The 71,294-nt window shown below is 48.5% G+C and overlaps 3 long non-coding RNA genes across 4 annotated transcripts in view; all 3 read left to right on the forward strand.

Moving 5' to 3' along the window:
- The window catches only part of LOC135285579 (uncharacterized), a 6,995-nt gene extending 494 nt beyond the window's left edge, over positions 1-6,501 (forward strand). Inside the window, exons 1-3 of one of the 2 annotated variants that reach the window (XR_010350384.1) lie at positions 3,475-3,533; positions 5,229-5,309; positions 5,933-6,501. This is a non-coding gene — a long non-coding RNA (uncharacterized LOC135285579). Of the gene's footprint in view, positions 1-3,474; positions 3,534-5,228; positions 5,310-5,932 lie in introns of those variants that run through there. The other variant, XR_010350383.1, reaches the window with a different exon arrangement.
- A 20,199-nt stretch (positions 6,502-26,700) lies between these two features.
- LOC135285517 (uncharacterized) lies at positions 26,701-28,643 on the forward strand. Its single transcript, XR_010350342.1, has 2 exons — positions 26,701-26,926; positions 27,003-28,643. It is a non-coding gene; the product is annotated as an uncharacterized LOC135285517 (long non-coding RNA).
- A 13,717-nt stretch (positions 28,644-42,360) lies between these two features.
- Positions 42,361-44,009, forward strand: LOC135285542 (uncharacterized). The gene is made up of 2 exons (XR_010350359.1): positions 42,361-42,587; positions 43,401-44,009. It is a non-coding gene; the product is annotated as an uncharacterized LOC135285542 (long non-coding RNA).
- Positions 44,010-71,294: the final 27,285 nt, after the last annotated feature.

Raw genomic sequence — 71,294 nt, forward strand, 5'->3', positions numbered from 1 at the left:
AAAGTGGGCTTTTGCAGCTGCAGGTATGGTGGGGTCCTCTTCTAGGAAGTCAGAAATCATGGAATATCCTGAGCTGGAAGTGATCAACAGGGATCTCCTGCCCCTGCACAGACCCCCCAACAACCCCACCCTGGGCATCCCTGGCAGCGCTGTCCAAAAGCTCCTGGAGCTCTGGCAGCCTCAGGGCCGTGCCCATTCCCTGGGGAGCCTGGGCAGTGCCAGCACCCTCTGGGGGAAAAACTTTCCCAGTATCCAACCTAAACCTGCCCTGGCACAGCTCTAGCTATTCTCTCAGGTCCTGTCACTGTCACAGGGAACAGAGATCAGACCTGCCCCTCCAATTCCTCCAGGAGGAAGTTGTAGATATCAAAGAGGTTGGACTTCAAAGGACCATCTGAGATAGAAAGTCATCCTCACCTTCATTTTTACCTGGAAAATGGCAGCCAGGAGACCCCTGCTCTCCCACCCCTGCTCCATCCCCATTACATTTCCATCTTCGTTGAACATGTAATTACATCAGTCAATCCAGGGAATGTAAATCCATGTGATGAATCTCAGCCTGTTCACAAAACCCATCAGGCTACCCAAAATTCCACATCCCCTCCAAAAGAAGACGGTTTGATAGTGAAATAAATCCCTGGGGGCAAGTTGACTGCTCCAAAGTTTGCTGGGGAAATCCTGGGATGATGTGATTTGTCTGTCAAACGAGAGCAAAAAGGAATAAATATCCTGGGAGCGGAAACATTTATCCTTTCAACAAGTGACACTGAAGAAGTGATTTATCCATGCGTGGGTGCAGCTGGGATGGAGGTGACATAATCCTGAGAAATACCTTTAAAAGAAAAAAAAAATCCTAATAAAGCATCCCATATTCCCTTGTGAGCTCCATAATCACAGCATGCTGGGAATCTTCCATGATAAAGTTTGCAGCTCCCTATCAGGAAATATTGATAAATAAAGAGAAAAGAAGGTGAATTATCCCAAAATATCCCCCAGGCTGCTTCCTCGTGGTGTGAGGGATTGTTCTCCTGGAGCTGTTGGTCGATCCAACTGGGGCAATTCTTTGGGAAAGTTTGGAAGCCACAGAAAATCAAAGGAAAATGTTCTTTCATTATGCATTTCAACCCTAAGCACAATAGGGAAGTTTCCCTTCTTCCCTTCAACTCCAGGGATTTCCAGGGGTCTGATGGACATCAGTGATCCTGGAACCCCCTTGCCTCAGTTTCGCTCTTGGAAAATGCAGATTTTAGGGCGTTTTAAAGAAACTTTTAAAAAATCGCTCATTTTTAGGACAGGTGAATAGGGGCATGGCAGGGTGCGGCAGGGGCTCAGGCCTGGCCAGGGCAGAGCCCCTCACTCTCCTTCCCTGGGATTTGGATTCTCCATGTGTTTAATTATGCATCATTCCCTGTTCTCATTACACCTTCAAAGAGCCTCGAAAATCTCCTCGTTCAGGGCTTATTTTGTCCTCGTTAAATTTTAATCTCAGCTAAAGGAGGAAGAGAATGGCAGGAAACCCTACAGAGGAACACAGGGATGGAAGGGTGGGAGGAAAGATGGATGGATGGATGGATGGATGGATGGATGGATGGATGGATGGATGGATGGATGGATGGAAGGATGGAAAGATGGGAGGAAGGATGGGATGATGTGATTTGTGCAGGATGATTCCAGGAGAATGAGATGATTCCAGGATGGATGGGAAGAAGGATGGACAGATCTCCAGAGCTGCTGTCCATCAACCCCTGGGCTGTGAAGATCCCCTCCTTTGTTTTGTGGCAAAACCATCATATTTTTAACCCATTTGGGTAGCCAAGATCCATGAAAACAGCATTTCCAAGCCATAGGCCAGCACCTCTGGGAATAAAACTCTGGATTTTGAAGGAGAAAGGGATTTTTTATATTATTTAAATTTTTTATTATCCCTGTCACAATTTGAGCCTCATCCTCCTGATGAATGTTCATTTTTCCTTGTAATTTCTACAGTTTGGGGCTTGGCTGAAACAATCAGAGCTGTTTGGAGACTCTTTGCTCTTGAGTTGCTCTTCCCCTCTCTCCCTAAATCCTCTCCCCAGTGAGAGGCAAGGCAAGGGGAGCCACAGTTTGTGATTGATTGCCCTAAAAAGCAAGGGCAAACACAAAAAATGCCATTTCAGGATGGATTTCAACCCCAAACACATCAAGAATTTTTCCCTCCATCCTTGCCCAGCTCAGTGCCTTCTCCTTGCACTCCTCTTCACCTTTTCTCCTTAAACAGAAGATTGAGGCTCCCTATCACTAAATTCATAACTGTTTGCCTGGAATTTCTCCCCAGGGAATGTTATTAACAGCAACTTAGTGGCTGATGGATGGTGCCGTTGCCGGGGCTCTGTTTTGCATCCAGGCAGCTGAAGATCCATCACCCAAATTCACGTGGGCAGGCGTGGATTAAATAAACACCTCGAGAAATATTTATTGCAGAGGGGAAATTGGACTGGAGCCTTGTACAGATGTGTATTTATAGTGATTTAATAATCAATTATCGCACCAGCACTCAATACCCGCCTGATTAAATCTACGCAGGGAGGCGTCTCGAGAACTTTCGCTTAAAAAGGTGATTTCAATTCTATTCTCTAATTGTTTTTAGGCTCTTTGCTGGCTGCCCAGGAGCTGTAGGTACAGGAATGGACTGTGCTGAGGAACTTTGCGGTTGGGTGTTAATGGAGCCATGAATTGATTTTATTTTCTGCTCTTTATTCCCCTCTCTCCCTGTTTCCCCAAACTTACACATTTTTATTCCCTGATAAGAGATAATTCATTCCATGATTGCAAGTAGATCACAGTAAACTCGATGTAATGGAGCAGTAATTACCTAAAAAGTGATGGATCTGGGGGGATTTTGGAGGCTAAGCGATACGAGAGGTACTGTACAAAGCAGGAGCAACTATCCGGATGCTGATCAATGAAATGCGAATTTTTCACTGATTTCTCTTAGACCAGCTGCCAGTTTAACCTTTCAGAGGCACTCGAAGCTCCCCAGGTTCCGTCACAGTGTATTCTGTGTATTTTATTAACACTTCACGAGCTGTGAGAGTAACTCAGCAAATACTGGGTTGATATTCCAGAGGATGTGCGAGCCCAGCATTCCCAGGACATCCTGTAAGCTGTTATTTAAGGGCAGGCCCCTCTTTCCCTGGGAGATCTCAGCAAGACAGGGGTCAGGTCTTGTCCTGCTAGGTTTGGGCACCTCTTGGGTTGTAAAGTGTCACAAAAGGGCCTTTCTGGGGAGCAGCTTGCAAAGTTAGGATGTGGTGAAATGGGATTCCTGCTCTGTGCAGCATTCCTGTGCACCCCAGAGCGGAGAAAACCAGGCCAGTGGTCCCCCAAATTCCAGGATGCAAAATTCCAGGTATCCGGCAGGCGAGAGCGTTTGGAAGGAGCCACTAGTGGGAGCCGTGATCCCGCGGAACCCCACAGGCCCCGGGCAGGAGCGGCCCGGCCCGCCTGGGCTCGCTCCTCCCTTACTGCTCTGGGAACCAGGGAATACCAGAAAGGTTGGGGTTCTTAAAAAGGGGATCTTAAAATTCATCCAGCCCCACGCCCTGCCATGGCAGGGACACCTTCCACTGTCCCAGGCTGCTCCAAGCCCTGTCCAGCCTGGCCTTGGGCACTGCCAGGGATCCAGGGGCAGCCACAGCTGCTCTGGGCACCTGTGCCAGGGCCTGCCCACCCTCACAGGGAACAATTCCTAATTCCCAATATCCCATCCAGCCCTGCCCTCTGGCAGTGGGAGTCATTCCCTGTGTCCTGTCCCTCCACCCCTTGTCCCCAGTCCCTCTGCAGCTCTCCTGGAGCTCCTTTAGGCCCTGGAGGGGCTCTGAGCTCTCCCTGGAACCTTCTCCTCTCCAGCAACCCCAGCTCTCCCAGCCTGGCTCCATGGGAAAGGGGCCCAGCCTTTGCAGGATCTTCATCTTTCCCATTACTCCTGGCTGGCCTCTGCCTGCATCCAAAGTTTGGCCTCCTGGGAGGAGAAAGGGAGGAGTAGGAAGATGCTGGGGAGATAGAAAGGTCCCCTCTGCCCTCCCCACCCTGATGGAGACCCCATGGCACCCATGGGAGCACATTCCCATCTGTCTCTGGAGTCAGGACAAAGTTTGCTGTTCCTGCTGGGTTGTTTGCGAGACAGAGGAGGATGCAGGACACAGCCAAGCCTGGGAATTTTATTCACCTCTGGGATGGAGGGAGCTTCCAGGAGCATCTCTGGAAGACTTCATCCACTCATCTCCTTTATGGCCTTGCTGAGCTTCCCCATTCTTCTCCTCTCCTCCTCCAGCCCAAATGCCTTTTCCTATTGCTGCTCCTCTTGCCTGGCCAAGCTGTTTCCATGGTGTATTTTGGGGGTTCCTGGCGCAGTGGCTGCCCAAACACTCAGCAGCTGTCCCATCCCAGGGCTGCAGCACAACAAACCTGCAGGAAAATCCGGGATGCCTCCACTTCCAGCCCAGTGCATCCAAAGCACGGCTGAGGAAGCAGCTCCACGTTGTTTGTTCAGACTTTACCGAGTGGCCTTGAGGAGGAAATGAGATCTTATTAGGGACTCTAATAATGCTCCAGATCATCCTCCGTACGGAGCAGATCTGAAGGATTAGCAAAACAAATGAAGTAATGACTTTTCTGTGAAATTAAAATTTTGTAAGATAATCCAAAGAGGAAATAGAAAATTTATTTCAATTATGCATTAAACTTTCTCAGCTCATTTTGGGTCAGGGTTTGAACACCAGGGAAAACTTACAGCAACACTGGGCCAGAAGGAGCTGAAATCCTTAAGCCTGCTCCAGGGTGGAGCCGTCATGGCTTTGGACTCCTGAGCACCCTGGCGTGCTCCCAGACATGCCCAACAGCCCCAAACCTGGCTTTTCCCAATTAAAATCCAGGCTGTGGAGCACGGACACGCAGCACGGCTGAGCTGGTTTGTCCTCAGCAAGAGCTGCAGGAATAATTGAAATTCCTGGCGTTGCTCTGAGCTCAGGACTCCCGGACAGAGAAGCTCCTAACAGATGGACCATCCCATTCCTCACTGATCACACACCACAGCACTGTCAGGAGGGTCTGGGGCTTAAATTGGGACCGAGCATCATTTCTGACTTGACTTTAAAGGCTGAGCCCATGGCAGTGATTCCAGCCCTGGGGACAAAACCACCTGGGCAGGTGCAGCTTGTGTTTTACACAAGATGTTTTTATTAAAACAGAATTCAATCAACAGCTTGGATTGTCCCCAGATGGAGGACAAGGATGTGTCACTCCACGGTGGCTCTGAGCAGCTGGGCCAGGTAAGTCTCCATCACCAAATCCACAATAAATTACACCCCAGAGCTCCATCCCGGTGGGATGCTGCTCTACAGTGGCGGGTGTTGGTTTTCCCAACAGCCTTTCTCTGTCAGGTTTTAAGAATTCTTTACAAATCCATTTCTGACAGAGGGGAGGCGAGGTGTGGGAGGAGACACTTGTGACAAGTTGCACTTGCTGTCACCAAACCGTGCCATGAAAGCCCTGCACTCACATCATCCCACATCCTCACGGCTCCCAGGGCCTGCTCGTGGCCAGGAAGGAAAACTGGGTAAATAAATCAGTAAATACAGCTGGTAATTCATTAGGAGCCACAATCCAGGGAATGTTACAGATGGTGACACCACAGCTCAGATCAGGAGCCTCCAAAGCGAGGAAATGAGAGGTTAAAGGCATTTCCTTGGTTTTGTGAGCTGCCTCAGACAGGGCTCTTATCTTAATTGCTACAGCCCCAGCCTTTCTCCGCACGCCTCCGACAACAAGCACAGCTCTTTGTCCTCTCCAGTTATTAAAGACTCGGCTCTGGATCACAGGGATAACGGACAGGCTCACTGAGGATGTACCTCTCGAGGCAAAGCCCAAAAATCTCCTTTTTCCATCTTCTCAGGGCACAGGAGACATTCCAGAATCACAGAATATACTGAGTTGGGACCCACCAGGATTGAGTCCGGCTCCCAGCCCTGCACAGGACACCCCAGCAGTCATCACGTGCCCAGGAACGTTGTCCAGATCTCTGGAATTCTGTCATGCTGGGGGCTGTGACCACTTCACAGAATCACAGAATCACGCAAGGTTGGAAGAGACCTTCAAGATCATCGAGTCCATCTTGTTTCCTGACACCTCAACTAAAACCTGGCACTGAGTGCCACGTCCAGGCTTTTCTCTGGGATTAAATCCTTCTGTCAGTATTTGAACAATTTGGTTTTGCCCTCTGGAGCACCCTATTCCCAGTCTGTGTGATGAGGAAGAAATCCAAAAGTCAGTCAGTTTCCCATCCCAGATGGGAACGTGTCCCAGCCATCTGGAAGCAGGTGGCTGTGAGCAGGGAGCATATGAAGCTCACTAAAGATTTGTGTGAAATATCTTGATTTCAGGTTTGTTTTTTTGCTGTTGGGGTTTTTTTTGTTTTGGTTTGGGTTTTTTTTGTGTTTTTTGTTTGGTTGGTTTTCTTGGTTTTTTGTGGGGTTTTGGTTTTGGTTTTTTTTTTTTGGGTTTTTTTTTGTTTGTTTGTTTTTTTTTTTTTTTGTTTGTTTGTTTTTTTTTTTTTTTTTGTTTTTTTTTTGTTTTTTTGTGGGGTTTTTTTTTTGGGGGGGTTTGTTGTTTTTTTTTTTTTTTCTCCCTGGGGAGATAAAAGCTCCAAAACGCCAGGGTCCTACTAAGAGATATCCAGGAGCTGGAGGCAGCCCTGGAGAGAGGATGGAGGAGGGATGGTGACAGCCCTGGAAGAGAATGGAGGAGGGATGGTGACAGTCCTGGAGAGGGGATGGAGGAGGGATGGTGACAGCCCTGGAGACAGGATGGACAAGGGATGGTGACAGCCCTGGAGAGGGGATGGAGGAAGGATGGTGCTCTCCATCAGGATGTGATGGTGAGGGATCAGCCTTTCCATCAGGGCTGGGTATGGGTGTTACTCACCTTAATTTAATGCTCATTTGTTGGGAAGGATGAAAGTTTGACAAGAAAATCTCACAGATATGTATGCTTAGCAGAAAGATTTTTGAATGTAGAAGCTGAGGAAGGAATAGAGATGGAAGCAAGTTTTGATATAGAAGAAAAGAATTGCTGAGCCAGTCTTACTGGATAACCAAGGAGGCAAAGGGTATGTTAGTTAGAAGGGGTTTTTATGACTTAGAACAAAGGGTAAACCCACCTCAAACAAGAAGATGTTTTTACCAAGCAGAAAGATAGCACAGGCAAACAAGTCAGCAAATGTTGCAAGTAGAAAAAAGGTCTCAGAATTTTCCACTGCAAGAAAACTGAAGAACAACTTCTAGCTTAAACAGTAATGTACTAACGTTTAGCGATTGGAGAATACTAACATGAATATGGTAATTTTAGTAGTTATGATAGGCTATAGAGAAAAGTTAAGGTATAGATTGGTTCTACTGTATTAAGATGCTCGGCAAAGAAAAGTATATAATGCATTTGTAACCTAAACTAAGGGTCTCCAGGCCTGCCTGCAGCTGCAGCTGACAGCTGTAGGCTCAGGCTCTGTCGCCCATGACCCTGGACTGCTCTAACATCTTGCATGTAATAAACTGCGTTTTGGAAGAGCCACCTGGAGTCCCGCATCTCTCATTACGGCTCTTACACTCATTCCCAAACTGCCTTGTAGTGTGTCCCTCTCCTCCTGGAGGCACAGACAAGTCCCCCTGTGCAGATCATTCCCCACCCAATTATTGAATTTCCAGCACTTTATCCACCAGCATAATTTTTTTCCCAAAGCTTTCCGTGCCTCCAAGAATAAAATAAATCCCTTCTTTATTTATATTTATTCTTTATATATTTCCAGGGGATGTTGACAATTTGGGACCCCAAATCTGCTGATGAAGGTGATGTTTCCCCATCAAAGGTCATTTTTCAGCAGCTTTGGGAGGACAAGGGTATCCCTGTATATGGGACAATGGAAAAGGAATTTCTTCCCAATGTTTGGTGACACCCAGGAGCTGCTGTGGCTCAAACAGCACAAGATGAAGATGCTGAGTCAGGGAGGAGGATGGTGGGGCTTTGCTTCTGCAGCATCCAGTTCCCACAGGATCCCTCAAAAGCAGCCAGTGGGCCCAGAGAGATCACGACATACACAGGGATAATAAAAAAAACATGTGGGACTAAAATAAAATAAAATAAAGTAATAAAATTTTAAAAATTAAAATAAAATAAAATAAAATAAAATAAAATAAAATAAAATAAAATAAAATAAAATAAATAGGATTTCCATTAGCCAAGATCTAAGCATGGGATATCCAGTGGAGAAATCTGTCTGAGATATGGAATGGGGAATGGCATTGGCAGCATTTACCGGAATTACATCCCAAAATATTCCCATTACTCCCCAGTGTGCCACGTCAGCACCATGGAAAACAGTCCCTGTTGATTCCTTCAGACTCCAGCAGATCCACAATGGGAAACAAATTGTGTGTGACTTCCAGGATGGATGATGGCAATGGGCAATTGTGATCCTGGCCTCGGTCAGGAATTCCGTAAATAAATTCCATAAATAAATTCCATAAATAAATTCTATAAATAAATTCCATAAATTCCATAAATAAATTCTATAAATAAATTCCATAAATTCCATACATTCCATAAATCCCATAAATACTGGACAGTCAATGCTCGGGGAGTGTTCCTTCCCTTCAGAGCTGGCCGAGACTGACAGCTGTCAGTGGAGCTGACATCCCTGGGATGAGGATGGAGAGAGGCAGCCCATGGATGTTTCATGTCTGAGGGAGGAAAAATCACCGTAAGGAGCGGGCAGCCCTGGAGCAGCCTGGGAAAGGAAGCAATTCCCTATGGATATTCATATTCTTGGAGGTCTGCAAGTCTTCTCAGTTCTGCCAGAAGGAGAAAAAAACCACTAAACTTAAGAACCCGCTACAAATGGGGCATGTCAGAGTTATTCCAAGAGCAGTCTGGCTCTTCCCTACACATTTCTATTTTTGGTGACACAAACAGTGGCTCAGGTTGTCTGGGAGGTGTCAGGAGTGATCCATGGTTTTAAGAAGTCCTTACATATCTCCAGCTCCTTTGGTGGGTGGTTTTCATTCCCCACCTCCTCCCTGACTCCTTTGCAGCTCCTCTTTCCTGCCAAAGCCACTAACTCTGCTTTTCAATAAAAACCAGGACTCCTGAGTGACTCCTGGATTTAAGGGATTTAGGGCAAACCCCAACAATTTTCACATTTCTTTGACCCTGAGCATCAGCAGTGCCTCAGCTCGGGGCTTGTCCCACCTGAAGTTGATTACAGAGAAAACTGGAGAGCTGGAAATGAGCCCTGAGAAAGGCTGGGCTGAATTTTTCACGGAGAAAAAAGGAAAATGGCCATGGATTATTATTATGCACATCCTGGAGTCCCAGAAAGTGCTGCTGAGTGGAGCTGTGCATGCACAGGGAGTCACCCAGGAACCCATTCCTGCATCCAGAGAGGAATATATGGACTGTGATATGTTCCCAGCTAGAAAAGCACTACTTTAGCTTTATTTCCAGCAATCCCTGGCATTGTTGCAGGTTTTGGGGTGTCTCCTTCAATCCTCTCCCTTCCATGGGATGACATTCACTGCTCCTGCCTCCTTGAACATCCCTTTTCAGAGAAACAGGGATTTAGGATCATCCTGCTCTTAATGTTTATACACCAACATTTGCAACTTCATCTCTCTCCAGAAAATATCCATAGCATCAAATTCAGATTTCCTCCTCCTACCCATAAGTGCTGTGGTTCTGGGCAGGTTTCAGCCTCGCATTTTCTTCTGGAGAGGAAGATTTTTTTGGCAGTTTCTGGATGTTGTGAACATGATTATGCCTCATTTTGGATAAAACCCCTTTTTGGGCCATGGCAGCCCCTCTCCCTTCAGAGCAATGGGAATATTTGGCAACGTTTGCACTGATCACAGTGCAACCATTTGAATTCATGTGGAGGCTGAGGTTTTCCAGAGGAGAAGTTTAATTTCAATTAGTGGCCAAGATTGCTCTTTCTCATCTGCTGCCTCTGTAATCCTCCCCTTCAATTAAAATGGAGTTTCTGCAATGGGAAATTAGAAAAATTACCAACAATTCCATGGAATGGCAGCCTGAGCTTGAACTTAAGTTGCTGCACATTCCTTTGGGAAGAAAACTGGGATGGGGATGGGTTCCCTGATCCCCTTTTCCTTTCACATCCCCACACCTTTGGTTCCAAACACACAATGCCTAATTGAGTTATCCCAATCTTCTCCCCTTTCTAGTGTGCTGGGTCTCTCCTGAGGTTTTGAACCAGAACAAATTTCCTCTTTTCCAAGCACGCCATCCCCAGGGTGAAGCTCTGCAGCAAATTAGGAATTAACATCTGTAGCGCCGCGTTATCCACCACGCCAATCACGGCTCCAGAACTGCCCACCATGGCTCCCCTGAAGGATCCCTGTTGTGTGCTTAATAAAACAGTCAAACTGGGCCTCAAATTTCCTTGCTCCTATGAAAAATTCATTGCTGCAGTTGCTGGGAAGTGTTGAACCATTGAGGGAAAAGCCTGAGCCCATGGAGATGCCGGCAGCTCCGTGGTTTTGAGGGGCTCCTGTCCCAGCACATCTCTAAAAATGGACATCAGGCATGCAAGGGGGAAACTAAGGCAGGGAAGTTGATGCAGACAGAGAATTTGGGGTGAAAAACTCAGGCAAAGGAGTTTCCCTCTTTGCAGCTTCACATTGGTGCACATTGAGTTTAAATATTTCCAATTCCAGCGGCAGCAGCCCCAACTCTCCCAAACTCCTGGAAATTGCCAACAGGCAATTTCCAGCTTAGCTGCTCAAATATGCACCCGAAAATGCAGCCTCAATTGTGTATTTTATTGTAAAAATTGCAGCTCGTGCTGTGCTGCTTGGTGACATAAATCAGCCAGTGCTGGGGCAGAATCCCAACGCTCCCCTCCAACACAGAGCAGCCAAGGGAAGGATTTATCTCCAGACCCGACGTTGTTCCCAGGACAGCAGCGCGAGCAATTCTGCATAACAAACATTCCTGGGCTATGGGATACAGAGGGAAACATCTCCCTGCTCCTTCCTAGAAACTCTCTGGGTCGGGTTGGTGAGGAGCAAGATTTCCACCTGAGTTTGTGGTGCTGATGGAGAAGCCAAAGTGCTCAGGTCCATAGGCTGGTGTGGCACCAGGACCACCAGGAATCTGAAATGAAGGGAAGATCCATAGGAAAGTTTTGTTTCAATTTGTTTTTCTTGTGGTGCTTTATTGCCCAGGTGGGGCTCGCGGGTTCTGTATCATGATATCCAAATTTTGGTGGGGGAAACTGAGGCATGGGAAGGTAACATTCCATTGCAAGTTCAGGATGAAATATCCTGAGCTGGACCCACCAGAATAATCCAGTCCAACTCCTGTCCCTGCACAGACACCCCCAAATCCCACCCTGTGCCTGAGAGTGGTGTCCAAAGGCTCCTGGAGCTCTGGCAGCCTTGGGGCTGTGCCCATTCCCTGGGAACCTAGTCCAGCACCCTCTGGGGGAAGAATCTTTTCCTAAATCCAGCCTAAGCCTCCCCTGGATGTGGATGAGCCTCCAAGAGGTGCTGCACAGAGCTTATCCCCCTTGGTTTGGGGGTTTTATCATCCCTTTTATCTCTTTAAATCACCTCCTATGGCAGCACCTGCCTTTGGATGAGCTGGAGCCACCCTGAGCCCCATCCCAGAAGCTGGAAGCTCCCAAAGGATACAGAAATCCCTGGATGCTTTACAAAAAGACATTGGACTCTTTGAAATCCCTCTATCCTGTCTGAAATGAAGGGGAATCAGAATTGAAGGGAAATCTGAAATGAAGGAGAAGATTCACAGGAAAGCTTTTCTCTTCCATTTGTTCCAATTAAGGAGTTTTATTTCAGGGTTGGGTTTGCAGGTGGAACAACAAGCTTCACTTTTTGCAGGAAAACTGAGGCACAGGAAGGGAATGGCCCACAGCAAACTCAGGGTGTCTGGATGTGGATTGATGTCTTGTGAAGGCTGAGCTAGAAGAGAGACTGGACAGAGCTAAAGAATAAAGCAGGGATTTATTAAAAGGATCTCCTTGGGCAGCACAAGACCCCAGCCAGGGCTGCACCCAAGATGAACCAAAATGGTCCCAAAATGCACGACCACTCACGGGGTCTCTCACTTTGATAAGTTCTGCTCCATTTGCATATTGGGGTTAATTGTCCAATTACTGCTTTAGGTTATGAACTCTCATCCTTTTTGTTTTTCTCTCTTCAGTCCATGTTGTTTGTGCTCTTGGGCTGAGATTTGGATCATTTGTCCTTGGTGCCCAGCTAGAGCAGGAATTGTTTTGTCTCCCTGCTCTGTGCAGAGCTCACCATCCCCTAATGTGAAGCCCAGACCCACTCACTAAAGCAACACCAAATCTGAAAAATATAAAAGTTAAACCTGAGGCATCAGGATGAGCATCCAGGAGGTGATTCCAGGAGCTGTGTCCCTTCCCTTTTGCCCACCTGGTAATTGTCCATCTGGCCTCATTATCTCTTTCAGCTCTTTAAAAATCTTCTCATCCCCCTCTTTAAAGCACTTTATCCCTGGATGGGATGAAGCCACCCTGAGATCCATCCTGGTGTCTGGCAGCTCCCAAAGGATACAAAAATCCCTGGGTGCCCCACAAAAAACCACTGGGCTCTTTGAAATCCCCCTCTGCCATCCTGGGATTCAAGCAGCCAGCTGGCAAGTTGGGAAGAGAGCTGTGGTTAATAGTAATTAGAGATGTTAATAATTGAACAGATGATGAACCAGGGCGTGGGGAGATTAAAGCAGAGATTTGCCGAGGGGGTTTAGATGCATGAGTCCAATTAAAAAGAACAAGAGGAATTAGACAAAATTGAGGCTGAGTTCCCAAATCCCTTAAGCCTTGGCAGGAGATAGGGATGGAATGAGCTTTGTCTGTTCTCTGCTCCATCCCAGTGCTGGATTGGGCCCCTGGCAGCTCCATTGTGGCCATCGTGGTGCTGAGCCAAGGGCCAGCAGGAGGGGCAGAACTCAGCAGAACCACAGACCAGTGGGATGGGCCATGATTCCCAACATTCCCATGGATTTGGGGATGTTCCCAGCACCAGGGGTGTCCATTATCTCAGTGGAAGGGGCGGAGTTCAGCATTACCACAGACCAGCGGGATGGGCCATGATTCCCAATGTTCCCATGGATCTGGGGATGTTCCCAGCTCCAGGGGCGTTCATTCTCTCAGCATGTGCAGCCAGCAGAGTCACCTGCTGCTCCTGCCAAGAGCAGCTCTGTAAAACCACCCTGGCTCAGCATTTCCACAGCCCCTTCTTCCCAACCAGCCCTTATCTTCCCAGAGCTGCTTCCTCAGGCGTTGCAAATACCACGATCCCTTTCTTCCTAAACACTCCGCAGGGGAAACTGGGCATTTAATTTCCAAACAAACCCCTCGGATGTTTTTTTCTTTTTTCCCCTGCTGCTCCCCGAGTGGTTGTAACAATAATAATAATTAATCATAAGCAGAGCTGACTCCTCTGAATGGGACAATAGTGACACTGGTTGGCAGCTCTATCGTCCTTCCCAGACAGCAACTCATTAATCCTGGATGATTATCCAGCAAGAGTTGTTTTTAACACCCCGGTTGTCATGAACAGGGCAACATCCTTGGGATCAATCCTGTCCTTCTGACCCCAAAAATAGTGATGGTCTGGGTTTGGGGGTGGTGGGAGATGCTTGAAGCACCCCATGGGACTAGCATGGTTTGGATTTACTTAAATTAAACACAACCACCAGGTTGGAAAAGAGAGGGGAGCAGGAGGCTTGGAGCACAAGACCCCAAATTTTTAAGGAGGCCCTTCCCACCATGGAGCTGCTCCTTTAAAAATTAATAGTTTATTCCACTTTTTCCCCCTTCCCTCTAATTGAATGGTTCAGGGTTTATTTTTCCTCTCTCAAGTAGAACAATGGGAGGGTTTTGAAGCTGGCAGTGCAATAATGCCAGAATCTTCACTTTCCCCATTATGATTCCTCATTAGAAAGTTATTTCCCCACGATTTGAAATATAAATGATGCCTTTGATGTCTGCCTCTTTAAAACGGCTCTTTCTAATTTCCTTATTTTAATTTTTTTTGCCCAAAAAGATGCTTCCCCCCCCCCTTTTCCCCTCCCCAACCCCCAGCACCACTTAACTCACCCCCAGTGCTCCGATGCGCCGCTGTAAACACGGCTTGGGCAGAATAAATAAACTGCCTCGAATTGCAAGATTTTGCTTTGAACAAATGGGATAATTGGGGCAGCTGGAAAAAAAAAAAAAGGGAAAAAAGAAAAAAGAAACAGCCTTGGATGCGATTTCTTTTATTATATTTTTTAAAGGAGGGGGAAATAAAGGCTGAGCCTTCCTGCTTGGGAGCGTGGAGCAGAGTGCTGTGAGCCCAGCTGGGCGGGCGCTGCTGCCACCAGTTGTGCCCCCAGCAGCATCTCCAGCTCCCTCTGCCCTTCCCTTTCCCACTTTTCCTGCTGGGGCAGGACAGGGGCTGCAATGTGCTGGTGGAGGCTCCAGATAAGGCCCTGCCAATTTTGCTGGGAGTTAATTAAAGCCGGTGCTCCTCACGCTGGGGCAGTGCCAGCTCCTGCTGTCACTCCCTGGGCTGCAGATATTCCCTTTCCTTGAGCACTGTCCGAAGGTCAGCAGGGACAGGGGGAAGGAGGGGTGTGGATATGCAGGGAAAGCCTTTCCCATCATCATCCCAGGGTGGCTGAGCATCCCACAGCCCAGAAAGATTTCCTTGGCAAAGCCAGAGTCTGCCCACGAGTGCCAGGCTCTGCCTGCCTGATGCCGGTGATAAACCCCTGATGTTAGAATTTAATTAAAAACGATTGTTTCCTTGGCATGGCAGGGTCCCACCCTCTGCTTCCAGATGGATCCAGGGCAGCGGGCTCAGTGGGCTGTGGGATATCTGGAGCTCATGGAGGGTGGGACACAGGGGGGAAACTGTGGGAGCACATCAGGGAGAGGGGAGAGGAGAAGTGATGCCAGCCCAGGCTGGCAGCATCCCCTGGGATTCTGGGAGATGGGACATGCTTCCTGAGCAGCAGGAACGGGCTGGTGCCAAGGCAGAGAAGTCAAGGGAAAAGCCGCTGTATTATTTGTCATTTCCTTGGTTTAACCTTTCCCTTCCCAGATCTGGCTGGATTTCCAGAGGTGAAGTATCCCATTGGTGCTGAGCACCCCAGGAAAGCAGGGAAAGCTTGAGGCCATCCCAGCTGCACAGTCCTGCCCCGGATTTATCCAAAGGTTGTTGGCAGGAAGCATCTCCCTGAGAAATTATCAAGCTGGTGTATTCCTCTACCCTGTAGCATCCCAAAAATCATGGTTGGTTAGGATTCCAACTGTGTCTGCCTTGGAAAGGGAGCAAGTCCTGGAAAAACAGGCTGGCAAAAGGGACCTTGTAAGTAGAGAATAACTCTGGAAACGTCTAAAAACTCATAGAAACCCCGAAAACTCATGAAAACCCCCAAAAACTCATGGAAACCCCCAAAAACTCATGGAAACCCCCAAATAAATGAATGGAAACCCTCAAATCCAGGGCAGTTTTGTCCCATCTCATGCAAATCTGGCACAACTGACAAGGACTGAGCACCCCTCCAAGTCCCTGGATGGTGATGGACATCCAGGATAACTTTCCTGGCTTCGTGGATACCTGGAACAAGCTGCAAATTAAGATGGGAATAGACAGGACTGCATTTCACATCTACATCAAGCTTGTTTTTACCAGCCCTGTGAGCTGGACGATGATTATTTTATAAAAATAGGATATTAAAGAGAGAATCAGGCTCAGATGAAAAATTCAAAAGCAACTCCGATTTAAGTTTTCATCTCCCAGCGATGTCCAGAGGATGGATGTCTGCAGGAAAAGGACAAACTGCGCATTAAAGAGAGCGCCTGATGATAAAAACCTTCACTTAAAATATACATTTCTGCCCCACGTTATTAATAACATGCGAGATTAATATTTTAAATGGGATGAATTTTAAAAAATGTCATTTCCAAGCCACGTTGGAAGGTTTTTTGCTGAGATTATGGAATGAAGGAAGGACCCCTCCCTGTATTCATTGCAAGAGTGTGATGTATATTTTATAGATGTTAAATATAAATATCATATTCCATCCCCTCCTCATCCTCTCCACATTTTCCCGGGTCTGTTTGCACTTTGGAGCCAACACTGACCTGGTTGCTTTCAAATGAGGCTGAGGGATTTGGGCTGGGAAAGTCAAAAGGACCCTTTCTGCCAGGAAAAATTCCATCTCCAATGGATTTTCCACTTCCAAAGGGCACAGGAGCACCTCGGAGCCAGGTCCTTGTGTGCTGGAGCAGGAGAGAGAAGTCCATAACTCACTGCCGGGCCCAGGATGCATAATTTATCCCCAGCAATTCCCATCAATTGGTTATTAAAAGTGCCCTCCCTGGATTAAGCATGAACAAGGGAAGAGATAAATCTTGTTCCCAAGGTAACTAACTCCCAGTTATGCTCCACAGGGAAAACTTTGCTTAGTTTGCCCATTTTGCAGTCAAAAAGGAGTGTTTTGGTGCAAAGCAGGGCAGCATTCCCATCTTTAACCTCCATGAAGGTCCCTGATCCTCGTGGGCTCTCCAATGACCATGGGAGTGTGGAAATAATCATATCTTTAAAAATAAAGTGGAGCTGCATCCGTTGGCATCCAGGGCATCGTTTTTGTGGAGCTCAAAGAGTCATTTCCCTGGATGGCCTCTGAATGAGGCACAGAGAGCATCCTGGCATCACTGAGCCAAACAAAATGGAAATAATTAGGGAGAAAAGATAATTTCCTGGAGTAAAGCACCCTCCAAGCTGCCATTCCTTCCCTGCTAAATGCTGAGGATTGGAGCTCAGGGTCTCGTTGAGATAACGACCCTGAGCTGCTGGGGAACCTCTCTGGGGCAGGAGGGAAGAATTGGGAGAATGAAACTGGCAGATATTCACTTCTGGAAGCTGCAGTCCTGGGAAGTGGCTTTGTCAAGGAAAAGGTGCCCTGAGCACCTGGGATGGAAATGGGGGAGTGGAATTCCCTCCCTCCCATCTCTGGGTGATTTTGTGCCAGAAGTTTGGGCTTTTTATCCTTCCTGATGTGGCTGTTTGGACAAGATCCACCTTCTCTTGCCCAGGAATGCTCTTCATCCTGCAAGGTCCAGGTGTGCTGGTGCTCTTGGCTGTGTTTTTGGAGGGGAAAGTGGAGGGAAGAGGTCAAATCAATTCCCCTTTATTTACAGCAATAAATAAAAAGCCATGAATGTCCATGGTGAATAATAAATAAAGCTAAAAAGCTCAGAACAGCTGATCTTGGTACATCCCATCCCCACTGTTTCCTCATAGAAAGCCACATCCAACAGCCCCAGGCATAAAAGCTTTGGGTTTCCTAATCCTTGCCTCATGTGGTGCTTATTTCCCTGCAAGATTATGGAATATTCTTCTCATTTTCAGGCATTCCTTCCTGTTTTCAGGCATTCCATCTTATTTTCAGTCAGTTTACGCAGCAATTTTTCTCCTTCTATTTCCTCGTGGTCAGTAACTCCCCCCAGGTACCAGCATGGCCTGAAGCTCTCCCCATCCCCCACTGCTTTGCTTCTTCCTGTTGGCATCATGTGAAAACTGAGAAAAACTTGTCTTTATACTGCTTCCATAATAATGATACCTCTGCAATTTTTTTTTAAAGGTGAAAAAAAGGGCAATAAATCCAATAAAATGGGAATGTTGGGTACACAGGCCCAAACAGGGAAAGAATAATTTATTCCTTCCTTTCCCATGGGAGAAATTCTTTGGACGCAGAGGAAGAGGAGTAGCTCCGGACACATAAAAGTCTAAGTGGGGATGTTTAAATAATTCAGGCAGAGGAATGAATAAAAAGCAAGAGGTTGGCCAAAGCAGGGATCAGCTCAGGAGGAGGCAGGTCCAGGCACGGCCAAGCAGAGGCAATCTGGGCTGGGCTGAAGCGGATGGGGACAGGGGACCCTGCCCTGCTCCGGGTGCTCTCCTGCACCTCCGAGGCTTGGCATCAATAGATGGCACTCAAGAACTGCTCCTTCCTGCTGTCACCAGCGTGGGATGGTGGAGAGGTGATGGATCAGCTGGGGAACCACTTCGGGAGCTCAGATGGCCTCCCAGCCTTGCTCACCTGGCTTGGGAAGGCAAAGCCATGAGCTCGGGATGTTCCAGGCCTCCAGGCGTGGCAAGGACTGTTTAAATCAGAGTAAAAACTGCTCAAGGCTTCCCAAGGACACACGAGCGTGCTGGCATTGGGACAGTGCCACATTCCCATCTCCCGTGCTCCCGGTGCAAGGGCAAGAAAAACAGGGAGAGAGGGAGGGCAAAACCCCTCCAACCTCCTCCACCAAATTGCTTTTATTTAACAGCCTCGGTCAGCCTCAAGTAGGTCACAAGGCTGTGTGTGTATCTTCAGAATAAAGTCTTTAATCGGCTGATGGATATGAAAAAATAAATTACAGTGGCAAAATGTAATAAACGTTAAAGGGAAAATGATGAGAGTAATATAAGTACATTGATTTAACTAGGATGATATAGAGGAATTGTCTGCTTTATAGGTCTTTAGATGTCTATTAGCAGCTCTGTATTAAGGAATAGGGCTGTTCTCTTGATATACTTAAGAGCTGTCAGTAATTCCTATTTCACACTCCACTGCTTCAATTCAGCGAGCTCCGTGCAGCCCCAGCGACCCCATCCCGGGCTCGCTGGAGGGTGACCGCCTGCCGAAGGCTTCCTTTGCAGCCTCGGGATTATTCAGAGCCCGAGGAGGAGCCGGCGGGGCCGTTTGTCTGAACGCCTTCCCCGAGCCCGGCTCTTCCTCCCCTGCGAGAAAACGAGGCTTGGTTTGGGGGAAAAAACCCCAAAGGTTCACTCTGCAGGATCCAAGGTGTGTTTTCCCTGTGTTTAGGATGATACCTGCATTTCATTTTAATTTTTTAAATCTGCCTCTCCATCTGCTTATTTTCACCCAAAGGGTGGAAAATCCATCTTGCTTTTCCTGTTGAACATTTGAGTGTTTCAGCTCAGCTCCCCAGTCAGCCTTAAGGAAAATACAGAAATATTTTCCCAAAGCAGAGATGGGGACAGGGAGTTGAGAGCAAATTCACCCTCTGGGTGTGCTTGACCCGTTGGGTTGGTCCTCAACCAGCTGCAGCAGAAACTCTGGTTCTTCTTCAGCTGAAAGGACACTTTTAATATGAAAAATATATTTTTATTTAAGAAAAATAAAACCTGGCTGAATTTTCTGGGTGGAAGAGGCAATGGCAGCCCAGGACCACACAGATATTTGATGTTTTTCTTTTCCCTTTACTCCTTAGAGCCCCCAAAGTGAAGAGCAGCCCAGCCCAGCAGCTTCCATCATGGTGACACCAGAAAATTCATCCATCTCACATGGAAACATCCAACATGAGCCTTAACATGAGAAAAAGGTGGATTAGCACTTTTTTCCCCATTTTCCCACCACAGAGAAATAAAAGCCCTCCTAAATTAATGCAGGGTCTGTCCCTGCTCAGGAGAGGAGGGGATGCAGCCTTGGAAAGGATGAGCAGGCCAGTGCCACCAGCCACTTTTCCCCCTGTTTGCTTCCCTCCCCCCAAAAACAAGAGATGGTTTCTTGAAATTGAAATTTTCAAAGGGAAAAAGGGAAAGGGTGGGAGCACAGAGAAGTTTGCAGACACCCAACACAGCCTGGTGAGGAAAAAAAAGAGTTTTTGGGAATGTTGCATCTTCATCCTGCCAGAAAGAAGGCAAAGCCAAGGCTTTTTCAAAATCATAGCAAAAAAAAGTCCAATAAATGCTTTTTCTGCAGGGTTAGTAGCTGTAGGTGCCATGTGGTTCCTACCAGCCTTGGGATGCTCCTGGTGGGATGTGTTTCCATGATGTCCTGGGCAGAAAACCCCATGTTGGGACAGAGCCCATTCCAGCTGGAAACAAAAGGGTTCAACCCTCTGAGGCTGGAGCAGGAGGGATAAGACTGAGTTCAAGTCCAAAATCCAAATAAAACCTTGAATAAAAAAGAGATAGGATGGGTTTGATCCCAAATTGCCTTTTCTGCTTCTTAGCAGGAGAGGAAGTCTTTTGGAAAGTATCAGAAACATGATAGAAAGTTGTTTTCCTTGATATTTCATAACATTTTCCCCTGCAGTGTTTTGGCCGCTTTTTTTTTTTTTTTTTGGTTTTGTTGGTTTTTTTTTTGTTTTGTTTTGTTTTGTTTTTTTTTTTTTTTTTTTTATGGCTTACAAGTAAAAGAGGTTTTTATCGAAATTCTGTTTTTCAGGAACAGAAAATCGATAAAAATATATCAGTTTATGCCTTTGTTAAAGAACCAGGAAAGGTCTCCCTGTGCAAAAACGAAACCCAAAATGTCTTGTTTGGATTGGAAAGGGAACTTTTAACGCCTCATTACGAGAGAGGAATCTTGCACTTAACACCGGGGTTTTACAAAAGAGTTCGTAAAAATCCCCGTGCCACCGTGAGCCTTCCCTAAACCAAATAAAAGAGGGCAGAGATCATCGAAGAACTGGTTTGCAATGATTGATTTGGCCAATTCCAGCCCTAACCGAATTCCTGGGGCTTCCATAATCTCTTTAGCATCGTCAGGCTGGCCTGCGCACGCCGCCGTTGATCTGATGCCGTTCCCTTCTTTCCCTTTAGAAAACCCAAAGCCAGGGATGCGGTGGAATTCATCTGGCACTTCCCTGTGAATCGCCTGCCCTCCAAGTGTGGATGTTTCACCTTTGGGAAGGACTCCAGAGAGCCGGCAGTGCTCTGCATCCCGGCTGCATCCTTGGGAGCCGTTACAGGGATGCAGAGCTGCACTTTGCCTCTGTAAATCAGCGCCTTTTAACCCCCCTGAGCACAAACACAGGGAATTTTCCCCATCCCTCAGTCCAAGCCAGCACGCTGAAGGACAAAGGTGACTTGTGTATTTTTAATTTATTAGTCTCAGCTGCTCTTCGCTTTGCCTTCACAGGGATTTTCACATCTATTTTCTTTTTTTTTTCCTTTTTTTCTTTTTTTTTCCCCTGGCCATATTCCAGCTGATCCAGGATGTGTTTGATATTGCTGTTCCTATATCAAAGCACTCAATGTGCACAGATTTCAGTGAATTGTGAAGGAAAGCAGGAGATGCTTTTATCTCAGTGCCTCCCCCCAGGATCACCCAGAGCCCAGCCTTCCCTCTGTCTCAGCTGTGTGATCCAGCTGCACCCCAAAGCCTCTCTGTGAGCCCAGGGAGGGGGCACTGGGGTGGGGAAAGCACCACCTCACACCTCTGGAGCTGGGAACAAGCTCCAGCACAGATTTCTGGACAACCTTCCAAAGGGCAGCAGGCTCGAGCTGTGATCTGGATCCAAGGAAGAGGTGAAAAGCTCCTGGTGCTCCCATCTCACCCCAACACTTCCATCTCACCCCTGGGACTTCCAGCTTTACATCTCCTGCCAGGTGCTGGCATGTCCCTCCTGGAGCTTCCTCTGCTGGTCTCATCTCACCTCTGCTGTTTGCATCTCTGTGTTCCCATCTCACCCCTGGAGCTTGGACCTCAGCATTCCTGTTTCCAGTTCACCATTGCCATTTGCACCTCCCCATTCCTGTTTGCATCTCCCCATTCCTGTTTGCATCTCCCCATTCCTGTTTCCATCCCCCCCATTCCTGTTTGCATCTCCCCATTCCTGTTTCCATCTCCCCATTCCTGTTTCCATCTCCCCATTCCTGTTTCCATCTCCCCATTCCTGTTTCCATCTCCCTCCTGGTACTTCCATCTCCATCCCGATTCTTCCATCTCCTTCCTGGTATTTGCATCCCACCCCTGGCACTTCTATCCCACCCCTGGCCCTTCCACCCCACACTCTACCATTCCATCTCCCCTGTTCCTGTATCTCCCTCCTGGCCCTGGCGTTTTGCCCCTCTCCTGGTGGGCACAGATGGTTTCATCAGGCAGAGCTGTCCCAAGTCCCTGAGCCCACCATGTGGACAATCCAGGAGTTTGTATCCTCCCCCAGGAAAGGGCTTGAACACAGGATCCCTGTGGTTTTGTCCACCTGGCCCTGCTTGGCTTCCATCAAGGACCAGCAATGAAGAGCTGGAAGAGGCTTAGACGTGCCAGGCACTGCAGGGCTGGGAACAGGCAGGGTCCATTCCTGCACAGCAGGACAAAGGGAGAGACAGGAGGGAAGAGGTGCAAAGTCACCCTGCTTCAAGGAATGGCTTTCAGGTGAACACCCAGGACATGGAGGGGTTTGCTTTACTAAAATGAAAACTCTGCCTGCCATGATATGGATTAACCCCACAGAGCGAGACTGGGAATGCTGAAGGTTTGCTAAGAGCTCTGAATCCCAATGAGGGGGTGGCTCGAGCCACCCCAAACCCCACACTCAGAGTCTCCCCAAACCCCACACTCAGTGTCTCCCCAAATCCCACACTCAATATCTCCCCAAACCCCACACCCAATGTCTCCCCAAATCCCACACTCAGAGTCTCCCCAAACTCCACACTCAATGTCTCCCCAAACCCCACACTCAGAGTCTCCCCAAACCCCACACTCAATGTCTCCCCAAACCCCCCACTTGATGTCTTCTCAAATCCCACCCCAATGTCTCCCCAATCCCCACACTCAATGTCTCCCCAAACCCCACACTCAATCTCCCCAAACCCCACACTCAATGTCTCCCCAATCCCCACATTCAGAGTCTCCCCAAACCCCACACTTGATGTCTCCCCAAACCCCACACTCAGAGTCTCCCCAAATCCCACACTCAGTCTCCCCAAATCCCACACTCTCCCCAAACCCCACACTCAAAGTCTCCTCACCTGCAGCTCCTTTGCCTTCCCCTCATAGCTCTAACAAAGGGATAACACAGCATTTCTATATAATAACATTTATTGCTGCAGCCACAGAGAAAGAGCATTTCTGAGTGCTCTAGGAGCCATATGTGGGCAGCACAGATTTGTCTCCATAAGGGTAATTCCAAGAGTGCTGCAGGAGAGAAAACTGAGGAATTAGGAACAAAAAAAAATGGGGAGAAAAAGAAACCCTTCCTCTGTCATCAAAGATTGAGGTGGAATGTCATGTCTTGAGGACAGAATACCTGAAGTCTGGAGAGAAAAGGCTTCATGTAATGGAAGTATCCATGGGCACAAAGGAAACCCTCAGCATCCAGCTGTTCTTGTGGAATATTTGTCAAAGCTAACGTTGCATTCAAATAAAACCATAACTGTCACTCCAAAAGTGATGCTTCATGTCCAAAAACTTCTGCTCCAGGATGCAAGTGCTGGGATTTGGGGTTGGACATGTGCCCAGGACTTGCTCAGAGCAGGAAACAGAGTCTGTTTTTCCAAAGACAAAACCCCACAAATCTGCTCAGTGCCCATGTGCCCATCACCACAATTAAAGGGTATCCAGAGAATGAAGAAACCTCCCTGTGTCAATCCCAGTGGCACCAGCCTGCCCCACACCAGCAGCATCACAGCCTAGCATGGAGGGACACACTCCTGCTGTCACCTCTCATCAGCCCCTGCTCCCCAAATGCCCTTTAATTAAGGGTAGTTAAAGACTTTCACTGCTTGGAGCTGATCCCAAGCCTGGGTTTGTTTCTGCAGCAGGAGAAATGGGCAGGGATTTTTGCAGTGAGGAGAAGGAATGAATAGTTAAAAGTGATGCTGCATTAAAGGACACTAATGGACATAAAAATGAAAATAACTCACCCAGGCTCCCCCTTCTGCTCCATGTCCTTCTGGCTCTGCCAGCCTTTGGATAAATAAAATATCAGGCTCTGCCCTGCACACAGAGCTGGGAGAGGCAGAAACACCACTGGGGGCACTTCCCAGCCCTTCCCTTCATGGTCAGCCAATCCCAGATATTGACAAATCCACTGGTTATTGGTTAATAATGAGCAATGTCCGTTAATGGCAGGGGCTGTGCTTTCTTGCACTTCCTTAGTGTCAGGAGGCATTTCACAGGTCTCCGTGGGACAGGGACACTCCTGGTCCTGCTTTTGGGGACATGTCCTGGCTGCCTCTCACCTTTAGGTGTTGTGTCGTTGAAGCTGTGGATGCTCCATCCCTGGAAGTGTCCAAGGCCAAGTTGGATGGAGCTCTGAGCAGCCTGGGCTAGAGGAAGGGATCCCTGCCCAGGGCAGGGGTGGAACTGAGGGGATTCAAGGTCCCTTTCAATCCAAGCCATTCCATGATTCTATAATCCTATGATTCTATGATTCTATGATTATTTTATGGCTCCATGATTCCATAATTCTGTAATTAAGTCATTCCATGATTCCATAATTCAATGATTCCATGACTCCATGACTCCATGATCCCATGACTCCCTGATCCCATGATTCTATAATGGGATTCCATGATTCCGTGGTTCTGCAGGCCAAGCCACTGTAAAGGTGTCATGGAGGTGGCCAGAGCCCTTGGGAAATTGGGGTCATCCTTCTCCATGGTCAAGAAATTCCAGTCTTCTACTGGAATGGGACAAAATTCTGGCTTCATGCTTCAGTGAAGCTCAGGGAAGGACAAGTGACCTCATGGGAGGGGATGGAGATGAGGAAAGGGATAGGATGTCTCATTATGGGGCATTTTGCCCTCTAAGGAGCTGCCTGGAAGGAAATCTCTAGACATCTCAATGCCTCTGGCTGGGAAAGGAGATGTGGGACAAACCTCTTCATTCAGGGCTTTAATTCCTGGGGCCCAATTCCAGCCTGATTTCCAGAGACACAGACCACTCCCAAAAATATCTTTCCTGAGGAAAGGAGTGGAGAAGGTGCTCCAGAGGCTGTGTGGAGAGGAAGGCAGCGCTGCAAGCCCAACCTTCACTAGACATGAGAGTCTCCCCTCCAGAAGGAGCTGTGAGCCCAGGGGAGCTCCTGGAGGGGCTCAAACAACCATAAATCCCAAAATCTAGGGACTCCGTGCTGAGCAGTGACAGCAGCTCACAGCTGGCTGCTCCCAGATGAATTCTGGGGCTGGGGGCCTTGGCCAGCAGGGAAACATTCCCATCCAGGAGCTCCATGGGCTCTCTAGGCAGCAGCCAGGAGCCACCTGCCTACAGCAGCTGGAATATGGAGTGAGCTGGAGCAAGGGCTGTGCGTGCAGAGGAACATCTCATCCCTGGAACTGCCAAGCTGCTCACAGAACAGATGGCTCCAGGTTAAATGTGAATTGCAAACCTAAAAAATAAAAATGGTGTTTGTGCCCTTCCCGGCACCTTTATGATATATAAAGATACAGCAAGTGGTTTTATTTCCTTCGGAGGAAACGTGGTTGGGGTTTTTTATTTTTTCTTGGGTTTGGGGATTATTTTTTTTTTTTTGCCTGCTATTAGGGAAAACAAGGCAGGGGTTTTTTTTCCTGCTGGGAGCTGAGCTGGATTTTAGGGGTATTTCAGCTCTGGGAAGGGGCAAAGCTTAGGGAAATGCTAAAGCTGTAATGCAATAAATTGCATGAAACCTGGAAATAATACAAGTTCTCCCTGCAGAAGACCAAAGGAGAGGTGGGAGGAGAGGTGGGAGGATGTAACAAGCTCAGACTGGGACTGGTGCAGGGAAAAGTCGTTGGCATCTCCATGAGAACTCCCAAAGTCAGTTTGTGTCAGGCAAAGGATAAAAGGGTCCTCTCCTCCTTCAGCTGGGTGTCACGGCGCAGTTAAGGTGGCATGTCACAAAAGTTACCTCTCCCAGCCATGGAGTTTGTCCCTGGCTCTGATTTATTCTCCTGGAGTGGAATTAGCCAGGAAATCATTTGGAAACACTGTGTTTTACTATGGCTTGGCTTGAGGCAAGACAGAGGTAAAACCACCCCTTCAGCCCTGCTTTCCCCTTCCTCAGGGCAGATTTATTCCCTGTACCAATCACTCAGTGCCTTATCCAAACAACAGCTTTAAACACAGGTGGGACAACTAAATGGAAAAATAAGATTGTGGTTATTTCATAATCTTTCATTAATGCAACACTCGCTATTCAGACAGAGACAAAAGAGGCTGTGCGTCTTTTTGGAAAATAAATCTCCCACTGCTTATTTTTTCCCCCATGTAGCGAGGAAAAATATATTATTCATATGGAGACAAGGACCAGCTGAAGGACTTGCAGCTGAGGCTGTGGCTGGAGCAGCAGGAGTTGTGCCTGGCAGGTTTGGAGCTGGGGATGCTGCGAGGGAAAATCAGCACCAGGGTAAGCAGGGAGACAAAACCCATCGTGGCTCACCCACGTGGCAATTTCCTCCTGCAGCCAGGGAAACGGAGCCTTTGGGCTTGGCTTTGTCAATTAATTCCACTCCTGGTTCACCTTTTGGAGAGAAGAAAAAGAGGGGAAAAAGCTTTTCAGAGCTTTCAAAAATAGCTCAGCAAAATGTTTTGGCATTTGTGAAACAAAGCCTTTCACTTCAGAGGTATCGGCATGAGCAGCTCAGCGTTTTTCAAAGGTTTGCTGCTCTTTAATTCTTTTTTAACCTGAAATTATTCATCTCATTAACATAATCCTGAATTCACACTGCTCTGGTCCTCCTCAAACATCATTTCCAGCAGATGCACAAATTGATCACAAACCCCCTTCAGAGTGGATTGACCCTGAGGCCGTGGTTTTTCCAGATTCACACCTCATTCCAAATTCTCCCATCAGGAAATCCATCTGTGACCTGGTGCTGAGGACTGCAGCTCCATGACAAACCCACCTGGGGTTCTCCACATGCCCTGGAGGGCTTGCAACAGCTCCGGGCAGCTTCCAGCTGTGAGAAGGATGAGTGAGGGGATTCACCTGAGCTGTAACAGAACCATGGGAGGGGCTTGGTTTACTGGGATAAATTCTGAGGAAGTTCTGCTGGAGTTGTGTAACATAAAGACAACGTGTGGTTGCTTCTGTCGCAGATATAAATATGTACAGGTAGGATCCATCTCCATTTGGGAGCATCCTCATTGCTTTCTGTTCATTCCCATTAACTCTGCATCCCCCCCACCAGTGCCTCCATGGCCCAGAGAAACATCTATGGTCACAGCTGAGTGCACTCCTTCAAACAACACATTCCATCCCTTTGCATCTGGATGTACCTGTGGGAAGATGAGTCTGAGTTTAGAAACTGGGAGATCTCCATAAATCTTCATTTTGGGTGTGAGAATATGGTTTCAAGCATGCATACCCCAAAATCTGTGACTTCAACAAAATGCTTCAGGCAGGGAGGGTCTGGGGGATTTCTTTCCTCTCCAGTTGGTCAAAACCATTTTGTTGTCAGCATAATTCCATGGATTTAATCAGAAATGTGTTGAACAGACTTCCCTAAGTGGTGGAGACACTGAGTGTGGAGGGATTTAAATGACATGTAGATGTGGTTCTTGGGGACTTGGGTTAGAGGTGGCCTTGGCAGTGGGGGGTTAAATGTTGGACCTCATGATCCTGGAGATTTTTTCCAGCCTAATCAATTCTATGATTCTATGAAAAAGCCCTCCAGGGAGGGCAGTGCCAAAGGGCTGATGCAAACTGGCTGCCACTGGAGCTGGAATCAGCATAGGGTGATGCTCATCCCTGCCTGGAGCTGTGGGAATTCGCAGTGGGATAGGCAGCTCACAGGGCAGATCTCTGGGAATGTGAATTTTTCCTAAGAAGCATAATGGATCTTGCCTGGCTTCTTTAGAATCCCCTGCCCCAGGTGCTGGCACCTGGAGTGTTGTGGAGAAGGGAGGCTCCGACTCCAGGCCCATTCTGGAAGGTGCTGAGCATCTCCTTAGCTCAAGGGCTGGATCCTCATTTCCACTCCAGCCTCTCCAGGCTGCAAATGCAGCTCCCAGGGCCCTTTAATGTTCAGAGCAGCTCAAGTGTAAATGAGAATCAGGCCCTCCAGTGCCATCTCTTTTCTTCCAAAGAGGAAAAATCTCCTTGACTACAGGGAGTGAAGTGGGTCAGGATGGTTTGGGGTTGACTCAAACCTCTTCAGTTCTGTGCTGGGTGATGGCTGCCCTTCACTTGAGAGCCGAAATGTTTAAGCTGCTTTTGGAGGCAAGAAGAGTTTGCAAATCCAGGCTCGGCATCCATGCAAGAGAGCAGATGCTCTCCCCACCACACCAGCTTTTCCAGAAAGGTTTCCCAATTTCCCAGAGGTCTCTGAGGAGGAGCAGAGGAGCAGGCAGTGGTCAAGGACAAGGAACTCTTGTGGCCTCCTCTGCCAGAGGAGTGACTTTGCCAGGCGTGCCCGGCACGCGTTCTGCTGCACTGATCTCCTGCATTTTGTGCTCCATTGCTCTGCAAGAGGACAGAGTGTCTGGAGCATGGTGACATCAATCTGGGCACATGGCTGGGGCTCCTGCTGTCAGGGACAGAAAGGTTCTGCAGTGGAAAGGGGATGGATCCGTCCACGGAGTGAATACCTGGGGATGGTGTTCATTAGTGCAAAAGGAGGGGGAGGGAGGCGATTTGGCTGGGATACACAAAAAGGTGTTCATCTGCCAGGGAGTGGGTAATGAGGCTGGACCAAGTTAATATCTGGGGCTGGAACATGTTCAGACGAGAACGTGTCAATGCCTGGGAATGAGGATTTTGGAGATGCGGCTGTCAAGGCTATCCAGGATCTTCAGAAACCCTTGATAAGGTCACTCCACCCTACTGATGATGCTATTGAGGACACCCCCTTCCACAGAGGGTGCCAGCGATGACCCTGCCCCGTGTCCCAGCACTGCCACAGCCCCTGGGTGACTCCTGCCCCCTGACCTGGAGCTGGGATACCTGTAACCTGTAACCACCAACTCTGCTCCCCAGGCAGCCTGGATCCTCCATCCCCACTCCCAAGGCAGCCTGTACTCACCATTCCTGTTCCCAAGGCAGTTTGGATCCTCCATCCCTCTTCCCATGCTCTCATGCTGAGGGAGCCATGGGATGGGATGGGATGGGATGGGATGGGATGGGATGGGATGGGATGGGATGGGATGGGATGGGATGGGATGGGATGGGATGGGATGGGATGGGATGGGATGGGATGGGATGGGAGATGTTGCATTTGCTGATTCATCGCCTCTCCAGCGACGTCAAAGAACCCTCTCAGGAGGGCTCCTCCTCTCAGGAGCTTTTCCTGGCACTTCATCAGAGAAGAGCTTGGCTGTGGCATCTGAAGGACTTCTCAGGTGACGCGCATCCTCCCTGGAATAAAATCCCAGTTAATGCACAGGTGTGGAAAGGACAAGATTCCTTTTGGCACCACATCTCTCAGCATGTGATTGCAGCCTCCTCCCAGGAAGGCTGCACGGACAGGGAATGCCAGTGCTTTGGTGCACAGCCTATTTACTGTCTCCTCACCATTCCCATGTCACTGGAGCCTCCAGCCTCATGCAGGACCCCTGCAGGGTGAGACAGGGTCCTCCCCACCACAGGGACCATGCAGAGATATGTTAAGAGACTTGGCAGGGGTTGCTATGGTTCTCACTTTGATTTTCCAACAGAAATCACCCTAACAACCAACTTCAATCATCACAGGAGAGATCCAGTGTCCTTATCCTCCCTTTACACCAAGGAGAATGTCCCAGACAAATCTGAAATTCAGATTCCTCCCATTTGAATGGTATCTGCCACTATCACTTGTGTAACAGCAGCTTCCAGAGCCTGTGGAAGTGACTCCCTGTGTGCTGGATGCTGCCCACATCCAGCCTTCCATTATTGTCATTGCTATTGTTATGGAATAAATCATTCCTTAAGCTTCTCTCTTTCATTGCAAATTGTCCATGAAACACTTGCAATCTCTATAGAAAGACACCTGGCTTGACAGCCTAAATCAGATCAGTAATCAAATCCTGATCCCAGCCCCTGCTACCTGCTCTGAGTTATTGGGACCACAAGGAGTTGAAAAAAAATCAACAATCTCTGCAGGGAAAAAAAAAATGGATGTAGGAAAGGTTTCTTCCACTTAGAGCTGAGCTGGAGAGATCTGGATCTCTCTCATATTTGTTATTTACTCTTTTTTTCCCTAGATATTTGGGCTCTGGGTCTCAGCAGACCTTACACTCATGATCAGCACCAACCACACCTAGGAATCCCATTGGTGACCAACACAAAATAGGCATGGAGAACAGAGAGCAGGGCCAGCAGGGATGGAATGGGATGGCAGCTTTTAGGCTACTCCTAATCCTGGAAAAAAAGCTCTATAGTGCAAATCCCACAATGTTTTAATGGCTTGCAAAACTTGTCCTGAATAAATTCCTACAATTCCCTGACTGGGTATGGCCTGGGTGCCCCATTTGGTGCCTTGCTTGGGGCATCAAAGAGCCAAAATCTGTCCTCACTGACATATTGTCAATGATTTTTGGCTTTTTTGAGATTTAGGAACTCTTACCCACATATTATAATAAAAGGTTTGTCCCCTCTACCCAGCACAGCTGGAATGTTGTGGATGAAGGACCTCAGGGATCAGAGCAGCTGCAGCTGGGTCTGTGCTGAGCCTCTACCCCTGCAATTGGGCTCCTCTTAGAGATAGACAAAGCTGGGGGCTCCAAACTGCACTTGCACCTCCTTCTAGGACTTTTTGGCTCAAAATATCCCTGCCTGGAGAAACCAGATGTTGTTCCACAGGCTGAGGATGGGGAGAGAACAGTGGTCCCTTCCAAACCAAACTGTGCTGCACCCTTGATGCCCCCCCTTTAATTATTCAGTTGCACCAGAAAATGAATTTTTCTTCATTTTCAAATGCAGCTTCAAGGCTTTGTTTGTAGGATGGGCTTTTTCTGCTGTGTTTGTCCCATTCCCCCAGAGCTTTGCTTGGCAGAGTGGACAGAGCTGCCTGGGCTTGCAGCCTCCACCTTCTCACTGCTCCAAAAAGCAGCTCAGCTCCAGAGAAAGCAAATAGGAGCCTGGAATTTATTTTCTACCCATTTAATCAAGTGCCAGGGAAGGAGTTGGATGTGCTGGCCCCCGATTTCACATTTGTTTCTCTGCCTGACTGAGCACCAAAGCCTCAGCAAAGACTTACAGAAGTCCTTTCACCACAAAGAAAAAGTGGCTCAGAAGTGGTGGAGGGAGATCAAGCACCCAATTTCTTCTTGCTGGAGAACCAGAGTCACTCAGAGAGGTTTGATCCCTGCTCTGGAACAGATATTTCCACCTGCTGGATCCGTGCTGCCTCCCACTGTTCTCCTCACTGCAGCACTTCCCGAGGATTGTGGCTAAATGGGATTTCAGCTCCCCCATCCTTATCACAGCCTGGTGACAGCTGACCAAGCCTCGGGCTGGTTCTTTCTCACTCCTGAAAAACCATGTTCACATTTATATATCTCCTTTTTCCCAGCTGCTGTGGCACTGCCTTGATCCTCTCCTGTTCATTCTTCCTGTTTTTTCTGCCTCGCTTGGCCAGGACCAGGCGTGTTTTAAACACTGCAGTGCTGTCGCAGCCCCTTGAATATGAAAAACCCTCCCAGGACCACCGGGATCTCGCTCAAAACTGGCAGGAGGAGGATTTGACAGCCCCAGGGTCAGGGCACAGCCACTCTGAATTTGCAGGAGAGTATTTACAGGGATACAGGGAGGAGATTATATCCCAATAAGGTCCATAAAAGGAGATAAGGTCCATAAAAGGAGAAACTCTTGACTTGCCCCACACAGCACTTACCCAGCTGTAAAAGATCCTGTCTTTTCTTCTCTCTGCTAGTAATTAAATCACTGGCTTCATGCTCCAAATCCTGGGCTTGGGAAGGCTCAGGCTGTGTCCTGTGAGGGGTTGGGGTGCTGGGGGATTTTGGATGCTCAGACATCAGAGGGTTGCTCTGTGTGCTGATCCTGGAGCTTCATTCCCTCTCCAGCCTCTTCTCTTCACCATGCTCGCACTCATGGAGTGTTTAAACACCCTGAATGTGACAAAAGTGGGGTACAGGACAGGAACTGGGGTCTCAGTGTTGTCCAGTTGGAGCTCCAGGTTTCTATTCCAAGGGCCTGGAGTAACAGGAGGAGGGGGAATGGCTTCCAACTGAAAGAGGGTAGATTTAGATGGCTGTGAGGCTGAGAGGCCCTGGCACAGGGTGCCCAGGAAAGCTGTGGCTGCCCCATCCCTGGGAGCGATCCAGGGCCTCCCATGGGTGGTGCCTTCATCCTTCCATGGGAATCCCTTCCCTCCTCCCCCTCCAGCTCCTTCTCTGCTTGGGTGAGGACAGATACAGAGAGAGATGGAATGGATATGGTGGATATGGATATGGACATTATATGTACATGGATATGGATATGGATATGGATATGGACATGAATATGGATATGGACATGGATATGGATATGGATATGGATATGGATATGGATATGGATATGGATATGGATATGGATATGGATATGGGTATGGACATTATATGGACATGGATATGGATATGGTGGATATGGATATGGTGGATATGGATATGGACATGGACTTGGATATGGATATGGATATGGACATGGATATGGACATGGATATGGATATGGATATGGATATGGATATGGATATGGTGGATATGGACATGGACATGGACTAGGATATGGATGTAGATATGAACATGGACATTATATGAATATGGATATGGACATTGGTATGGATATGGATATGGATATGGACATTGGTATGGATATGGATATGGACATGGACATGGGTATCGATATGGACATGGACATGGATATGGACATTATATGAATATGGATATGGACATTGGTATGGATATGGACTTGGACATGGATATGGATACGGATGTGGTGGATAAGGATATGGACATGGATACACATGGGAAATGAATTTGCAAATAATTCATTAGAAAATTAACTAGTTTCTAATTGTGATAGCGTCAATTATAACATTATTGTCTCACCCTTCACATGAAACTAAAAATGGAATAGAAGTTTTTAAAACCTCTCTCAGCTATCCCATCTCTAAAAAAAAAAAAAAAAACCTAAATCCAACAGATACAGACATGAACGTGGATATTTGTGCTAAGAACATAGATATAGATTTTAGGGATATGGATGATATGCATATGGATGATATAGATATGGATATATAGATAGATACAGATACAGGTATAGCTAGAGATATGGATTACATGGATATAGATACAGATTATATGGATATGGTTATCAGTTACATGGATATGGATGGGAATGATATGGGTGCAGCAACAGATGCAGATCCAGATACAAATAAAATTGATATAGATATAGATTATAAGAAAATAGATATTGATATTGATAAAATTTAAATGGTCACAGACATGGACATGGATGTGCATGCCGAGGATATGGACATAGATTTCATGGATATGGATATATAGACAGATATAGGTGTAGCTACAGGCACAGATTTTATGGATAGAGATACAGGTTGGATGGATATGGATGTAAATTATATGCATATTGATACAAATTATATGGATGTGGTTATGAATGGCATGAAAATAGCTACACATGCAGATGAAGATACAAATATAGATGATACAGATACAAGTATAGATAAAGATAGAGATAAAGATACAGATATAGATACTAGACCAAGGTATAGATATATAGATATAGGTATGGATATAGATATGGATCCAGGCATGACACCATGAGAAAAAGATGCTATTTTGGGCCACTCAGCTCCTGCTCATGGGGAGAAAACCTCACCCCAAGCTAGAAATGAAGGGGAGGGAAGAGGAGGGAAGTGGATCTGTCCCACTGGAAGCTCCTGCAAAAGCCCCTGCTGGGACAAAAGGCATTCGTTACATTAATTGGTGCTGGAGATAGCGCCGAACAAATGAAAGTTATTAAAGGAAGGGAGATGGATGGAGCTCAAGGCATCCGTTTGTTTTGCCAGCGCCAAATTCATTTCCAGAAAAAGCCCTTATCAATTCCCAGGGAATAGTTTGCCCTGTCAGTGCCGAGCGGGTGTTAATGTTCTTTACAGCCCCGTTTGAGCTGCTGCAGTGACACCAATCTAAATAAGGGAGGAAGGAAGGCTTAATCAGCCTGTCACTGACCAGTTATTAACATTTGAGAACAAGGGCATTAAAGGAGAAAATTCTGAGAGGTCAATTTGTACTTGAGGAGAGAAGCCAAAAAGATAAGGAGGAGAGCAGCCACATCCTCCAGGCAGCGGTCACGGTGCCGGCCACGAGAGAGGGATGGATCTGCCTGCCACATGGACACCAGGAGGCACAAAGGACACAGGGATGGCCCAGCCCGCACCCACACTGATGTGTCCCCCCACTGAGGGTCTCCAGCTGCCACCCAGCTCCCCCCATGCCCTTGGCAGAGGTTCCCCCTCCCTCTGTCACTCCGGTCCCTGCGCCCCAGAGCGGCTGCGATTGCTCTGACAGCCCCGTGGGATGAAAGCTGTGTGCTTAGATATGGTTTATCCCTTCCAACCCCTGATGATAATCCGGGATTAGTCCTCCCTGGATATGATTACGTTTTGCCCACTCTCTTTGAAATGACTCCGTTCTGGCCCTTTTTGCTGCTGCTTGTCCCACCAGCCCTCAGGAAAACGGTTTGCCAGGCTCTGATTAAGCCCTGCTCACAGCAAAGTCCCCCCAGGATCCCAAATGACCCAACATGTGTGTCCCTCACGGGCTGCACGGGATCTCATCCCTGCTCCAGAGCTTAGCACCCTCCTCCAAACACCCATCACCCTCATGTCCCCATGGGGACCATGCAGAGACCTGGTGTATATTCCATATATTCACCTTCCATAATACAAAAGCTCCACTGGTGCCTCTGGCCCTCACTTCCCCAGGCAGATGGATCTGTGGATAAACATCACCCAGGCTCCGTTGGGGAGCACAGAGCCATCTGGGAAGACTGTTCCATGTTGGATTTATTCTCTCTCTGTGTTGCTGGGCCCTCAAAGGAGCTGTGTGAGACCTCTCTGGCTGTTTGCAGGAGCAGCAGCAGAGCCAGCAGCTGTCCCTCAAACCATTTCTCCAGGGGAAAGGAAAAGGGAGGGAAATAAAAATTTTAAAATTAAAAAAAAAAGAAAGGAAAATCAAATTTGCAGCAGAGAAGTCAGGAGGGCCAGAATTCCTAGTGTGATTCTTTATTATAAGAGAGGAGAAGATGAATGGAATGGAATGGAATGGAATGGAATGGAATGGAATGGAATGGAATGGAATGGAATGGAATGGAATATTATGTTGGATTGAGATGGGCTGGGTTGGAAGGGAGCTCCAAAGATCATCCACTCCGTCCCCTCTGCAATGGGCAGGGACATTCCTTTTGTTTTGTTTTCAAGCTCAGTGCTCACAGGGAATCTGATTTCCAGGGCCTGGACCCTGGTGGGCCTTGGGATGGCAGTGCCTCTGGTGGGAAACACAAATCCTACCACAACAACCAGTGGAAGGGACTCTTGGCTGGAGGAGATTTGGGACGCAGGATTTCCATTGTGGAGCTGCCTTCAGCCCCCAGCTGTGTCACACAGAGCAGTTCCTGCCATGCACAGATCTCCATCCATGTGATTTGGGGGCTCCAAAGGCTGCAGGGATGCACCCAGGACCAGGCTGTGGATGAGAAGCAGCCATCACACTCCAACCTTTGGGACAGTACCTTGTCCTCCTCATTTATCCCACTTTTCCTTCCTCCCAATGGGGTCCACACAGCCAGGACCCCTCCAAGGCCTGCTGGAAGGTTTTACTGTGTTTCACACCATTTTGCCAGGGTATCCCTCTTTCCCCTTCTCCCCTTATCCCAGATGCCCAGCCCATAATAACCGACCCAGCACCACTAATACAGGGAAAACCATTAAATCTGGGGAAGTGCAAAGGACAGCTGTTAATTTTGATGGAATTTTTCACTGTGGAGCATCCTACCCCTCCGATCCTAGGCTTGGCACAGCCCTGACATCCCTGAAATGGGTTTGGAGACCAAATGAAGATGTTTAGTCCTTAATATCTCACAGGAGGGGAAAAAAATAACACTGAGCCTTCAGTCTTGGTCCTCATTTCTCTGATGGCCCCTCTTGGAAGATTTGAATTCATGAAAGATGGTTTTAATACCCGCTGTGCCTCAGGGAGATTTGTTTGGTGACAGCTCGTGTTAAAGTCAACCCCAATCCCCCTGCCAAATAAACGATACCAAAAGTTGGGCTCCCCTCGCCAGGCTGGGGAGGGCGGTGGGGGAGATGGATGGCTTTTATTATTGCCATTATGTCAATTATTATTATTATTATTTATTGGGCAAATGGAAGGAGGCAAAGCAATTCCTTCTGCCGCTCCCAAGGCCCAACTGGCAGGGCTGGCTGGGGATGATGGAGGAGCAGCACAATAACAGCAAATTATAAATCATTGCCTTTTGTTTGAGACTGAGCGCTGCGAGTCAGGGATGCACCCTCCTTCCACTTCCCAAAAACAGGGGCTGGAGGAAAAGTGGCAGGGCACTGATCCCAAATCCAGCAGGGATGGCGTGGCCACCACACCCCAACTGCCCCCAGCACACGGGGGGTGAAGGAGCCGGGCTTGCCTGGATGAGCTGGCCCAAAGAGCCACTCAAAGTGTGGAATTTGGCTTCCCTTTCCTCATTAGAGCTGATTACACTAATTGACATGTTTGTTTACAATGGGATATATTTTGTTGTCCTTTTGCTTCCCCAACTTTGTTAATTTTTGGAGCTGGAATGATGAGGCTGTTGCCAAAGACTTGGAAAAGGAGCAGATCCCCAGGGAATGACTACGTCCTCCTGCAAGGCAGGGCTGGGATGAGTGAGACTTTTATACCAAGGCCCTTGAACCCAAACCCTTCTATACCAAACACACTTGAACCTTTTCAGCACAGGCACTTCTTTTCCAAAGTGCCCCGAGCCTGTTTAAAAGGATTAACTGCCTTCTAGTGGCCCAGCCACGACTTTCCACAAGGAAATTTCCTTGCACTCCCTGTTTTCCTCCATGGAATTGCATGTCTTGCTCTCACCCCACCATTAGATGTGGCTAGCCCCTGTAAAGCAGAGATGCAGGGATGCTGGAAGCTGGAGGAAAATGGGATACGGTACCCAAATATGGGATATGGTACCCAAATATGGGATACGATACCTAAATATGGGATATGGGGTGTGGTACCCAGAGCAGCCCAGAGATGCTTTTCCCATGCCTTGGATTCAGGCTGCTCTGGGCTGGAGCCCCTCAGCCGAAGCACAGCTGCTGAGCAGCTCAGGTTTTCAGCCTCTGCAGCAGTGAGACAGGAGCGTTCACAGACTTTGATCCTCAAAACTGAAATAAATGATCCCCTCGGATGGAACAGGGACGTGGCAGTGGAGTCCATTTGGGAGCTCTGCCGGCGGGAGCGTGGAAGTGTCCCCAGCCCGCCGGGGCGCGTCGGGAACAGCCACATTACCGCCTCAATCAGCATTAAATTCCCGATCAGCCTGGCTGGGTTCTGAACATCTCCCATCTAAAGGTCGGGCAGATCATCTGCTGTGGAGGCACGGGGAGGGAGCAGCGGGGAAGTGGCACCAGCACGGAGGGAACGAGGGATGCTGCACTGACTGCGGAGCATTCTTGGCTCTGCTTCGGGCTCCTGGTGCTCTCTGAGGGTTGAAAGGAGCAAACCAATTCCTGAGGCATTCCCAAATCAAACACATTCAGAGTTTTTTAAAAAATAAATTTTAAGAAATAATTTTAAAAATCATAGAAACGACAGTGATGCAACAGGAACATGCCACTGTCTGGAGCAGAAAAGTATGATTGAAGTGAGATCTCTTATCTGTACATCTTAGAGGTGAAATTTAAGGCAAAATGGAGCTTATTTTGAGTCAAAAGCTGAAACCTGAAACCATCCAGCAGAAAAGGAGCAGGAACACAGCTCTGCTCCAGCCAGACTCACCCCTCTGCCTTCCTCCTCCTCCTCCTCCCCTGGGAGCATCCAACATCCAGCCTCATACTCCCTCTCCCTGCATCAGACACCCCAAAGCCAACCAGGCCCTCAAACCCCACAGCAAACCAGCCACCAACCTGCCGCCCTACTCCCTCATGCCCTCCATCACCTCTGCAGAACCAGCAGCCCATTCAGCCGCACCCAGCTCCTGCCGGGGATGTGATAACGGGAGGCCCCTTCACAGATTAGTCCCATCGCGCCGCGGCAGCCGGGGAAACCATCAGCAAGGCACTTACAGAATTAGGAGACAGCATTTAATCGCTTTGCTGGTGGCTGAGTGTTATTAAATTCCCCTGAGTTCAGCAACTTCATAGCCCAGCTCTTTTTTTTTTTCCCTGTAAAGCTCAAAGCGAAGCTTTGGTTGGGGTGGTTGGATCCAGCAGTGCCTCATCCGTACTCCAGCCCCATGCTCCAAAGAAAGGCCAAGGCCAGGCAGCTTCATTTAGAAACCAGAAGGGGAAAAGCAGAGCAGGAGCCCAGACTAGAAAAATATTAATATTTAATCACGGCAGGGCAGAGGTCGCCCAGGCAATCGCTGTTTAAATGTTATTGAAACAAAACATTCATATTCCCACTGTAGGGAAAGTTCAGGAGAGCTGTCTTTCTCTAGTCTGCTCTCAGGACTGGCGCCAGGACTAAACCCAGGAGTAAATCCTCCTAGGAGAACTTTTCCCCATGGTGGGATTTGATCCCTGAATAAAAACAGGGGTTCAAATCTGCCTTTTGCAGGAGCCAGTTCTTCATCAGTGTCTTGGTTTGAAAAGTCAGGTGTCTGCTAAGGAAGGCAGGAGCCTCCCCTGAAATGGAAAACGTAAAACCCCTCCCTGTGAATTATTATAATTTTGAAATTAAGGGGCTCTCAGGTAAATATGCAGGAATACGAATAACAGTTCTTTATTAGGGAAGAAAATAAAAATAGAATACAAAAGCAGTAATGCAAGACAACTCTGCCAGAGTCAGAACAGGCCCTGTCCCCCTGTGGGTCAGGGTGGTGGCACAGTCCCATCCCATGGGGCTCAGCCCTCCTGCAGTGCCAGCTGTGCTTCTGCTGGAGCAGGAATCCTGCACAAGGGGGGAGTTTTCCTCTGCAGCTCCAGGGCTGCTGCAGATGGGACTGCTCTTCCTCTGGGAATGCAGGGCAGGAGAAAGCTGCTCCTCTGGGAATGCAGGGGGCAAAGGCTGCTGTGCTGTTCCAGGCTCAGATTGTATCCAGGTAGGAATGCTTGGCTCCTGCCCTGGGCGGAGCATCTCCCCATGGGATGCTGGAATTTGATCAGCCATGCAGGGACACTCAGTGGCCATGGACAGCAGAGATCTCCTGGAGGGAGGATTGGCTGTGGGAGAGATAAAGAAAACTGCCCCATGATCAGAAGATAACTGCCCCAGCTCTGACAGATGGGGATAGAATAAACACCCCTGGACACACCTTGCATTTCCAACCTAAGATAATCAGGGATGACTTTGAGGACTCCTAGATGTCCAGCAAGAAGCTACAAATACACCGAGGAAAAGGGGACAACCCCAGAGAATCTTAGAATCTCAGACTGGTTTGGATTAGAAGGGACCTTAAAGCTCACCCAGTCCCACTCCCTGCCATGGCAGGGACACCTTCCACTATCCCAAGTGGCTCTAAATCCAATCCAGCCTGGCCTTGGACACTCCCAGGGGCTCAGAGTCTCAGGGGCCCACATTTCTATACCAGGTTCTCCGAGGGGGTTGTTGCACACTGGGGATGTACAGAGGCACAGCTTTCATCCCTCTTCCCACCCTCATCCATGCTCTGATGTCCATCTCTTCCTCTGGCTCTCCACAACTCCCTGACAGGACGAGGCAGCTGGGGCGGGTTGGGCTCTGCTCCCAGGGAACAAAGGATGGGACAAGAAGAAAGAGCCTTGAGTTGCACCAGGGAAGGTTTAGATTGGATATTAAGGAAAATTTCTCCATGAAAAGGATTGAAACTGCCCATGGCAGTGGTGGAGTGACATCCCTGGAGGGATTCTAAAGCCATGTGGACATGGCACTTGGGGACATGGGTTAGTGATGGCCTTGGGAGTGCTGGGGAATCAAAGGACTTGATGACTTTTGAGTGCTTTTTCAACCTAAATTATTCCATTATTCTGTTCTATGATTCATGAACCAGGAAGAACTTTCTCCACCCAGCTCTGCTGCAAATACCCTCCACCTTCTCTTCCCTGTCTCCTTATTCAATATAAGACTATCTTTAAAAAAAAAAATTCATGAAGCTATCCATGGCTTTGCTGGCATTTCCCTCCCTCACTGATTTTCAGTGACAACCTGCCCACTCTTCCTGAACCTTGGGAAGCCATACGAAGCCCCATGGATGTGATTTGGAAGGAGTTTCCAGAGGTGGCATCCTAGTCCACGGTTTGGCACTGTGTCTCCAAACGACTCTGCTCAGAATCCTGTGAGGGGTCAAGCCTGGGGCAGCAGCTCCTCAGCACCTGCTTTGACAGGTCGTTAGCACATTTGGTGTCTCACTTCCCTCAAAGCGGGATTTCTTCCCTGAGAATTAATTCCCATTTTTTGCTGCACACAAATCATTAGCCGGGCACTCCAAACAAAGTGCTAACGCTTCCTGTCACCTTCTGCTGCTCTGATTCCCCGGAGCTGCTGCAATCAAGCCCAAGAAAAGCCAATCAATTAAGGCTCAAAGTATCAAGAGCTCATGAACCAGAGTGAAGAACCCAACACATCATTACGGATCCTGTGGTATTCCTGCCTGGAGAACAGATGTGTGGGAAGCAAAGCAGCCCAAGGTCCTTTTCCTTCCCCGCAGCCTCCATCCCAGAGCTCCCACCTGTGTCAAGACATCCGTGTTTTCTCCAGTGCTTCAGGACCAGGAGAGGACACATCCCCCTGCTGGCACCAAGTGGAGGTTGGACCTTCCCTTCTGGACACCTTGAGGGGCTGGATGTGCCCCAGATGACTCCATCATTCCCACTGTTTGTGGGTTCTTTTCCTCTGTAAAGGACTGAAGAGGATTTTCTTCCCCCTTTTGAATGGAATCCCCCCGAACCCTATGAAACACCGCCCACACCAAAAAACAGCCTCTCCAAACAGCTCCAGTCTGAGCCAACCTCTTCCCCTAAAGTTAAACCCAAGCATCTGCATCAAAACACCAAATCCAGAGCTTGCCTGCCCTCAGATTTTAGAACAGAACTCTTGTCTCCATGGAAACCTACACTTTTGATTTTTTTTCTCACTTTTTTCCTCTTATTTTTTTCTTTTTTCTTTTTTTTTTTTTCAGTTCAGAAAGCAGAGTATCAAGGCATGGAGAAATCCAGGGGCTGAGGTGAAAGTGTGAAAGTGCCTGGTTCAGTCCAGGCATTGCAGGAGGGATGCACCTCATTTTTCTGGAGAAGAGCTCTTCCCATCACATACATTTACAAGCTCTTTCCAAGCAGAAGGTTTAGTTAAAGTAAAATATGCTTTTTCCATATTGAATTAGATGTGGGTTCACAGAGAATAGGAATCATAGCTGGGCAGTCCCATGTCAGCATGGGGCAAGCCTGGATTACACCTCTGGGCCTCCAGACTGACTCCATTCAGGGTTTTTGCTGAAAACTCAGCAAAACTTGCTCAAAGACAGGCCAGATTCCCTCCTGGTGAAGGTTTCTTTGTGCCCTTAAAGCAAATCTCCCCTGGACTTGGGCAGATCTGAAAATATCAGGAATGAAGATAACAGGGATGAAGAAATAGTTCCCCTCTCCAAATATTTTTTGTTTCCAGAGCCAGATATCTTTCCAAAGGGCAGAATCCAAATTTTACTTCCAAAGAACATCAGATGCTGGAGCAAGGAGGTGACAGATGAGCCATGGCTGGTCTCACTCAGCACCCTCGAGTGCCCTTCCTCAAGGTCATCCAGCTCATCCTGTGTCTCACATCTCCCTCCAAGCATTTGGCACTTGGGAAAAGACTCCCAGATTTCCATCTGGTGATGGAGAATAACATTTTTAGTAGCAACTGTGCCTGTGGGGCTGCACCTCTTCAGGTGAGACCTGGAGTTACAGCTTCTGTGCATCCTCCATCATTAAGGATAATCCAGTGCCTGGTATCCTTTGGGGCTTTATTTGGTGCTCTCAGGCAAAAGTTTCTATCCACAACACATCCAAGATGCTTTGTCCCATCAGGAACCTGGTTTTGAGGCATTATAATTTAAATTATCCCCATATGTGAGTAGGATACTCACTGGTAGAGATTGTGACCTTTTTGATACCATAGGAGAAATCCTTCCAGCAGCTGTTCCAACATCTGGAACATCTGGAGCTCTCGGGCATGCTCAGCTTCCTTATGCTTGTGCTCCGTTTGGAGTAGATGGCTTTAATAGACACTCACAAGCATCTGGTCCCCAAAGCCCCTGATGTTTTTGAGGCTTAAAGCTGTCCTATGTTAATATCATTATCAATAAGTCTGAAATATAGCTGGACTTCCTAATGACTCCTGATGACCTCCCAAATGGTGGGAGTGAAGTTTAAGGTCAGCCAGAGGAAAAAAAAAAAAAAAGAATGCCAGCTTTTTGCACTTGAGGGGACAAATGGGAACCACAAAATGGTCTCAGACTGTCCCCAGCACCCTGTGCCCCCCAGGCTCTGCTCCACCTGCACAAAATGTTCTGGAGAGTCTCCTCCTCCCTCTGACTTAAGAAGTTTGTCATGGCCCTTTCCTGGCAAGGGATATTTACAGGTGAAGATGCTGGGGGCGTTTAGGTAAGTGGTATTTATAAGTACATCTGCAGGGAAATGTTTACAGGCAAGGTACTCACGGGTAATTATAGATCAATACTTCAAAGCAGAGTAAATAGAGAGGTAAAGGACCTCTGCTGGTGTGCCACAAATAAATATTTAGATATAACAGATGCACATAAGTGTGTGCAGGTTACATGGGCGAGATAAGGAGTGGGATTTAGCTGGAGCCCTTTTCCCGGGAGGCGAGGCTGTGCCATTAGCAGCACATCCATAACTCAGCACCGCCGGCGCGTCCCAGCCGCGCTATCGGATCAGCCCCGCGCTCCATCAAACCTGGCGGCCAAAACAGCTCCAGCAGAGATAGGAGTGCAGAACTGAAGGTCAAAGAAGTCTCTTTTTCCTGTTTAAGAAGGCCTGATGCCTCCCCATCTCAAAAACCATCACAAAACCTGGGACTGGAGCCATGTTATGCCTTTCCAGCTCCCTCTGACTCGTTGGATCCAAATCTCCCTTGACAATCATGCGTCGGTTTGTGTTTGACAAAGTTCAGCCAAGCAACGAGCAGCCTGGAAGGCCCTGAGATCCTGCCGAAATCCCCATCCAATTTATCAAGTCAAAAATTCAGCCGGGTGGGAGCTAAGTGGGATGAAGCTCTGATCAAGGCGAGAGATTAGGGCAGAGCCGGTTACACAAATCACAGCTCTGACTGGGAGGGGGAACAGCAGGGCCAAGGGGAGCTTCTCCAACGCTGGGCAGAGCTGGAGATAAGGGCCTGGTGTTGGTAAATAAAACTGCTGGGGAATCGCGTGTCTGATCAGTGTCCGCTCCCGTCAGGCTGGCAGGAGCTGGCAGCTTTATTTCCAGGCTTTTCCCCAGGAATACTAAGGGCACTCAGAAAGGCAAGAACAAAGCTACAACTTTATTTGAGAGCAAAACAAAAGCAAACAAATGCATACCCAGAAGACCAAGCGTTGAAAGGGAGCGGGAGACGGCTCAGGCAGCATCTGAGGCGGCCCTTGGACACCTCATGACTGTTAAAAAGTTTCCTGAGGAGCAAAGGCTTTTTGTTGGTTGGTTTGTTTGTTTGTTCGCATCAAGAAAACAAAGTGGAAGGATTGCTGATGCCTTTGGTGGTAAATGAAGACAAATACCTCTCGATTGTGGAGATTGCCAGCATGGAAAAAGCTCTGCTTGCATCATTTTGGGAAGAGGCTGAGAATGCTTTCGGGGTCCTCGCCAGGCTGACTTCTCAAAGATGAGCTCCTCACCACAAACCCCAGGGATATCTACACCCTGCAGCTCTCGGGAAGCTGAATGCTGGCATGTGTCCCCTTGAGCGACATCCCTTCTTGTTCCACAGATGTCAAGAGCCTTGGAGAACCCTCCTCCCCTGATACTTTCACAGCCTCAATATTTTGGAAAAAATTGCTGTTTCTCACTTAACTTTGCTCTGTGGCTGCCTTTAAACTATTTGTTCCCATTCTGCCTTTCTCTGACGGCTTAAAGAGCCCTTTAGTATCTGGTATTTTCTCCCTGTGAAGCTACTTAGACATGGTAATCAAGTCACCTCTCTGTCTCCTTTTTAATAAATTAAGCAGATAGAGCACTTTAAAGCTTTTTTTTTTTTTTTTTTTTTTTTTTTTGCCAGCCCTTGAATTATTTTCTGTGGCTCTTTCTCAGCTCTGCCTTCACTGGCAGAGCTCAACGAGGGGACAGCCAGCACCTCTGCCCATCCCCATCCTACTCCCCAGATATCCAGGTCGGGAGGCTGTACTCAGCCTCGGGGAGGTTTTATAGTTTCAAACCTCTTGCCAGTCAGATCTTTCAGACAATCCAGCTCATTAAATGGAAAGAAAGACTTTAAATTTACAGCCTCCATCAATGTATAAAGCCCTCAGCTTCCCGACGGCCGCTGCCTGGCTGGCATTATAACGTAATAGTCTTTTTCTTTATTTTAAAAGCAAGAGATAATAATTAAAGATTGGATTATGAGCTAGCCCAGCATCACAAGAAAGACACAACTTTATCGTATTACATAGCATCAAAATTAATTAGAAGCGCGTTAATCTCTAATCTAGGAAAATATTGCAGGATCTGTGGCCTCAATATCACATCCCCCATCCAGTGCCTGACAGCCTGGCCCCTTTGAAAACCTCCCTGCACCATCCCTGCAAAGAAAGCTTTGCAAACCTCATGTAATCAATGTGGCTTTGATTAGTCAGAGCTCGCAGACGCTCTGGCAGCCGCTCCCGGTGCTGCTGCCTTTGTGCTCGGCCCAGCGCTCCCAGGGACTGGGAGTGAGTCAGGTCCCATTCCTGCCACGCTGGCAAATCAGCACTGAAAGCGTTTAGGAGCACAGGCAAGGGCCTAAACCAGCACTGATCACTGGATGCCTTTGGGATTGGGAAGGAGATCTCAGCAGGGTGATCCAGGCAGGCTGCAGCTCTTTCCTGGTGTTTGCTCCTTTCTGCTTCGGCAGGGCTGAAGTGGCTTTGGCACAGCGCTGGTGGTGCTGCCAACTTCACCCCCTGTTGGCCACAATCTGGGGACTCTACTGAAGCTCCAGACCTTGGGTTTGTTTGATTTTCCAGCCCCATGTCTTGGTTACCCGTTACCCAGGAGATGCTACCTGTGAGGGTGGTGAGGCCCTGGCACAGGCTGCCCAGAGCAGCTGGGGCTGCCCCTGGATCCCTGGCAGTGCCCAAGGCCAGGCTGGACAGGGCTTGGAGCACCCTGGGGTAGTGGAAGGTGTCCCTGCCCATGGCAGGGGGTGGCACTGGATGGGCTTTAAGGTCCCTTCCCACCCAAACCATTTTGGGGCTCCATGACTCTCTTCTGAGCACAAACTGTCACCCATGAGTTAGAGCTGCATCCCCCAAATTCCAGGGGTGGGTCCACATTCCACCTCTCCAGGTGTGCTGAGCATGGATACATTACTTGATGCCATCGTGGGTCATTGGATGCGATGATCCTTGCGGGTCCCTTCCAGCTCCAGATATTCTCCAGTTCCATGACTGAGGCATGACTTTAATTTAATTCCACAGGGAGCTCCCAGAGCTGCAGAGACATCAGAGTGTCACACAGAGCAGCAAATCAAAGACAGCAGCAACACCGCAATTTTAACAACAATTATTTCTAAAGAAGCCCTTGATTTGGAAAACTTGCAGTGGGCACAAGAGGGCTTGGGGTTTGTGGGAATTCAGCTGTTAAGAAAGACTCAGTGGGAGTTAGAAAAGGGCTTGTGACAAGTGGTGGAGGGACAGGACAATGGGGAATGACTTCCCATGGACAGAGGACAGGGCTAGACAGGATATTGGGAAGGAATTGTTCTCTGTGGAGGTGGTGAGGCCCTGGCACAGGATGCCCAGAGCAGCTGTGGCTGTCCTATCCCTGGAAGTGCCCAAGGCCAGGCCGTCTGGAGCCCTGGTCTATGGAAAGCATCCCTGACCATGCTTTGGGTTGGACTTTGAGGTGATTTTTGAGGTTCCTTCCCACCCAAACCTTCAGTGATTAAATGACTCTGGGAAGTGTGGCAGTCCATCCTGGAGAGGACAAGCTGTGAACCACCTACAGAGCAGCTAACAGCACTGGGCCCTGGACACTGAGCAGCCAAGATGGATAACATCCAGCCAGGCTACGGCGAGAGGGAGAGGAGAGGAGAGGAGAAGGACCATGGGAACAACTGGGAGCGACCGTGCAAATAGAGACTACACAACAGTCTGTGACTGGCTAGAAGCTTTCTAGAACGTTCCATCATTGTCTATATAAGAGTGTGCTCTACCCCATTTCCGGGTGTTTTAAAGGAGCTACATAGACCTGCGAGTATGGGACTTCTAGGGAGCAAGGACTTTATTTCTTAGGGGCAGCTGTGAGCAGGTGTTTCTATTTATGTTTTATGTTGTGCCCTTTTACTTGTTCACCCCCTTTTATTTCTCCTTGTATTAAAGCTTTCAATTTCCATCCTTTTAGTCGTTCCCATCCCTTTTAATTTTGCCACACAACTCCTGGCTGGTCTGGTCCACAGGTCACACTCATTGGATGTGACAGAGGGGCCTGGGCCTCAGGTGCTCTGAGCAAAGCAGTGCCCCAAACTCCCTATTTCAGGCCTCAAACTTCCCTTGCAAAGGGAATCACAACATGTAGGATCTTGTATGGTCATCAGCCTTTGGGACCACCCTTCAATATTTGCATTCCTGACAATAACTTGGAAGAAGCAGGGGAATGGTGGTTGCTCAACACCTTCCATGCAAGAAAGAAAAGAAGCTTTGTGACAACAGCATTTTCTTCCCTGATCTAAATATTTACATTGCTGAAGTGGAAAGGGGCTGGAGAGAAACAAGCCTGGGAAGGCAGGATCCCTGGGAGATGGGCTGGGAGCTGTTATTCAGCAAAGAGAAGTGCAAGGTAATGCGATGTGGGGAGACCACTTAAACTGTTCCTGCACTCCAGTGGTTTGTGAATTAATTGTAGCCTGGCAGGAAAACACCCAGGCATCCTGCGGAATAACCTGATGGAAGGAGCTGCTGGTAGCCAAGCAGCAATTAGGAGGGGAAACAAGTCATTAAGCTGCATTAAGCCAGGGATGGGAGGTTTTAATGCAAGGCTAATGCCCAGCTGGGTAAATTTGTGAAGGATTGACTCTTTCCCTGTTCATCTTTGGAAGAGCCTGTCCCAGGACACCAGAGCACTATGCTGCCCATTGTGCTGAGGCAGGGCTGCCTCTTGTTTGATGCACAAAGTTTCAATGCCTGCCAAAAAAATGGGAATAAATCCAAGGTCCTGTAGGCTCATTGCTGCCACAGAGACAGATGAGGCTGCTCGGAGCTGGGCACATCAGCTCCTGGAACTTTATGGAGTCAGCAAGACTCCCTGCACCTCCCCGAGCTGAGGGACAGGAATGGGAGATTGAAAAGACTTAAATTTGTGTCTGCAATTTGGGTTTCGCATTCCCTAAACCACAGGGATCAATTTGTTCTATCTCAGGGAGATCAGAGGGAATGGCCACACATAAATACAGATGAGAGCCTGCACATTGCTCAGGGTCCCTCCCTGCTTTAAACTCCCTGTCAGCCTCCTCCTGATCCCAATTCCTGCTCCACGTTGCATTTAGAGCATAAATATCTATTTTAAAAGTGCAGGACACCCTCCTGCCAAGTGTGGAGATCCCCTGTGGGTGTCACCTGCTGCCACCTGACCTTTACAGAAGAAGAAACTGCAGCTTCACATTGCTCATCATCATCCTCGGTGGTGTTGGAGCCAGCAGCAGATTTGGCTCCAGTTTCCATCCTTCAGGGTGCCAGAGACTGCCCTGGGATCCACTGGAGGGGACTTAGTCTGAGATGCTGAAAAATCCTTGTGAAGGGTGGAAGAAAGTCATGGAGAACGATGGTGCTACTTCTACACAGCCTCCCTGAGAGCTTCCTCAAAGGGGATTGCAGGACTCAAGGTGAGAAAACCCCTCTTGATTCCCTCCAGCCTTCCTCAGGGCAGTTGTCCATCCCATCCTGTCCCATCAAAGTCCCATCCTGTCTCACCTCATTTCATCTTTTCGCATCCCATCCCATCCCATCCCATCCCATCCCATCCCATCCCATCCCATCCCATCCCATCCCATCCCATCCCATCCCATCCCATCCCATCCCATTCCATCCCCTCCTATCCCACCCCTTCCTTGCTCCCCTGCTCCCTCAATCCCTAGAGACCCTTTTCTCCCAGTCAAGGGAAATTTCCAGAGAGGGCAGCAGCTCCTCTTCCCACTCCTGATTTCCTTGGAGCAAACAGGCGAGGGTGTGAAAGCATTGCACAGAGCAAGGCAGGGCTGGTGGCAGGAGAAGGGCAGGAGCTGCAGCTCAGGGTCTCCCCCAGCACATCCAGCCCCGCTGGCAGTGGGATCCACCCTCCCATTCCCACTGTGCCCAGAGCAGGGCAATAGCAGAGGAGCAGGAGCCCAGTTAGCCAACAGAGCCTGGAAAAGCCAAAGGGGACCAAAATATTGACCAGGATGCTCACAGAGCACTGAGAAAATGCAGCTTTATGGATCCCAGAGGCTGCAAATCCCAGCCCTTCCTGGCTGGAAATGCAGTAATCAGGGAACTGCTGCTCCTCACTTTGGGATTTTGGTCTGTTTAACGAGTCTCTGTGTGTGAGAGTATTCACACACCTCTCCCTCCAATCGCTCTTCAATCGCCCTGAATCCAGCTCCAACACAGCCTTCAAAGTGTCCTGCTGGGCTGGGGTGGGCTGGATTCGGTCTGGGATGGGCTGGATTCGGTCTGGGGTGGGCTGGATTCGGTCTGGGATGGGCTGGATTCAGTCTGGGATGGGCTGGATTCGGTCTGGGATGGGCTGGATTCAGTCTGGGATGGGCTGGATTCGGTCTGGGATGGGCTGGATTCAGTCTGGGATAGGCTGGATTTAGTCTGGGATGGGCTGGATTAGGTCTGGGATGGGCTGGATTCAGTCTGGGATGGGCTGGATTCGGTCTGGGATGGGCTGGATTTGGTCTGGGATGGGCTGGATTTGGTCTGGGATGGGCTGGATTCGGTCTGGGATGGGCTGGATTTGGTCTGGGATGGGCTGGATTCAGTCTGGGATGGGCTGGATTCAGTCTGGGGTGGGCTGGATTTGGTTTGGGATGGGCTGGATTCAGGCTGGGATGGGCTGGATTCCATCTGGGATGGGCTGGATTCCATCTAGGATGGGCTGGATTTGGTTTGGGATGGGCTGGATTCAGTCTGGGATGGGCTGGGCTCAGTCTAAGATGGGCTGGATTCCATCTGGGATGGGCCATTCCCAGTCACCCTCTCACGCCAGGCCCTTGTGAAAAGTCCCTCTCCAAGCCTATCCACAGTGTAAGAAGCAACCAGAGCACAGCACGAGCTTTCCCTCCATGGCATCACCTCTGTAAACCCCTCTTCATTCCCACCCTCCTGCATCATCTACAGGCCACTGGGTCCAGGGTGGGCCAGGAGCTGCAGCAGCTGGATCCCGTTTGGATGGAGGCACGTTTTGGGTTCCATAAACTCTCCCAGGGTCCAAAGGAACCTCTCCATGGATTTGTCACTAAATCCAGCAGCTCCCACAGCAAAGCTCAGACCCAGCCAGCAGCTGTTGGACGGAATCTTCTGAATTTCAGGTCGCTTTGGGCTCACAAGTGTCCACTCAGCCAGAGGAGACCCCAGCTTCCCTCGGGCTCTGTCCCAGCTCCATCCCTGCTGGACTTCCTTCCCAACACCAGCAGCAAACCAGACCTGGTGTGACTGAGGCTTTGCTCCCTGCAGAGCTTTGCCAGCTCCTGCCAGCTGGAAGTTGGGTGTCTATTGGATTTAATAATACCTTATGTCCAATGAATATTATGATTAATTGTTATTACTAACAAAACCCCCCCAAAATTACCCATTTCAGACAAAGGAGACTGATTTGATTTGTGATTTTTTGATAGGTACTTAGTAAATTTTTTTCTTTAAAGACAATTAAACCCCCGGAGGAAAGGGAAAATGTTTAAAATCCAAATAAACAGGCTTTCTGTCAAAAATTACAGCTTCCAAAGGGGGCAAAGGGCCCAGGATCCATCTGCTGAGGGGCCTTGTCAGCAGCCCCCCCTAGTAAGGGATCTCTGAGAAAAGCTGAGCTTAATTAGAGCCTTACATGTTGTTTTCCCCCTTCCCCAGATGTTTTTTCCATCATTTACTCCTTGTTTCATCCCTGAGTGCAGTGGAAAGGGAAGTAAAGCTCCTCTCTGCCTCGGGTGCAGGTAATGAGTGCTGCAGACATTTGGGATAAAGTTGCCCAAGGCAAAAGATGATGCTTTGGCTGCTGCAGCAATTTTCTCACCACCCTCCTGAGGTCCATTTTGGGTTTTACAACCTGCACACTGCACCTTTTGGAGTAAAGATTGAGCCTCTGTGACAACACCAGGGGGTGGGGAGGGCAGAAGATAGAAAGCAGGAGGGTGGGGATGAAGAGGGATTTACAGAGGTGATGCCATGGAGGAAAAGCTCGTGTTGTGCTCTGGTGACTTCTTACACTGCAGACAGGCTTGGAGAGAGACTTTTCACAAGGGCCTGGCGTGATGGGATGAGGGGGAAAGGCCTGAAGCTGAAGGAAAGCAGGGATGGATGGGATATTGGGAAGGAATTCCTCTCTGTGAGGGTGGGCAGGCCCTGGCACAGGGTGCCCAGAGAAGCTTTGGTGCCCCTGGATCCCTGGCAGTGCCCAAGGCCAGGCTGGACAGGGCTTGGAGCAGCCTGGGACAGTGGAAGGTGTCCCTGCCATGGCACAGAGCTGGAATTAGATGAGCTTTTAATTCTCTTCCAACAGAAACTATTCTGGGATTCCAATTAAAAAAGGCAAGGAATGAAAAACATTTGCAGTTTGGATGTGCTTGGAGAGACGAGTTTGTCTTTATTGGCTGCACTCATTAAAGATCCTGGTGAGAGGAGAAATCCTGACATGAGTGATCGGAAACGCAGGTGATGGAAGACCAAAAGGAAAAGGGTTTTTTTTGCCTCCTCTCCCCTGCTGAAGACAGCAGGAATTGGGGAAGGATTGACTTAGGTCTATCCATCAGGAAAAGACTTTCCATCAAAAAGTGAGCAAGAAAAATTGCACCTGGGAAAAAACAAGAAGCCTGCAAGGAGAGCAGCAAACTCTCCTCAGAAGTCAACAGAGTGCTTTCGGGAAGGACTCAGCAGGGCAGGAGACCTGGGCAAGGCCTCGAGGAAGGCAAAAAGAACTTAAGAGTTCTAAAAGGACATGAAACAGGTAGGGGGGAGATGGAAGGAAAGAGGTCCCCTGGAGCATTTCGGGAAGAGAGATGTTCTCATGCAGGATGAAAGGAGAGGATGTCGGAGCGGTGCCAGAGGCGAGGCCGGGCTCAGAACTGGGAGAGATGTCTGGCTCAGAGGCTCTTTGAAGATTTTCTGGTCTCTTAGAGCTTGGGAAATGTTGCTGTTGGCTCAATGGGTCTGCCTCTGCCCTGGGAGTAACCACCTTGGGAGGCTGCAATGGAAATATTCTCATTTTAGATCAAGGCTGGGGTCCCACCACCTGTTTTGGATCAGTCCTGCCTGAGGGGTCCCACAAAGGGTGCGGCTGGGAGGGTTTGGGGCAAGGGAAGCTGTGCCATGGCAGAAAGCCCTGCCAGGAGCTGCCAGGGCCCAGCAGAGTTGGAAAGACAGATCTCTGCCAGGATTCCAGAGGAGACCTTGCAGAATTTGTTGCCAGCCAGGAAAGCAGAGCAAAGTTGATAGAGTGAGGCTGAATTTGAAGGCAAGGACATGCCCTGCAAGGACACTGAGATTTGTTACTAGCCCTTTCCATCACTCTCCTGTTCTATTCTGTCTTTTCTCTGGATTAATCAATTCCTGGGATTAATTGGCTCTGCTCCCACCCAGCTGCACGGTGGGGAAGACACTCAGAGGCTCCCCTGGAAGGGCACAGCCCAACCACATCCAGCCCCAACATCTCACCCGGCTCAGGTCCCGCTACAATTCCCACAGAACATTTGCATTATGCAAATTTGGCATATGCAGATCAGCCCTTACAAAAATAATGTGCAATCAGGCAATTAACAAGTGCCTTGTCTTTAGCTCACAGGTAGGCTCAGTTCCTGAGACTCTTCATTCTGGATTGGCTCTGCAACCTTAATAATGGCATTTTTAATTCCCTGGCAGCTTTTCTGGGGAGGATTTTCACTTTCTGTTGCTGCCCCAAGCCCTCTCTGCCACCCACCGGCTGGTGGAAGGGAGGGTGACAGAGGGATGCTTTTGTCACAGCAGAGACTACAGCCATAAATTCCACTTATATCCAGTAAAATACAGGCATCCAATTAAACCCATAATCCTATAAACCTGCCAGCAATCAAGCACACTTTTAAAAATCAAGCCCGACAGATACTTTAAATCAATATATCCAAGTAACAACTCGCAGCCTGTAGGATCATCCAACACTGCGTTCTCACTAAAAGAATAAATTTTCCAGCCTGTGCGTTGGTTTTATGGCTTTTTCTCCCTTTTAGCTTCTCCAGAGGAGATTCCTGAGTGATGAGTGGCGGTCAAGGGCTGAGGGGTATCAGGAGGAGTTTGGACCATTGCACCCCATTAGACACCAGCCCTCCTCAGCTCCTTCTGGCTGGAGATGTTGGGGGGATCCATGGTTTTGCAAGAGGCTATTATTATCCAGGGTTTCTTTCCAGAGAGGGAAAAAAATGAGGATTTAATTTATGAGCAGCTTTCCAATAACAGCTGAGAGCTCTGCCAAATTCCGAAATCTTTCCACCAGGTACAAAGTGTTTGGCACTGGGAAGGGACAGGGCAGGTGATGGATGCTGAGCAGCATCATTGCCGCTCATCATCCCAACGAGGAGAGGAGTCACGGGGTTTGTGGACATCCATCAGGTCCCTGTGGATAAATCATTGTGCTCCTTCTCTTTTTCAGGAGTTTTCACCCCAAAGATGTCCAACTTGCTGCCCCCAATGGTGGCACTTCCCTGGGGCTCTGCAGACCTTGAGAGGAAAATCATGGAATTATAGACTCAGAGAAACACGGAATCACAGAACTCGGCAATGGGAAAGAGAAAGGTTTTAGTGTCAAATCCAGCCTCTGTGCTGCCACCACCAAATCAAAGTGGTTCAACAAACCCTGCAACAGCTCCAGGGCTTGCTCCCAGCCCATCCACAGCTCCAGCTTTTTGGGAAGATGTAATTGGGGCTGGGACAATGCTCCAAAAGCCTCTTTGGCTCTGTCTTGCCATGATTCATTTTGAACTTGCTCAAAATAACTTGGAAATGATGGTTTCAGCTGCATCCCCAAGGAGGCCTGGGCGAGGCTGGCAGACAGTGTCAGGAATCAGGGAGGGCAGAGAGGTGGGAGTCAGATGGATTCTCACGCCTCCCATTCTCCTGGGAGCTCCACCTGATCCAGCTCACACTCCCCAAGAGCTCTGCAGTAAGAACAGCCTCTCTGCTGGGAGCTGAACCCCCGTGTGCAGCAGCAGGGAAGTGTCTGAAGCACATTTCAGAGTGCTTTAAACAGTTTTATAGCAGCTGTTTTCTTTGTGTCCCCTTACCTGTAAAACCAGGTACTTCCAGCATCGGACTCTGAATGCAATAAACACACGGAGTCATAAAAAATCCCTTAGGCTGCCTTGGAACAGCTTTTCCAGACCTCACAAAGTGGCTGGTGAGGCTCAGAGCCTGCCAGGAAAGTGCTGCTCACCCAGACGAGGCATCAGCACGTGCCCAACCCAATGGATGGCACAGTTCTCCTTTTTTTTTTTTTTTTAAGTCCTTTATGGCAATAAACCGTAAACTTGAAATTAATGATCACTTCATGGAGAGAAAATGCAGCCATTGACCTGGGAGTGAACCTCAGCCATTCCAGGCGCAGCATTTGCTGCTGTTCAAATGTTCATTTCCAGGGGTCGTGGAACAGAACTTTGATCTTCTGAATACAAAATGTTCCTGATGCCACCGAGCTGTTTCCTCCCCAAAGTTCATTTTGTGGAGTGCCCAACAGGTTTTCACTCACTGAAGACCGAAAGGCAGCCAAATAAAATTTTGATTTTGGCTACAGCTCCAAAATAGTATTAAGTTGGTGAAATAATGATCGAAGTGAGGCCCATGGTGAGGATCCCAGGACCTGCATCCCAAGACCCACGATCCCAATATCTCTCTGGTTATAGAAAAAAAAACATTTTCTCTTCTCACAGGTTATTTGCACCTGGTCAAAGCATCAGCCCAGTGCAGAATCCATGGGAAATTATTCACATATTTATCCCAGATCCCAGGTGAGAGTGGTCAAATCCCACCTCCCATCCACCCCTATAAAACACCATATTCACAACAGGCACCATGAGGATGATCCACCTCATCTACTGTTTAATTGACTGCAGGCCTGGAGTTAACAGGGGAAAAAACATGAAACTGTCATTTCAGGAGCCCTGTCTCCTCTCTTGGCTAATAGGATTAGACAAAAATGTTTTAAATCAAAATCCCAAAGCTTGGTGCTGGTTTTCAAATGAGGCTGAGGCTTTCTGGTGAGACTTTTTTTTGATCTTCTGCTGAATGGTGACTCCGAGTCAGAGTCCCAAAGCTCTTTGGGGGTTTTAGGCAGCTCAGAGCCAGATTGTTTGGGAAAAGCAGGGGTTTTGGGGGTCAGAAAAATCTATGGTTTTCAATCACAGCAGCCAGAAAAAGCATCCCAGGGGCTGGAGAGGTGGTTTGAGCACAGCAGCATTTGGGGACAACACTGAGCTGCTCCTGTCAGTCCCAAGGGATGCACCTGGCAAAAGGAAAGGATGCTGAAAAATTGAGCAGAGTGCAGAGAAAGGCCCAGAAATAACCCGAGGGCCAGGAAAAATGCCTTACAGCGGGAGACTCAAAGAGCTTCACCTCTTTATCTTATCAGGAAGAAGAATGAGAGTGATTTGATTACAGCACAGGAGCACCTTCTTGGGGAGAAAACACCGGGCACGGCCAAACCTCTTTAATCCATCAGCCAAAGGCAGGACGAGAAGGAAAAGCTGGAAACAGAAGCCAAATCCATTTGAACTAAAAATTAGACAGTAGATTCTTTATTTTATTTTAATTTTTTCCCCCATCAGCAAGATGGATTCACCATGAAAACAAATCACCTGTGAAACAGCATCCTGCTCAGGCACGGCTCAGTGGAGAGAAGCACAGGGAAAATATTGGGGTTTATCCTGGTGCATTTGGGGTCTCAAATTCTCTGCCAGGCAGGGGAGAGCTGCAGATATCCCCAAGCCCTTCCCATCTCCTCCACCCTTGGATCTCTGTGCTAGACAGGAAAGTTTGCCACTTCCCAGCCCCTCGCTCTCCTCGCAACCCACAGATGCATCTGATCCACACTGCAAGATAATGACAGAAAATTACAGTGTAATAAGATAATGGGATTTATTTATAGAATTTGCTTTCCAATCACGCCCACATGATCTATGTATCCCCACACACTCACACACACGCACACAGGCACTTTCCATGTGTGTGTATTTGCATAAGTGCTTGGCTTTGTGGAAGCAAAATGCCACCTGGGGGATGTCTCAAATGGTTCGATCCCAGTGAGAAGGGTGCTGGCACATCACAAATAGTCCCCTCATCATCATAACAATGACACCATATTTCCATCACACTTTTCTCTCAAAGCACTTGACAAAAAAAAAAAAAACAAAAAAAAACCAACAACACACACACACACACAAAACCAAAAAACAACAAAAAAACCCCCACAAAAAACACACCACAGAAAAGGAAAAAAGAGGGAACAAAAATATAAAATAAATGTAAACCGCCACCCAAAGCCCGGTGTGCAGAGAAGAATTGAAATGCAATGACAGCCTCAACTGGAGACAAATCCCGTCTCCAATAGAAACAAGCCAAGGGAAATTTAAGGAGGCAGCTCATAATTAGCTGGGGATGGTCAGCACAGCAGGGCTCTTAATGAGCTTTCTCCCCACGGGGCTGTGTCAGGTTTGAGCACACGGAGGTGCAGCAGGTCAGGGGGCTCCAAATCCCAGCCCAGCAAACCCAGACCGAGGGGGATGAAGCACCACAACAGCTGAGCTGAGGATGTGGTGGCTCTGCCACCTCTGCCTGGAGCTTCCCAACTCACAGCAACCTGGTTTTCCACTCAAACAAAACTATGGAGCTGTGAAAGCTTTGGGATTCGTGTCCTGGGAGGTTTTGTTCTCCTGCCATGAGGTCACTAGGATTTGTTATTGCATTCATAAATCCCATTGCAATCTGCATCCTTAAATCCAGCTACAGGGAGAGGACAGAAGTGTTAAAAAAGGTGAATAGGCCAATTGCTCCATGCAGAATAATCCTGTGCCCTCAGGAAACCACAGCCATGGGCACAGGGATGTTTGCAGAGAAAGCAATGGCAGAGCTGATGAACCCCGCAAAATTCTGGAATGGTTTGGGTGGGAAGGGACCTTACAGCTCACCCCGTTCCACCCCCTGCCATGGGCAGGGACACCTTCCTCCTTACCAGGTTGCTCCAAGCCTCATCCAACGTGAACTTGGGCACTGCCAGGGATGAGGAGTCCACAACCTCTCTGGACAGCTCCACTTCTCCAGGCAGCTCCTACTGTGACCATCCCCATCTCGTGCTCACCATGCCAGAGCCACCAACAGCCAGGGGACACCCAGGACCAGCCTCTGGGGTGAAACATCAACTTTTTAAATAACAGACAATTTCAGCACTCTCAGACTTAGCAGCAAACACCTTTTTCCCAAATACTAGGAGCACTAGGAGCACAGGATTGTACCTGCCCATCCACAGGGGCTGATTAACTAGGGGGAGATGAGGGGGGAGAGAATGAGTGAGGATCCCTGCTCAGGATCCCTGCTCAGATTCCCTGTCTAGGATCCCTGTTCAGGATCTCTGCTCAGATCCCTGCTCAGATTCTCTGTTCAAGATCCCTGTTCAAATTCCCTGTTCAGGATCCCTGCTCAGATTCCCTGCTCAGGATCCCTGCTCAGATCCCTGCTCAGATTCCCTCTCAGGATCCCTGCTCAGGATCCCTGCTCAGGATCCCTCTCAGGATCCCTGCTCAGGATCCCTGTTCAGGATCCCTCTCAGGATCCCTGCTCAGATTCCCTGCTCAGGATCCTTGCTCAGGATCCCTGCTCAGATTCCCTCTCAGGATCCCTCCTCAGGATCCCTGCCCAGATTCCCTCTCAGGATCCCTGCTCAGGATCCCTGCCCAGATTCCCTCTCAGGATCCCTGCTCAGGATCCCTGCTCAGGATCCCTGCCCAGATTCCCTCTCAGGATCCCTCCCCAGCACCCCGGCCCCACGGAGCCCATGCCAGGAGCTCGTGGCAGACTCGTCTCTCTCTCTTCAGCTGCAGAGAGGTGCAATTATTTTCCAAGGGCTGCTGAGCATCTCCACCGAGCCAGCTTCTCTGGGGAAGATCAAAGCCAACCTCTGATCAGGAGAGCTGAGCAAGATCCCTGCGTGGGGAGGGAGAAGAGGGAGGAGAGGAAAAACATAAAGAACCGGGGGATGGCTGGCAGCAAGGGGAAGTTTTCCATTAGTGGGGTTGGATAAACCCTAAACAAACCCCTCTGAATCAATGGCTCACCTCTGGTGACCCGGTCCAGGTGTGGCAGGGCTGTACCAGCCCCGGGGCTCTGGGTGGGACAGGTAGGACTGGCCACTCCTTTGTCCTGCAGCACCCACAGCCCACCCCAGCTCGGCTCTGCCGGGGACAGGGGGCAGCCGAGCCTTCCAGGGATCCTTTTGGAAATGCAAAGGACCAGGAGGACCCAGATCATCTTTTATAGACGCTTTTGCCTCTGGCACAAAAGCCGAAGCAAATTCCAGCACTTCACTCCTCCTTTGATTTCGGCACTTTCAACCCGGGAGGAGGGAAAGCCCCCACAGAGCAGCCCCCAACCCTGCTGCTCCTGTGGGTGTTCCAGGATGTCCCAGCACCCCGTGCCCCCCTGCCAACCCCTGAGCAGCAAAAATCTCATCCACAACACCGACCTGGCTGCAGGGAAGGGAGGGGAGAGGGCGCAGGACTGGTTCCCTCTCCCTTCAAACGTAGTTGTGCTCTATATTCAAATGGAAGTTTAATGAGCCTTTCCCTATTTCCAGCAACTTTATCACATCATTAAAGCACAGAAATGAATAATACATCTAGCAGGGGGTTCTGCTGAACTCCAGACCTGCTGCAGCTTCAAACGGAGACGGGGGAGAGGCAGCTGGAGATGGGGCTGTGCTGGGAGAGGCCGCAGAGATCTCGGATGTGCCAAACCACACCCAGGGCACCTGAGCTCCTTCCCAGAGCACCAAACTCCTGCCATTTCACTTCAGCCATGGGCTCGAGCTGATTGTACCCAAACCGTCCCTCCTCCTTCCCTCTCTGGCCTGAAGAAATAAAGGAATAATGTTTTAAAAGTGTTTAAACATGACTTTTAATTACTGCTTCCAGCAAACTGCCCGGGGTAAGGAGCAGATCCCAGACCAAGCTCCATGTGTGGGCCCATCCCCAGCCTGTCTCCATCTCTTCCCATCCTCAAAAATGAGGCAAAATGGGTAAAAAGGCCTGATCCAGGTCACACCTGACCTCACTGAGCACTGGGTGAGGTCTTGGCCAGATGATCCCCTGGCCAAAGTGGAATGTTCATTACATCCCCATGGATGGAGGGGCAGGGGGAGGTTTGCTGCTCCTGGAGGCAGGATCTGTGCCCAAGCACCCAGGGGTGTCCTGCACTCTAAGGTGGCCTCAGCACAGGCTCAGCACCCCGAGGAAAGAAAAAAATCTCATTTATTAAACTGGAAGCTCATTTTAAACAAGAGAAGAAGTCAAAAAACCCCCAAAACCCAAGAGGCCAAAACAAGCCATCTCCAGCTCAGGATGGGAAGTATATTCTCCCTAGAGGAAAACTAAGCAATTAATGCTGGAAAGATTCAAAGATTTTATGGTTTAGGGCTTTTTTTAGAAATTGTCCTCATCAAAACTAGTCCTTATGCATTTTTGGCCCATTGTTTGTGGGCATTGATTTGTTTTTCTCTTATTATTTCTGACTGTTGTGTTTTGGATGGTGCTTACTGATGTGAAAAAAGCCATCTTGTGTTGCTGATAAGGCTGGAGATAACTGTAGAGGTCAAGGAACAGCTGGGAAAAGAGAAAAGAGGAGGGGGAAAAGTTCCAGCTTCTCCAGCTCCATCCTCACTCCCCCCAAACCTGCAGAAAAATCACATCCAGTGGCCCAGAATGGTAAATGAGATGGATTTTCCCCAGGGCCAGCCTGGAGGAAGAAAGGAAGGAAACAATTTAACTGTATTTCCTCGTTATCTGATCTCAGTTGCTTTAATTTGTGCTCTCTTTGAGGCTTCTCCTTTTTTCCTTTCCTCGTGTGTTCATCTCCTCCTGCCGGGAGTGTTGAGCTGAGTAATGGATGACATTGCAAGAAAATGGGAGGGCTTTGCCTGGCCCAACAGCCACTTCCAAGGTCGCACGTGAGAGAGGCAGACACTGCTCTCAAGGTGAGGCAGAAAGCAGAAGAAAAACTCTTCTCTTATCAGATCTTAATAAAATAAATTTGCCACTGTGTTCCCATCATGAGCCAAGAACAGCCTCATCCTTTTCCATTTCTTCCCCCTTCGAGGATGGCAAAGCCAGTCCTTTACCCAAGGGCAAAGGAAAGTAATTGCTGGGTAAGAGACACCAGACTTTAAGGAGAGAAAATAACAGAATAATGGAAAGTTTTGGGTTGAAAGAGAGTTTAAAGCTCATCGCCTTCCATGGGCAGGGACACCTTCCAGTGTCCCAAGTTGCTCCAAGCCCTGTCCAGCCTGGCCTTGGACCTTCCAGGGATCCAGGGGCAGCCACAGCTGCTCTGGGCACCCTGTGCCAGGGCCTCACAGGGAACAATTCCTTCCCAATATCCAGTCTAAATCTCTCCTCTTTTAGTTTAAAACCCTTCCTCCTGCCCTTTTCAGCGGAAAGGTTGAGGGGAATTGTGTGGGAGCCCCAGGAATGCAGAGGGCACATGGGCTGAAAACAGAAGCAGTGACTCTGGAGAGATGGAGGAGGGCTCCTTACTTGGTTTGAGGGTTATTTTTTTTTCATAGCGTTTCAAAGAAGCAATTTGATAAAATGGCTATTAATTATGCCTGTCTTTGTTTGAGCAATTAAGGGGCCATTTCACTTCTGGGAGAGCCCAAACGGAGCCTAAATGAGGTCAAAGCAAAGCAAAGCCACCTCAAGCTTAATTACAAAAGCAGTTTGATGCTCTGCGTTTGGCCTCTGGAGCCGGATTTGGTTCCAAGACCAAGGGAGAGGCCTCTGCCTCCCGAAGCACGTGAGGAAGCAGGGATGAGGATGCTAACAAACCTTTCAGGGGCAGGAGCAACGGGGCGGCAGCTGCTGCCCAGGAGGGATCTCAGCCCGACGAAGCCTTGGTGCCAACGCGGGGACAACCTTACGGTGCCAATCCAGAGTGAAACGGAGCCCTGCAGCTCTAATTAAAAGGGCTGCTGTAGCTAATGATCTGCCCAGCACTAATTAACTTCCAAACGTGGCGGCTCCTTTCGCTTTGTGCTCTGCTGCTGGGTTTGCTGTTGTTCTCCAGGCTCGTCCTCAGGTCGGCGTTTTCTCTGAGCCATGCCCAGGAAGATCTCCAAAGCACGGATAACTAAATCTTTGCAAACCTCTGAGGCCTCTCCTCCTCCTTCTCTGCTCTCCTTTTATTTTATTTCATTTTTTCTTCTCTAATTTGCCCAATTCTGCTTCCAGAAATTGGTGACTTATAATAGAAGTGTCTTCTCAGCTATATTTATAGCATGGTGCTAGCATGAGGCTCCCAGAAGGTTCAGGTATCTGGGAAATTCAAATTTAGCTCAGGGAGGCTGTGAGGATGCAGCCATGTCCTTTGGAAGAGGATTTTCCCCACTTTCCCCCTAATATGAACCTCCCACATGCTGCTTTGGTTGGGTGATTTAGATATGGGATGGGATATAGGCTTTGAACCCTGGCTTTGTGTTGAAGATCAGGTTTCACATTGGAGTCAGATGGGGAAACCATCAGCTTTAAGTGCCAGATTTGGGGTTGTTTTTAATGTGATTGATGTCATGGGTGAGGGGCTTTTGCCCAAGGAAAAAATTGGTTTCCCAACCCAAAAACCTGACCTGTGGGGTCCTTCCCTGTACCAACCCCATCACCCAATCTCCTGAGAGAAAGGCAGTGCTGGGAAGTGTGACTGGCAGCCAGCCTTTGCCATCTGCTCCGGCCCCTCATTACGGATTCTCAACAAACACAGGCGACAATTACATCCACACAAACACCTCGTCTTTCCTCTGCTGTGGGAGCACAGGCATATGCTCCCTGCCCAATAAATCCCACCTCAGAGCTGGGTCTGCTCCCAGAGAAGATATGGGGAAGAGGGATGAGGTGTTCTCCTCACCTACACTTGTGAGCCAGAGGGAAGGTGTGGGAGAGGAATCTTGCTCTGCCACAGGGGAAGGGAAGTAAAGGATGCTGAGGGAGCATGCTTGGAGGTGCTTTGGGCTTCACAAGGGGATGAACCCTTTGGCTGAGTAATTCCCAAAAATCACAGACTGGGCTGGATGAGCCAAAACCAGCACAGAGGTTCAGAGGAGCATCCCAAGGCTGGCACGAGGTCTCTGCATCTCCCCCTTGAAGAAGCCCCTCTGTGAGAGCCCTGCTGGTTGCACGAATGACTGATGTGATGAAAGCTGCTCTCAAGAGCTGGGACTGAATTGCTGCTTGGAAAGAAGTGGCTCAGAGAGAGGACAGACACAATAACAGTCCTTGACTCCTCAGCTGCTCCTCAGGCAGACGATGCTGGCGCCAAGGCTCCACTGCTCCACTGTGGAAACCTGCTCGAGGGACAGAACATCAGCCCTGTCAAACCCCTCGAAATCCAGCAAAAACTGTCATGGATGAGGCAAAAATTGTCCTTGGAGCCTGGAAAGGCACCTATTAAATCTCCAATCTCCAGCCTTTGGAAGAAGCCATTTCCTGTTGCCTCATGATGTTCATTAAATTCTTAAGACATGGAGAAGTCCACTTTTTTCTCCATATTTTCCCTTCCAGACCTACTCCTGCTCTCTGTAAAATTGAAGCTCTCCCTGCCTCCTCCTTCTCCCTCCTTTTGATATTCAGGAAGGGGAGACACCCCCACAGCACAGGCAGCAGCATGTCCATAAATATCCCCTTTTCTTTCCCCAAATTTCCATTTCATTGCTCCCATGGCTTTGTTGTAGCAATAAATTGGGAGTGCAACATCTGCACATCAGCTGCTTCCAAGTTTTGATAAAGCAGGCATCTGACACCTTGTTATTTCAGTTCCCTTCTTCCCCCAAAAACGGATGTGCCACGAGGTTGCCAGGCCAGGGGGAAGCGATGGAAGGCCCTGAGTTGTTAATTTTCATTTAAAAGTTTAAATCATCCCATCCCTGGAAGATGTTCCTGGGGTGAATCCAAACCAAAGGCTTTGCTGGGGGTTCTGTTTAGTCAGCAGCTCAATGGATGGAGAAACATCTGCTCCAGCCAGGCTGGAAAGATGCTGGGTATCCCAAGCCAACACATAAAACATTGGTATTTCAGAGGTTTCCTTCTTTCCTGAAGATGAAATTATGGAAAAATTAATTTGGTTGGTCATGCCCAGTCTCAATATCTACAGAAATAGGGAGAAGCTGAGTTTTAAACTAATGAAGGCACAAAGCTTAAGGATCAAAATAGAAGGGAAGCCTTGAAAAAAGCCCCTCAGGGGTTGGGAGACATTAGCAGGCAGCTGGAGTCGGTGGGGAGGACTCGAAGGGAAGCATTGGGATCTTCCCAGGTCTGGGGGTTTGCAATTCCAGGCTGGGAAGAGTTTCTATGGAGGATAAGGAAGACTCCTTCATCCACCTGCCCCCATTGCCTCAGCCCCAGACCAGGTTCAGCCAAGGGAAGCGCATTCACCATCTGCATGGGATATTTGGGAACATCTGGAAATGTCAGCAAGCAGGTGGGGGATGCACTTTGTGCTGAGGGGATGGGGCTTCCACCCAGATGTACCCAGAGGGGGAGGTTGGGAATGGCATTCCCATTGCTCCCCTGGAGATCCGGAGAAGCTGAGGGCAAACAAGGGGATGAAGCATTGCCCCCCCAGGGCACAAGGCTTGGCTGCAGGGGAGGTGCAGGGAGGATTTTGTGTTCATTCCCAGCCCTTCCAGTGCTTGCCAGGATAGGGAAAAGGCACTTTTTTGGAAATTACACCACTCCTCATGTCCCAGTGACCGCAGGCAATGAGCAGAGGAAAGGATGGACTTGGCTGGTTGGGAGGGTGGGAAGCAACAGAGGTCCTGTGGATGCTGCTTCCCAGATTCCCCAATTAAAAAATTAACTCAAAATGCTGGAATCAGGTGACCCCCAGGGATCTTTTCCCACACACATTTTCCCCTAGGGGTTTCATCCTCCTTCAGTGCCAGTGATTGAATCTTTGGATCCTAACCCAAAGCTGGAAGGTCAGACTTAAAATCCCACAGGGCCACAGAGGGAGGCGGAAAATTCACTTTGCAGCAAGAATTTTTTGAAACAACTTGATTTTTTTATCTTTACACTATCCCAGTGAAAAAAAATCCAAATATTTTTTTTAAAAATGAAAATAATTTTCTATTAAGTTTTCCTTATGAAAAATCAGGGGGTTTTTGTTGTTGTTATTTTTGGTTTTGGTTTTTGTTTGTTTGGGGTTTTTTTGGTTTGGTTTGGGTTTTTTTTTTGTTTGTTTTTTTTTGTTTGTTTTTTGTTGTTGTTGTTGTTGTTGTTGTTGTTTGGTTTTGGTTTTGGGTTGGTTTTGGTTTTGGTTTTGGGTTTTTTTTTAATCCTTGGTTTCCCACTGTTAAATGAAATCCTCTGCTGGAAAAGGTTTTGGATGTGAAATGTGGGCATGAACATCATTATTTTTCCCTACAGAAGTAGAAACTGAGGCAAGGGGATGTTTCTCCACCAACTTTGCAGAGGCTGAGAAGCCTGTGCTGCAGCAAGAGCCAGCAGAGTGAGAAGCACACGATGTTCATGAGGTTTCAAAGTAATCCAAAATTCTCCTTTTTTTGGGATATAACATCTGTGGGGTGCCAAGGGGAGCCATGGATATATGGATTAAACACTGGAAAATATTGTGCCCAACCAGAAATCAGTGTGAAAATAGGGGCAGGACTCCCAATCCCTCCCCATACTCTTTTCCTCTCCCTTTCCTTCCCTCAGCCCTCAGCAAACACCACAGTTAAACCTTGCCCAAGGAAATAGCTAAAGAAAGAAAAACAAAGTCACTGCACTCTGAGACAGATCATGGAAAGAGAGGAGATAAATCCTGAGAGTGCAGCTGGCACGGGGAGGAGAAGACAAATACTGGAATAAATATGAAAAGAAGACAAGTTTGGGCTACAGGGAGTGTGTGAGCCAGAGAGAGAGAGAGGAAATGGCACTAAAATAGACGAGCTTTCCTGGAGACAAAGGTAAAATTGGGAAAAATGAGATCTAAACCGAAGGGGGATAAATCATGAGGGCAGCAATGTCTGAAAATTATTGGGAATGAAGCCTTCCCAGCAAGTGAGACATCCCCTGCAAGACGGATCTGCTGTGAGCAGCAAACACAGCTCTGGTGACAAAGCCAAAACTGGAGGGGAATAGACAAATTGATTCTCCTGAGGGATTTCTGCAGCCTCATTCCCAGGTTTGGGCTTCAGGAAGCTCCTCCTGAGAAGCTTTAGCAGCACCTCCCCCAAAAAGAAAAATTTGGGAGGAAAACAATAAAGGGAACAGGTGTTTTTGCTGAGGGAGATGTGTTCCCAAAACATCAGAAGCTCTTCAAAAATAAAGGGCAAAAAAGTGGGGAAAGTGTTCTGAGGCTACAGCTCCCTCCTCTAGAGAAGAGTTCAACCATGAGACCATAGAGTTATATTATTTATATTATATATTATAATAAATATATGTCAGTGATTATCTAGGTTGGAAAAGAGCCTTAAGGTCATGTCCAACCATTCCCCCAGCACTGCCAAGGCTGTGACACTAAACCATGTCCCTAAATGCCACATCCACACCGTTTCCAAATCCCAGGCTAGGAGAAGGATCCAACCCTTTTTGCTGAAGGCTTTTAGGAGAAATACTGCATTCTACAGCTTTCTCTCCCCCACACCCCCCCCCAAAACAAACCCCAAAACCCCAGTTGCTAAACATCCCCCAAAGCCATTAAATCCCCCACAGACACCAGGACTGTGAGGAGGAGCTGGGGGGGAGCTCTTCAGCCTCATGACTTCTGAAGACCAGCAGGTTTTTTTTCCCCTCAGGCTCCTCTCCTGCTCTGTCTGGGTGACACCTCACGGATAAATAACAGCAGTGATCCTAAATCGAGATCACAACATGCTTTACACTTCTGCCTTGCACTTGGAGCAGGGAAAGCTCTCTCCAGGCTGCACGAAAACAGCATGGGAATTTTTTTTTCCCTCCGTGCCAGGCAAAGCTGTGACATAAAGCCTACGGCTTGTTACAGGCTGGGTTGTTGGGCTTTTTTTTTTTTTTTCCACGTCTCCCCCACTTTTCTTTGGCACAGCAAAGGAGTTTTCAGCTGGGAAGAGCATGTGGCATGCCAGACACGCCCCCAAATTTCCACCGGGAAAGCAGAAGTCTGTACACTAACACAAGGAAGCTTGGCAGCCCTCTTTTATTAAGGGGGGAGAAGTATTAAAAATCTGTGTTTTCCACAGAGGAAATGCTATTTTCCCACAAAAACAACAACTTGCTGCTTGCTTATAAACCTATTGCAACATCTTGATTCATTTGGCAGCAGTTTGTGGCCAGCATGAGGCTCTTGGTGGGGTTTTGGGTGGAATTATGGAAATCCATGGGGTTTTGAAGGTGTATTTAAAGCAGATCTAGGAGGGGGCAGCAGGATTCCCTTAGGGAGGGGTTGTTGTGCTTGGTCTTGGGGGCAAGCTCATGGTTGGTGTCCCCTCACCAGAAATCTCAACACCATGGTTTCCCCAAACTCCACAATTTTTCCTGGTGGGTTTCCTCCCAAGCTAGGCACAGAGAGGAAAATACATGAGCCAAAGAAAGAGGAGACACAAAAGCTGGTGTCAAAGCTCAACTCAAGTCTCCATCCAGCACATCCCACTGATGTGTCCCTGTGTTTGTGCATCCCACACCTGCTTCCAGCTTTTTATGGTCATTTTACCTCTGGGCTCGCTGCTCTCCTGGCCTTTCCCCTCTCCTCCTCTCTCTGATTTATATAATTTGAAGTCCTGCTTGGGAGCTGATATTATGACACGTCCAGACTTCAAAATAAACCTCCCTCTTGATACCGGGTTATTTTATTGGGTGCATCAAGGCTGAAAACAACCTCATTCATCTTAAGAAATGTATTTTCCCATTTGCTGTATAAATACATACATGTTTCCCTGCATTATTCACCTGGGCACGGCAGATAGATGAGCAGCAACAAAGGCACCACATTTTTATTTCTCATTCTGTAACAGAAAAGGCACCAGGGAGCTCTGTGGAAGGAGCTCGGCGGTGCGGAAAAATCAGCTGGGGCAAAGGGTGGCGAGAAAATTGAACACAGAGCAGATATCCCAAAATAGTCCAGGGATGGGGACAAGGTCTGGTCTTCAGGGTCCTTGTCCAGGTCAGAGAGATGGTCTGGAAACACAGGAATTAGAGGTGAAGAAAAAGCCAAAGAGCAGATGAAAAATAAGACAAGGAGGCCAGAAAAAATGGGCAAAGAAGAAGAGAGAGGGGAAAAAATGAATAATTGAAAGTCTGTAATAAACACGGTGTAGAGACAGAAAAAATGCCCGTGTGAAAATGTAATTACTGCCTGTATCAATAACATCAGCGCTGCACCCGCTGCACTGGGGTTAGGACCAAAACAAGCCATAAGTCTTGGGAACGCTCAGTTCAGATGTGCCAGAGAAATAATCTGTGTCCTGGTCCAGGCACCTTCATTCCTCCACACCTCCCTGGGGATCCAGGAAATAAAAAACAGAAACTCAGCCTTTCTTCAAACCAGGCTCATACAGGGCTCTGAGCCCTGGGGGGGTTTAGCAGCAGTTCTGCTGGTCCTGTGGAGACCAGGTGGGTCTGTGCCAACAGCCCCAGTGGCCAGCAGAGCCACTGGCCAAGAGAGCCAATGGCCAACAGCCTAAACAATCAACAGCTCCAACACCTGACAGACCTGATGGCCAGCAGACCCGATTGGTCTATTGGCCCTGATGGTCTGTTGACATGATGACCAACAGCCCTGATGGTCAACAGAACCAATGGCCAACAGACTCAATGGCCAATAGTCCCCATGACAAACAGTGCCCATGGCCAACAGACTCAATGATCAACAGCTCCAACGGCCAAGAGATGATGACCAATAGCACTGATGACCAATAGACCAATGGCCAAGAGACTCAATGGCCAAGAGACTCAATGGCCAAGAGACCAAATGGCCAAGAGACCCAAAGGCCAACAGCCTGAGTGACCAACAGCCAGCAGTCCCCATGGGCAGCAGCTCCAATAGCTAAAAATGGCAATGACCAGCAGAGCAGTGACCAACAAGTCAGGGTTTGCCTGGGGACGCTCTTGGTCAGAACTCCTGGGTTTCTAGTCCTGCCTTGCCCTCACGAAGCAGAGAGTGCAGGAAAAGAGTTAAACCCCCACTTCCCTTCCTTTGGAGCCCGGGATGACTCGGAGCCTACAGCTGCTATTTTTAAATCACTGCTGGGGATATGATGTGGATTTCTCTTAATTGGACATCACTGCTGACTGTAATGAGTCCAAAATAAGACTCTCTTTCTCTTCATTAACTTCCTGCATGAATTTGGAGGTTGATTTCTTTGCACCAACAATTTTCACTCCCCAGCGGCTGCAGTGCTACAATGGGATACTGCATTCATAAACTTATCCCAAGTAATGGGAATAAAATCAAATTATTTATCCCAAGAAACTGTGACCTGCACTCCCTCAGCCTTGTGCAGCCTGAGAACCTCCCTGACCCTGTAAATTCATCACCTTCTGAGAAACACCCATCACAGAGGTGTCCCGGGCTAGTCCTGCTTTCTTCCCACCCAGACCAGACTCAGCTGGGAGCAAACCAGAGCAGGAGGAGTCTGTGCTGCTCTGCCCTCTCCTCACACAACACAACCTGTGCCAGTGCTGCTCCTTCCCCACACCCCCACCCTCCTGTGCCCAGGAGTGCCAGCAAACCCACCCGAGATGCAGATTTAATGTTATCAGGAGATGCAGGGCATGTTTAGCAGGAACTTGAAGGATCATAGCAAGGGGCCTGGATGTAATCCAGGCTGCAGCAGATAAGGAACTGAAAAGCCGCTTCTGCTTCTGCCTCTTTTGCTTTTTCTTTTTTTTTCTTTTTTCTTTTCTTTCCTTTTTTTTTTCTTCAGTGGTTCAAGATTGCAAAGAGGCTGAGAAAGAAGAAAGGGAGACACGGGGCCTGAGCGATAAGGGGTGATGGACGTGACGCCATCTCCTGCCCGAGAGTCCCAGAGATTGCAAAGCATTGAGAAATCAAACTGACAAGTGAGAACACAGGCTCAGCATAAGAAACAGCGGCTTGTTCCGAGCTCCTGCAGGCCTGGAGAGCTTTTTCCTTCTCCTGACGATGGATTAAGTGGATGTTGGTGATAGATAATTTTGAACTCCTTCTGCAATGTATTCTGGCTTGTCATATCCTGGGGGAGGCCTGGAGCTGCAGACAGCACCCAGCGTGAGGCTCACAGCCACCAAACTCCTCAAACCTGGCACAGAAACTGGGAAAAGCCAGACCTTGCAAGGCTGGTGACACCAGGGAGCCTTTTTATACCTGGCCAGCCTCAGCTGTGGCTTCCCCATGCCAGAGATGTGTAAGGAACCGGGCCAGGATTTCAGCAGGTTTGGCTGCAAAGATTTTGACCTTGGCTAAAAAGTGGCTCAAATTCAGTAGATCCCCCAAGAACTCAGGAGATGGGAACTTTGTCACCCTTGGAACAGCAATTTCTAGGACATTTGGGAAAAGTAACCCTGAACTCCAAGTTGCTGAGCCATGGGTAGCACTGGAGGTTGTAACACAGCCAAAATATTCCCTTCCTGCTGCACCCATCTTGGGTCTCTCTCTTTGCCTGAGTTTCCCTCCTATCTCAAGGAAAAATAATTCCTACATCCTGCAGGAATGGTGCAGTGAAAGGTGAATTTCAGGAGGAGAAAAGAGAGGTAAATCCCAATATCAGCGCACAAAAACAAAGAAAAGAAACCTCCCAGCATGAGGCAGGTGTAATGCTGCCCTGGGGGAAAAACATCCTAATGACAAAAAATACAGAAATGCAATCCTCCTTCCTAATTATTTTGCAGTCCCATGTGTGCAGCACAGCTCAGATCCAATCCTTGCTCCCAGGATTTTTTTATAAGCCTTTCCTTCCTCCCCCTTTACCCCATCACTCCACTCCCCACGGGCTGAGCTCCGTCCTGCTGCTGAGCGCGGCAGGAGCTGCTCCGAGGGCAGGGGATGCTCCATGTGCAGATCAGAGCTGGAGCTCCTTTGAAATTCCCCAGGGCAAAGGAGTGGGGCTGGAACTAGATGCCCCAGCTGAGCCCCTTCCACTTAAAATTGGCCGAGAAATCTGGCAGCTTTGATGAAAAATGCCTTCCCTTGCCTTTGATGCTCCTGTGCAAACAGTGTGAGGAACCAGGCTGATAGCACGGCTCTCACCCGAGGTGGAGGCAAGGAAAAACATGCCCAGATGGATATTCTGTCCTCTGCTGAACTGGGAGTGAGGAGAGGGAACGTGGAAGTTTTAATTTATAGGTTCTGAGGCAGCCAATGCTGGGAAGTGTCTATAACCCAAGTGAGAAATAGAGATTGAAACGTGAGAGCCCCATCAGTGTAAGTAGCAATTGCTCATCCAGGCACAAACTTAATATTCCTGGGCCAGAAAACCAGGATTGAGGAGAAAATAAAAACATCTAGAGAGTGATCCCTACACACATCCATAAATGCATAATTTATATCAAGCCCTTGTGATTTCATAGCACCAACGTGTTTTGGGGGGTTTGTGCTGAGCATGAGTTTTGGGTTTAGCTGTTTTCTGCCCATTTTCATTCAATAATAGAACACTTTTGATTGGAAGGGATCTTAAATCTCATTTTGTTCTGCCCTCCAGGTGTGGGCAGGGACACCTTCCACTACACCAGTCCAAGCTGGCTCCACTTATAAAAAAAGAGGCTTAAATCCCATCAGGATAGAGTTGAAACATCTCAGAATTTTGATTAATCATGAGATCTCCATGTGGGATGCAGAATCACCCCATTCCTGCCTGTGCCACCCAGTCAGACACAGCTCTGCCTGTGATACTGATCTCCAATAAACCCTTGAGCACTGGGAGAGATCCAGAAAGCCGAAAGAAAATGAGTGTTGTGCCAATATGTGGGAAGGATAAACAAGATGACCTGTGTAATTACAGCCCTGTCAGCCTGACATTGATTTTGGGTGAAATAATGGGATGTCGGCTACGGGACTTGTTTAATAAGGAATTAAAGGGAATAACATAAAAGATGACAATCAACAAGGATTTATGGAAAATAAATCTTGCCAACTAAGTTGATATCTTTTTTTGATGAGGTTATAAATTTGGGCTGATAAAGGTGACGTTGTCAGCACAAGGTACTTGAGCTCCGGCAAGGTTGGGTCCTGGTGTCATCTTGATTAAGAAACTGGGAGGGCAGGAAATCACCGTGGCAGAAATTAGATGGATTAAAAACTGCCTGGTTGACAACTTCCAAAAGGCACCTCTTGGAGTGGGAATCACAGAGCCTTGTGCTCCTGCTGCGTGCCAGGGCTGCTGGCTCCAGCTGACATTTCTATCAATGACCTGGAAGAAACCATCCCATCACCCCTGATAGAGTCTGCAGCTGACACCAAGATCAGGGCAGGAGAGGAAAGGGCATCGATTCCAGAGGCATCTTAATAAAGGGATTCAGCAGCTCTGCAGAAGGGAGAGTCTTCCCTTGGCAGCAGGGATGGGAGAGGAGCTGATGGGCAGCAGGACAAGGATGGGAGGATGAGAATGGAATAGAATAATGGAATACCAAAATGGTTTGGGTTGGAAGGGATCTTAGAGATCATCCTAATTCACCCTCCCACAGGGAGGAATTCCTTCCCAGTATCCCATCCATCCCTGCCCTCTGGCAGTGGAAGCCATTCCCTGTGTCCT

The sequence above is a fragment of the Passer domesticus genome, chromosome 23 (genome assembly GCF_036417665.1).
Source record: "Passer domesticus isolate bPasDom1 chromosome 23, bPasDom1.hap1, whole genome shotgun sequence".
Lineage (NCBI taxonomy): Eukaryota > Metazoa > Chordata > Aves > Passeriformes > Passeridae > Passer > Passer domesticus.